Source organism: Polypterus senegalus, chromosome 9 (genome assembly GCF_016835505.1).
Source record: "Polypterus senegalus isolate Bchr_013 chromosome 9, ASM1683550v1, whole genome shotgun sequence".
Lineage (NCBI taxonomy): Eukaryota > Metazoa > Chordata > Cladistia > Polypteriformes > Polypteridae > Polypterus > Polypterus senegalus.
In genome coordinates this window covers 121,036,129-121,108,217 of record NC_053162.1, presented here as the reverse complement: position 1 = coordinate 121,108,217, position 72,089 = coordinate 121,036,129, and the positions used below count along the sequence as shown (strand labels likewise).

The 72,089-nt window shown below is 37.7% G+C and overlaps 1 protein-coding gene across 2 annotated transcripts; it reads left to right on the top strand.

Moving 5' to 3' along the window:
- The first annotated feature begins 19,149 nt into the window (after positions 1 to 19,149).
- On the top strand, positions 19,150 to 59,717 carry LOC120534985 (zona pellucida-binding protein 2-like). 2 transcript variants are annotated; one of them, XM_039762483.1, is made up of 7 exons: positions 19,150 to 19,377; positions 20,587 to 20,817; positions 20,980 to 21,074; positions 21,975 to 22,146; positions 46,050 to 46,208; positions 59,019 to 59,103; positions 59,203 to 59,717. In XM_039762483.1, the coding sequence occupies exons 1-7, from the start codon at positions 19,326 to 19,328 to the stop codon at positions 59,294 to 59,296; spliced, it is 888 nt and encodes a 295-aa protein (XP_039618417.1). In that variant the 5' UTR covers positions 19,150 to 19,325; the 3' UTR covers positions 59,297 to 59,717. The 2 variants fall into 2 exon arrangements, with proteins under 2 accessions (XP_039618417.1, XP_039618419.1); XM_039762485.1 differs by lacking the exon at positions 20,587 to 20,817 and having other exon boundaries at positions 19,344 to 19,377.
- The last annotated feature ends 12,372 nt before the right edge of the window (positions 59,718 to 72,089 follow it).

The following is a 72,089-nucleotide window of genomic DNA, read 5'->3' as shown; positions in this document are numbered from 1 at the left end:
TAAAACGTGCTTAACTTTTGTAAGTAAGCGGTAAGGAATAAGCCTGCCAAATTTCAGCCTTCACGGGAAGTTGGAGAATTAGTGATGAGTGAGTGAGTGAGTGAGTGAGTGAGTGAGTGAGTGAGTGAGTGAGTCAGTCAGTCAGTCAGTCAGTCAGTGAGGGCTTTGCCTTTTATTAGTATAGATACATGATTTAGATAGGAATATAAGTAACAAGCTGGTTAAGTTTGCAGATGATACCAAGATAGGTGGATTAGCAGATAATTTGAAATCCCTTATATCATTACAGAAGGACTTGGATAGCATATAGGCTTGGGTAGATTTGTGGCAGATGAAATTTAATGTCAGTAAATGTAAAGTATTACACATAGGAAGTAAAAATATTAGGTTTGAATACACAATGGGTGGTCGGAAAATCGAGAGTACACCTTATGAGAAGGATTTAGGAGTCATAGTGGACTCTAAGCTATCAACTTCCCAACAGTGTTCAGAAACCATTAAGAAGGCTAACAGAATATTAGGTTATATAGCACAATCTGTGGAGTACAAGTCCAAGGAGGTTATGCTCAACCTTTATAATGCACTGGTGAGGCCTCATCTTGAGTACTGTGTACAGTTTGGGTCTCCAGGCTACAAAAAGGACATAGAAGCGCTAGAAAAGGTCCAGAGAAGAGCGACTAGGCTGATTCCAGGGCTACAGGGGTTGAATTATGAGGAAAGATTAAAAGAGCTGAGCCTTTACAGTTTAAGCAAAAGAAGATTAAGAGGTGACATGATTGAAGTGTTTAAAATTATGAAGGGAATTAGTACAGTGGATCGAGACTTGTATTTTAAAATGAGTTCATCAAGAACACGTGGACACAGTTGGAAACTTGTTAAGGGTAAATTTTGCACAAACATTAGGAAGTTTTTCTTTACACAAAGAACGATAGACACTTGGAATAAGCTACCACGTAGTGTGGTAGACAGCAAGACGTTAGCGACTTTCAAAACTCGACTTGATGTTTTCTTGGAGGAAACAAGTGGATAGGACTGGCGAGCTTTGTTGTGCTGAATGGCCTGCTCTCGTCTAGAGTGTTCTAAAGAACACAATAACCAAATCTATAATACAGCAGTCTCTACTCTCTCCAGTTCTCTCATTCTGTCTCTGCGTCTCTTGCCACCCAAACCTTCATTCTCTCTCTCTCTACCTCACAACTCCAACCCCTTTGACCTTATGATCAAAAAGGGGCTTCTCCTAGTGGCTCAGGTGTCTCTGAATTTTCCCAATACTGTAGAAATATGGTGGTTAAAGCCAGACAGGCTGCGTTCACCAGTATTCTTGAGGATCTATATATAGAACTTTGCACAGAGGTTAAATTTTGTTTATTTACTGTAGCTCAATAAATAAGTTAATAAATAAATATTTTAACAAACAGACACAACAAGAATTACTAAATAAAGAAGGACATCATCTACATATAAAAATATAAGACTGGAACTTAAAAAATGCAGTGGGATCAGAAGCTGGAATTTACATGTATCAATTTCAAATTGTTCAAGAGATGCGTTTAAGAGTAGAGGAGAAACAGGACAGTAATACCTGTTTCCTCCATTAATGAAAAAGGAGTGTGAGATATTAGAATATAATAGAAAGTCTGCAGAAGGGGAAGTGTATAGCATCTTAGTTAAATTTTCAAAATCCAGACCAAAGCCCATTGTAGCCATGCTCTGACATAAGAAAACCCAGTTTTTGCAATCAAAAACCTCATTATCAAAGGAAAGAGGAGCAGTGGTACTTGAAAGGGGAGAAATTGAATTAGTGGTATGCAGAAGTCCATGTATGTTATTAGAAGCTAACCCTGAATGTAAGAAGTCAGACTGATCAGGATGGATTAATATACTGTTGGACTTCTTTAAGTCGTGGGTGAGAATTTTACCAAATAGTTTTCTAGAGGAGATGGGCCTGCAACTCTGTAACATTGTAGAGCCCTTAATTTGCTTTAAAAGTAAAGTAATACTTTCATTGTTCATTCTAGGTTTAAATAGCCAGAAGGGGTGTGTTCAATGGTGATATTAAAGAGTGGGGATGAAGAACTGTTTCAAAAATTAGTGTGTAAGCTTGGCCAGAAACCCTTACATTCCTAGGGTCTTTTCAGAAATCATGGAGTCTATTTGTTGTTTACGTTCATCCAGAAAAACAGTAGCAGTACTCTTAATCAGTGAGACAAGGAAGTGGATGGTTATTGAGGAGCAATTGATATTGAATGGAGGGATGTCAAGAGGTGTCAGTAAAATGTCTAAAAATCTATTATTGATTATCTGGGGCCTCGTGTATAAATGGTGTGTATGCACAAAAATGTTGCATATGCCCGTTTCCACGCTCACATCGTGGTGTATAAAAACTAAACTTGGTGTAAAGCCATGCACATTCTCACTCCAGGTCAAACCACTGTGTATGCATGTTTTCGGCTCAGTTTTGCAAACTGGTGGCACCCAACATCAAAGCAGTGCCACTGTTCATGTGTGGCTTCCCTTTGTTTTTTAGATTCACATCCCTGACGTGGCTTTATCAAATACACTGAAATTAACCGCATATTGTTTTTTAGTTTAAGGTATCTGGTTGTAAAAAACCTGTAACAATATAATGATGCACGGAATGGCCAAACTATTCCAAATACCATAGCTGCTTTAGCGTTGTTACTCTCAGTGCACCACTCTGAGTGGCTGTACAGCAGCTGATCGGAAAGCTCTACAGCAGATGGTTTCAAGAGCGGAGAGAATTATCGGGATACAGCTTCTAGCACACATGGCCTTAGCCATGCGCACTGTCCATTTCAACTTATCCCATACGGCAAACGCTTCAGAGCCTTTCCTGAAGGGACCTCATGGTTCAGAAACGGTTTCATCCCAAGAGTTCTAAACACACTCAATCAATTTATTAAGCACTCCTGGTAGAACTGTTTAAACTTATAAGTAAGATAATAAGTAGCTCACTGTAAACTTGCACTACAGTTTTAATATTGCACAACCTGAGTCACATATGCTTTCATATTGTATATTTTCATTGTTTTTATTATATTATTATTATTATTATTATTATTATTATTTTATCATTTTATAGGAAGATAAATTTATGGAGGATTTCTATGTTGAATCTTATCGTACCAACCAATAACAATAAAGGAATTCAATTCAGTTCAATAGAAGAGAGCGCGTATTTGCCTTATGATGTCGATTTAGATTTCCAAGCACTATCTTCTTGATAATCATTTATAAGATGAAATGCAGTAAAGTATGCATTTTATACAGATATATTTTTAACTTCATTTAAATAATGTATACTGTTAATAATTAACGTGTGGATATGATGGGTGGTGCCCTGTTCAGGGATTGTTCCTGCTTCGCGCTGTATGCTTGCTCAAACTGGTGCAACCCTGCATGGATAGATGGATGGAATAATTAAACATGTACTATGAAGATATTTCTTGCTGCATAAAAGTTTTGACGAATCAGTGTTCTAAGCTTACAGATGGTTTGACATTTATTAAAGAACGTATTGTGTGGTGATTCGTTACTTGGAGAAAGAAAAGGAAGGACAGGAATTGGAGGTTAGTATGTTTGAACGAGACAGAACTGCTACAATAAATTATTTCATGCTTTAAATCCTATCATCTTGAAAATGATATCAAGTATACATCTTAGTATTTAATTTGTTCAGAAAAATGTTATGTCATGAATTAGAGCTGGGCGGTATGACCAAAATTCTACATCACTGTATTTTTCAAAATTATACCATTTTTGCAGTATTCAACGGTATGTTTTTCCCATGCATGAGTGGATGTTTACTACATTTCCACTGCAATTACTGCAGTAGACTGGCTAAGAATAACCTATTCCACAGTCATGAGAATTGTACATTGTACAAAAAATTTTTTAATGTGCACACAAGTATTAATACAGGTTTGCATGGCCCCATAAAGTGATAGTTTTCAAGGGGATGGCACTAATGAAGAGAAGGAATCACATTGCATTACAGTTGCAGTCAAAATATAGAACCATTTTATTGAACACATTTTGCAAACAACTTAAACTATAATTTTGACAACATATTTTCAACCATCCAAAGAGGCATTCAGACTTAGTAAAATATTCAGAGGTGCTTGTCAAAAGTTTTATTGCACTGAACATGTCTTAGAAAAGGAATAAATAGTCAATATTTTTTTGTAAACCAACTACACTCTCTGTTAATGTTAACAATCTCTGGCCACTGACACGTTAACTATATGGATTGTAATGGCGTTGATTATCTTGATCCACCGCTTGCTTCTTTTGTCGTAGGCAGTCCTCTAGCAAATGCATCTACAAGTAACGTCTGATTTGAGTGTCCTCTAGCTTTTTCAGTTTTACCTGAGAACTTGGAGGGTACCAATCTTAGTTCCATACATTCATGGTACTCCAAATCATGTTTGCGGGTAAGCTGGTGCAGCAAGCAGCATTGGCAAGAAATAGTTGTTTGGTCCACATCCGACCTTTTAAAACCGAAATCTCCAGACAACAGATGTAGCTCTTTTTTTCGGCAAAAGTTCTTTTGTGTCATCATATGCAACTTTATCGTTTGCTACAGCTTCAGTTTCAGAATGCACTCTGTCCATTTTCACCACTCAATACCTCCACTAATGCATGTACTCCATTGCATACGTGTTTAGCAGTGTAGCAGTGAAAAAAGTCCCCCCTTAAACAGTTTCCCGCAGCACCACGTTCTGAACGTTGTTTAGTCTATTTAAACCGATATTGTTGTTTTTTTTTTTTTTTATTTATTTATTAATTTTATTACAATCAATACATAGCAATCAAGTTTTTACAAAAAAAAATTATGCTAAGAACAGATCGATCCCCACCCTTGAGAGAGAGAGCAAGCCAAACGGTGTAAAATTTAAGGCTTTTAAAAATACCTAAATCAACAAATTCTCTGTGCTTTATAAAATCATTTCAAAATATTACTGATTAGATCCTGCCATGTTTTGAAATAAGTCTGCACAGATCCTCTAACTGAGTATTTGATTTTTTCCAATTTTAAATAGTATAACACATCAGTTTCCCACTGACTTAAAAGAGGGGAGTTTGGGTTCTTCCAGTTTATCAGAATAAGTCTGCGTGCCAACAGTGTAGTGAATGCAATCACAGTTTGTTTGTCTTTCTCCACTTTAAGGCCCTCTGGAAGAACCCCAAACACAGCTGTTAATGGGTTAGGAGGGATTGTGAGTCCAAGACTGTCTGAGAGGTAATTAAAAATTTTTGTCCAGAATAATGTTAATTTGGAGCAGGCCCAGAACATGTGACCTAGTGAGGCTGGGGCTTGGTTGCAACGTTCGCAGGTTGGATCATGCCCTGGAAACATTTTGGAGAGTTTTAGTCGAGACAGATGTGCTCGATATATAATTTTGAGTTGTATAATTGTATGCTTTGCGCATATGGAGCTTGAGTGAATTCTCTGCATTGCTACTTTCCACTCCTTTTCTGATATATTAATTGAGAGGTCATTTTCCCAGTGTCCTCTTGGATCTTTGAAAGGAAGGGATTGTAAAAGGATTTTATATATTGTAGAGATGGAGTCTAACTTGAAATTGAGCAATAATTTTTCCAGCGTGGATGAGGGTGCAAGATGAGGAAAATCTGGAAGGTTCTGTTTAACAAAGTTCCTGATTTGAAGATAGTGAAAGAAATTTGTAGCTGGAATGTTAAATTTGGAACGTAATTGTTCATAGGATGCAAAGACGTTGTCTATATAAAGGTCTCTAAGCAAGTTAATTCCAAATTTTTCCAGATATTAAAACTGCATATGTTTGTGAGGGTTGAAAGAGGTGGTTCTTTTGCAGGGGTGCCACAGAAAGAAGCTTCTCCGTCTTAAAATGCTTTCTACATTGGTTCCAGATTCTAAGTGAGTGGAGCACAATTGGGTTATTAGTGTATTGCCGATAACGTGTGTTTATTGGAGCACAAAGCAAGGAATACAAAGAAGTACTGCAGGATTTTACTTCTATTGCGGTCCATGCCTGTGTATGTTCTTCTATTTGTGTCCAGGTTCTTATCGACTGTATATTTGCCGCCCAGTAATAAAACTGGAAGTTAGGTAGAGCCATGCCGCCTTCTGCCTTTTGTCTTTGTAGGGTCGCTCTTTTGATGCGTGGATGTTTAGAATTCCAAATAAATGAGGTTATTGTTGAATCTAATTGCTTAAAGAACGATTTATTAATGTATATTGGTATGTTTTGAAATAAAAAAGGAGCTTAGGAAGAATATTCATCTTAACAGTGTTAATTCTTCCAGCTAGTGTGAGATGAAGGGTTGACCATCTATGCAAGTCTTGTTTAATTTTTTCCATACAGACGACGAAATTTTGTTGATAAAGAGCTTTATGTTTACTTGTGATGTTTACCCCGAGGTATTTAAACTGTTCTGCAATGATAAAAGGAAGGGTGTCTAATCTAATATTATATGCTTGCGAATTCACGGAAAGAGTACACTTTTATTCAGATTAATTCTGAGACCAGAGAGCTTTTGAAATTCTGTGAGTGCTGCTAAGACTGCAGGCACAGAATTTTCTGGGTCCGATATATACAGTACCATGTCATCTGCATATAATGAGATTTTCTGTTCCAGTCCTTCTCTGCTAATCCCCTTTATCTGATCAGTATTTCGACAATGTATTGCCAGTGGTTCAATGGCAATTGCAAACAGCAGTGGTGACAAAGGGCATCCTTGTCTTGTGCCACGTTCTAGTTTAAAGTAGTCTGAGCAAATGTTATTGATGCAAACTGAAGCTTCTGGGTTAGTATACAGTAATTTAATCCATGCACAAATGTTCGGGCCAAACCCAAACTTCTCCAAAATAGTAAAAAGGTATTTCCATTCAATCATGTCGAATGCTTTTTCTGCATCCAATGATAATAATATTTCTGGGGTGTTTGATTTAGTTGGTGAGTATATTACATTAAACAGGCGTCGAAGATTTGAAGATAAGTGTCGGCCCCTAATAAATCCAGTTTGGTCTTGTGATATTATTGAGGGGAGCACTTTCTCCATCCTTCTAGCTATGATTTTAGAGAGTATTTTAACGTCGTTATTCAGAAGTGAAATTGGTCTGTATGATGCACATTGTAATAAGTCCTTATTTTGTTTTGGAAAGACAGTGATTAGTGCTTGGCGAAAGGTTTGTGGAAGAGATTGGTTATCTCTGGCTTCTGTAAATGTTGCTAATAGGAGGGAGCTAGCTGAGCGGAGAATTTCTTGTAAAACTCTGCAGGGTAGCCATCAGGGCCTGCTGCTTTTCCACCTTGGAGTGACTTTATAGCATCCAGTAATTCTGATAATGACAGAGGTTTATCGAGCTCCTCCACACTAATAGCGTCAATTTGTGGTATCTGTAATTTATCCAGAAATGCATTAGATTGTATATTGTCTTCTTTAAACTCAGTAGTATATAGGGATTTATAGTAGTCTCTAAAAGTGCACATTATATTTTTGTGTTCGATGATTTTATCTCCATTCATGTTAGTAATTACCGAGATTGCGTTGCGCACTTCTTGCTTGTGAATTTGTTGCGCTAAAAGCTTATTAGCTTTCTCTCCATGTTCATAATAATGATGTCTGGATTTGTAAATTAGTTGTTCGGATTTAAACCGATATTGTGGTATAAGAAAAATCAATATCATAACAAAAGTAAAAAATGGTTTTCGGTATGAACCGGTATACCTCCCAGCACTATCATGAATGTAATGTATGCTGTGTCCATATAAGAAGCATGTAGTGATTCACACACATAGAGTACATGGAAGAACACATAGAATATGAATCATATGCTACTTTAGTTATGATGGGATTTGAGAAACTAGTAAATTAAATGATTTTAAGATGAAGTTTATGACATTCTACTTTAATGACAAATGACAAAATAAATTATGTGATTAAAGTGGAAATTTCAAGATTAAAGTTGACATTTTGAGCTTTTTTCCCCGCTGTGACCCTATTTTTTTTTCTTTTCTCTGTAACCTAATAAGCTCCCATATGACACTCACACAGAGGGCTACACTTGCCTTTTCATGGCGACTTTGATATCTGACCACTTCTTTTTTTTATTTCGGGCACTGTGTGATGTATTGAACTTGAACCTTCAATCAACTTCCTTTTGTTGTTTATACAACTGCTTAAACCATCAAATAGTACGTTTTTCATTGCCTCCACTTGGCATTCGGTGAAATTCTTCTTTTTTCCCCATGCTTTTGCCATTGTCTTTTCACAGAATGCTGTGCTAAAGGGAATATTTATGTTGATTTGCATATTCAAAGAGGTGTAATTCTGGAGGGAGCCGGGGTGGGGCAGCAGGTGCATGCACAAGCATTACATTTCACGGTGACCGGGATTTATGTAACAGAAGTGCTTGGAAGTTGGCTGACGCACGGTTTTCTGCATCTGAATTTTTTTTGTGTGTACACATATTTCAACCTTTGCCATACCCCATGTTTTAGTGTGAGTTCTACACATGGAGTTATTCACGAGGCCCCTGGTGATCATTTGAAATAGTGCCTGATTTAGTATGGATAGTTTATATGTAGGTTAAAGAGGTATTCTACTTAATTGTGAAAGGATGCAGCCAGCTAAGCTTGGCCCAAACATAATAACGAGTCTAAGTAGATCAAAGCACCAACAAGCATGCAAAACCATTTCTTCGGTGATCAAAAAAGCTTGACAAATTGGTCTCACCGCTTCCCTTACTTACCTTGCCAAGCTTCAACAGCTGTTTACAGACCCTTAACAAGAGCTTTAAGTCCTTGACTCCTTCGTGTCTACTGGTGCTTGGTTGCTGCGATTGTTTTATGTAGGGTTTTCCTGAACATTGATCCAAAATGGCTACTTGTAATGGCTATTTTTTTTTTTTTGTTCTTTCATGTACTGTATATATTTTTATGCGTGAATGCACACGGGTTGTCTGTATTCATAACTGTGGATGTATATATTCATTGGCTTTATTGAGCGTTTAGAATTTATTTGTTATAGAGGGTTGCTGGGGTTAGAAGGGATCAGGACACGATCCTTACATGCTCTGGAGACAGTGCACGAACGTGTTGTGTGCCACCCCCACAATTGTTTAATATCTGATTGTATATCATTTTTTTAGCAAATATATATATTTTTGAATTTTTGTGATATTGACCCTTGTGTTATAGATGATGGGGGTTAGGGTAGGATTGTTTGCTGAGCTCTCTTCGTGTAAGCCCACTTCTGGGCATAAACTGTTGGGTTACTTTTCGTTTTCTGTTTAAGAGACCCCGGTTTAGTTTTTTGCATATTTAGTGTTAGGTTTATACTAAAGGTTGTGGGGGTGGAATTACAGAGCTACTGTCTATATTATACGTGGTTGCTGGTGGGACCACGGGATAAACACATTCAGTCCTATTTAAAATGTTTCTTTTACAGTTCTGTTTTGCTGATCTCTTTTCCATTTCCTCTCTAATGGTTAATCTTAATGTCTTTTCCTGGAATGTGAGGTCACTCTCTTCCACTTGCAAGTGTTTGAGTGTTGATGATTTCTTATCTCACAACAAGACTGATATATCTATATAATATGTAGAATCTCATCTTTTGGATAAAGATGGTAATTGGGCTGCCTTCAAGTACTACTGTACAGCGGCATCCTCCCCTGCCATAAGGAAAAAATGCAGAGTTTTGGTTCAAGTTCACCATGCTTTGAATCCAAAGTTTCTTGGTTCTGGAGGTGATCTGGAAGGCAGGTTTTGTTATCTTTTGGAGATTGATGGAAGGAAACTCATCTGTGTTTCAATCTGTGCCCCAACTCCATATAATACATTTTTCGCTGGCATTACTAAAGACATCCTTTATCATTCTAAATTCAAACTAATTGTTATGGATGTGAATACTCTAAGCCCCTGCAGTGCTCATCTCACTTGATGTAGAAAAGGCTTTCAATAGGATGGATTGGACACTTTTCTGGAGAGTTATGAGTGAAATGTGGTATAATACTGTATTTATTAAAATAATCAAATCATTGTACGCTTGTACTTCTTCAGTTTTAACAAACTCTAATTTGCCATATCCCTTTTGTGTGTTCAGTGGCACTAGGCAGGGATATCTGTTATCTTCGATGCTTTTTATTATGTTTCTCAATCCTCTAGCAGTTGCTCTACATGCATTAGATAGCTTTACACCTATTTTGGCTCATAATACAACCCATAAGGTATCCTTATATACATATGTCATTCTTCTATGTTTAGGAAACGCACCTTCTGACATATTCTACATATGAACATTATTTCACACATATGAATCCTTATCAGGCTATAAAATTATTTTGAACAAATCTGTCCTGCTACCTATAAACTGGGCTTGTCAGTCCCTTCTTTTCCTTCCTTTATTCATGTTAACTCTTTTAAATATTTAGGAAATCCATTACACCCTCCATTACTGATATTTTGCTATCAAATTTCCACATCTTGTTTAATGACATAAAACAGTCAATGTTGTCTCAGGATAACTTCACTCTCTCCTTACTGTCTTGTTAGGTATATTAATGTTTTCCCTCATTTAAGTTTTGTTAGTTTAATGCTCCCTCTTCTCCCACCTTCCTCCTTTTGTTATCAGGTCAGATCAGCCTTTAGCTCTTTTTTATGGAGTGGTTGAGGACCTGCCATCTGTTTCCGATGGGAGTGTTAGCTCCGTGAAAATATGTTCTTTTATATTGCGGCGTTTTAATAAACCTTTATTTAAATAAGTATAAATTATAATGGCGATATCCCTCTTTTTGGCGATAGGCGGCGACAAAGTCACAGAAAAGACAGAATATACTTAGCTTGTTTAATGCGGCTTACGTTGCTTTAAAATAACAGGGAAGACCAGTCACATTTCATTTTTAACCACGGGGATTCGGTCGTGTAGAAATGGCTTTTTTCTGTCACAACGGAGGTGGCCTTGGAGTCTATGGCATCCACTCCCACAGGTCTTCAAAGCTTGGCAAGGTTCCAGCGTTCTTTTATATTGTGTCCACATGACCAAATCCCCCAGTACAATGCCAAACAAGGTAGACAAACTTAGGCTAAGCAGCAGACAGTCAGATCATATAACACTTAGGCCTTTTAGGGCTGACAACAACTGTTCTTGTCTATCTTTATGCTTTGCCTATCCCAGCACTTCTGAAAGTTGACACCCTGTGCTAAAGCTGGCTCAGCTCTTCATGGCATGTTATACAGAAAAAGAATGAAAAATACATTTAAAGAGATCTAAAACAGATACAGTGACACAATTCTTAATATTATAACAACCTTAGTATAACACCATCTAACACTCTATTTTGATTCAAGCCAGATTAGGCAGAGGAATTTCTCTTCCCTGTTTTGAGTGCAGAATTTGACACCATAGACCACAGTAATCTTATAAATCGCCTTAGATAATGGGTGGGCCTCTCCGGCAATGTCTTAAATTGGTTTCAGTCTTACTTAACTGGTAGAAAATTCTTTATTTATGGTGATTGTACTTCAAAGATGCATGATATTGTATTTGGTGTACCACAAGGATCTATTCAGGATCCACTGCTTTTTTCAATCTACATGGTTCCATTAGGTCAGACTATCTCAAAGCACAAGGTGAGCTACTACAGCTATGCATATGACATAACAACTGTATGTACCAACAACGACAATACAATACAATTTATTTTTAGTATAGCCCAAAATAACAAGAGGAGTGCTGCAATATGCTTTAACAGGTCATGCCTTTTGACAGTCCCCCAGCCTTGACTGTCTAAAAAGACAAGTAAAAGCTCCCTTTCCAGGTACTTTGGGCAAGCAGTGGGTGTCAAGAAAAATGGGGTAAATACAATACAAAACACAGAACAGAACACAAGTAATCCTCAATACAATATAATAGTTCAATAGAAAAATACAAGTACAGGGCAGAATTCAACAGTAGATGATATTACATAATGCGATTTGGATTTGTTCAGAGTCTTGGAGACCTCAGCCTTTAAGCTGACTCCCCCTATTGGCCATTCCACAGCTGAGTCAGCACTAGGTCAGCCAATATGATGAAAGGACCTTTTTACCCTACGATTGCTGTGATCCTCCATCAGAGATGACTTTGCCTTAGGCAGGCAAAATAGCTTGGCAGTAGGGCAGTAGCACCAAGTGCCACATTTGAATACAGAGAAAAGAAAAAGAAAAGGTGAGGGTTACTAACAAATTATAACTATCATATTACTTATGTTTTAGTGCTAATGACTGACAACAGAGATGCCGTATGTTCAGTTAACCAGCAGCTTTAGTTAGGATATGCTAAACTGAAGTGTGAGTCTGCAGCCGGGATTTGAAAGCCAAGACCGAAGAGGCATCACTTATTACTATAGGCAGACGGACCATTCCACAGTCAAGGGGCCCTGTAACTAAAAGCACAACCTTCCACTGTTATTTTATTAATCCTTGGATTCATAAGCAGACCAGTATCTTGAGATCTTAATGTATGTTCTGGTTTGTAAGTCATGATAAGTTCAGATAAGTAAGCTGGACCTTGGCCATTTAAGGTTTTATATGTTTAAAGTAGGATTTTGAAATTCGCCCTAAACTTAACTGGAGCCAGTGTAAGGATTTAAGAACTGGAGTTATGTGTTCATATTTTCTTGCTCTTATAATAATTCCTACAGTAGAATTTTGGACTAACTGGAAGCTGTATAAAGAACAGTGTGAGCATCCAGTGAACACTAAATTACAGTAGTCAATCATATTAAAAATAAATGCATGAATACATTTTTTTAGAGTCCCGCTTATTTAGAAGACACTTCAATTTCCTAACATGTTTAAGATGGAACATGATTTGGACAACTTTGTAATGTGTGCTTTAAATGACATGCTAGAATCAAAGGTACCTCCTAGATTGTGAGCTGATTCGGTAAAATTAATGGTGATTCCAACTGAGTTAAATGATGACAAAATATTGTTGCAATCAGATCATTCCCTCCAGTAATTAACATCTCTGTTTTATCTGTGTTTAAAGACAAGTAGTTCTCATCCATCCACTCCTATAATTCACTAAATCAACTAATTGAAGACAACATTGGAGAAACTTCATTTGGTCTAAAAGAAAGGTATAACTGGGTGTCAACTGCGTATGAGTGAAAATTAACATTATATGTTTTCTTATGATAGATCCAAGTGGAAGCATGTAAAGTGAAAACAGTACAGTACCATATCTTTCTGTACATACTGGAATCGATTTAATAAATAAGAACTAAACCAGGCAAGTATAGTGCCTGTAAGCTCAACATCATTTTCAAGCCTGTTCAGTAAAATAGAATAGTCAATGGTGTCAAACACTGCGCTTAACTCTTAACAACATAATTACAGTGGCGTTTCCTTCACCAGAGGATATCCGAATGTCGTTTACAACACGTGTTAGTGCCGTTTCTGTACTATGACCAGTGCGGAAGCCAGACTGAAATTTCTCAAATAAATTGTGATGCGTAAGGTGTGACTGAAGCTGATTGGCGACTACTGTTTCCAGTATTTTAGAGAGAAAGGGTTACTTTGAAATGGGTCTATAGTTTAAGCATGTTTATGTCTTGGTCTGACTTTTTAAGTAACGGTTTGATGACTGACACTTTTAGTGTATCAGGTACTGTGCCATGTAATAAAGAACTATTATTAAAGTTAAGAATTGGTGGTGCAAGAACATCAGTTGCGCTTTTTGCTAGTTTTGTTGGCACTGAATCTAGGGAGTAGGTTTCATTTTAGAAATTAAAGTCAAGACTCTGCGGTGGGTTGGCACCCTGCCCTGAATTGGTTCCTGCCTTGTGCCCTGTGTTGGCTGGGATTGGCTCCGGCAGACCCCCGTGACCCTGTATTCGGATTCAGCGGGTTAGAAAATGGATGGATGGATGGAAAGTCAAGACTTCCTGCCCTGTTACAGGATTAAAATTTCTAAAGTGTTGAATGCAATGTGAGACAGGGTCTGCCAAGCTAGTAAGAGGTTTGCACTGTGATGCTGAGATGTGGGATCTTATGTTTTTAATTTTCTCATTAAAGAAGTTCATAAAGTCTGTGCTGTTAATGTTTGTTAGTATTTTGCATTGTAGATCTGAGATCCATTTGTTAAATTAGCCACTGTTCTAAAACAGTACCCAAGGATTACTATTGTTATCTATTATTTTAGAATAGTAATCTGAGCAAGCTTTAAAGAGTTTTTTTGGTGTTTGTTTAACACTCTCTGTCCATGCAATTTGAAAGACCTGCAGCTTTGTTGTTCTCCATCTGTGCTACAGTTTTTGACACTCTAATTTAAGAGCTCAAGTGTTCTCATTAAACCAGGGAGAGTTTCTATGTGCTTTGATCACTTTTGTTTTAAGGGGAGCCACTGAGTCCAGAGCATCTCTCAAGGTCATATTGTAATGTGATGTTAGTTGTAGTAGTATACATTTTTAAATAGAATTACAATCTAGATATCTCACTGTCTTTGTTTTTATCTGTGATTGTATTGGTAAGTACAGAACCAAATCAAATGTAATTAAGCAGTGATTGGAAAAAACTTAATTTAATGGAGTAATATTTAAATTCTGAATTTCAACTTTGTAAGTTATAATTAAGTCTAATGTGTGGTTATAATTATAAGTTGGACCTTTGACAATCTGACAAAATCCTACTGAATTTAACAAAGTAAAATATTTGCTAAAACTGTCAGTTTCCACATCATTGTGTACATTAAAATCCCACATCAACACTATGTGATCATAATTTATAGCCAAATCAGATAAAATATTGTCAAATTCAGTTATAAACAATTTATTATGGCCCTGGTGGTCTGTAGACTAGCACTACAAATGTGTTGGAATCTGTTTTAATATTTATAATGAATGCCAGAAAGGATGTGAAGTCACCTAAATTTTAGAAGCAATTTGCATTTTGTCACAATGTAATGCAATCTCTAGATTTATGAAGGAATATGTATCCTTCTGGTGATGCCTCAGCTAGGGGAACGATGTCAGATTTACTAAGCCAGGTTTCAGTGAGAAGACACAGATCAGATTTTGTACTTAATATAATATTTACCAAAGCAGCTTTACTTCCAAGAAAGCAAATATTCAATAAGCAGCATTTAAATCTGCATACTTCCTTTTGAACTTACTTTAATCTGAACTAAGTTTCCATTACGGGTGCCCCTGGTGGAGGGATTGGTTTTACCTCTTGGTCTAATTATAGACATTATTTTTTTGGTTTGAAGTCATTTTTAAGGTCTGCATCATGACTACATTTACTGGATGCCCCCCAACAATGATTACGAGTAACAGCTTCAAGAAAGTTACAGGTAGGATAAACAACAGCCTGTGATTTAAAATCACATGATTGTGGCCTGGATGGTGGTCTAATCAGTCAGCCAGGCAAATTTGCTACCATATTTTAGAATAATACAAAAGATCTCCAGTTAAGACCACCTGTTTTGAAAAATCCAGGCCTTTCCCAAAAATCATCCCAATTGTTCACAAAGACTAGGCTTTTATTTGCACACTAGGTTTCTAGCCAGCAATGAAGAGAACACAATCTGCCATAAATCACATCCCCACTATATAATCTTGGTAAGGGGCCAGATACAATTTAATTCTGGCATTTTCTTTTAGCTTTGGTGCATACAGAGATGAAGTTCCCCTTTAACACCACAGGTTGCTGTAAATAAATATCTTTAGTGCCAACATGCAGCAATAAGGTAGATACTTCATCATTGGTGATATGATCTAATTGGCCCTCCTTGTCAGAAATCTTTGCCCCTGGGAGGCATTTAACATTAACTGCTAGTTTAACATAGTTTAGAATTCTAACACTTCACACTATGGAATTGCCAATTAGCACCAATCGTTTGTTTTTAGTCATCTAGATTACTATAATGCACTCCTAACAGGACTACCTAAGAAAGGCATCAACTGGCTGCGATTAGTGCAGAATACAGCAGCCAGATTCTTAACTAGGAAAAGAAAATTTGAGCACATCTCACCAGTTTTAGTGTCATTACATTGGTTACCTGTGTCATTCAAAATTGACTTTAAAATACTACTGATGGTTTACAAAGCCTTAAATCTGCCTGTCCCTATAAACCCCAAGTTTTAACATTAGATCTTTGAATAGAGGTCTGCTTATAATTGCAAAAGCCAAAATTTAAAGAAGTTGTGAGGCAGCCTTTTACTATTATGCACCCAAAATCTGGATTACTTTACTGATTGAAATTTGCCAGGTTAGTACTATGGATCATTTAAAAAAACTGCTAAAAGCCCATTATTTTAATATTGCTTTTTCATTGCTACATTTTTGCTGTGTTTTCTGATAGACTATATGGACATATAATTATCCTTTTCTTCAAGGTTCCACAATCTGTACTAATTTCTACTATTCTCTGCTGTCTTTTCTGGTTCTTTTGTGGTGGTGATCTATGCCACCACCACCTGATCAAGGCACAATGCAGCCAACAAGACCAACATCACATACTATTATGTAAAGCCTGGAAACAAAGAGGACTGTTTTATGATCATTTATGTTATATAGAATGACCAGTTGGGGCTGAGCAGTCTTTTGGCCTTGGAACCCCTACAGATTTTATTTTTGTTTTTCTCCAGGCTAACTGGAGTGGGGGTGTTTTTCTGCCCTCCTGGCCATCCGGCCTTACTTTTTTCCTTTTTTTTTTTGAACAACAACATTTATTTATTTATATAGCACATTTTCATACAAATGATGTAGCTTAAAGTGCTTAACAATATGAAGAAAGAAAAAATTAAAAATATAAAAATAAGATTAGGCAATACTAAGTTACAAAGTTGTTACTTATTCTTTAAATTTATTGCTTAATCTTATTTTTTCATATAACTAACTTTTTGTCATCTTGTAAAAACACTTTGAGCTGCATTGCTTGTATGAAAATGTGCTATATAAATAAATGTTGTTGTTGAACTGTACCATTGAACATATGTCCTACATCCAGTCTCCCTTTGGTTAAACCCTCCACTTTCCCCTCTACCCTGGATACATAGAAATAAACCTTTGAGTAGATGAGTATAATTCTGTTATAAATTATTCTGTTTGTTTGCCAGAGGACGGAAAAGCGCCTTGGCTCCATTCCATGTTGGTACTCCCTTACACCAGTGTTTCAAAATAGCTCTGTAAATGCTGGTGGGCAACCCATCTCATATTCACTTTGGGCTTCAAGAGGTATCAGCACACTCCGCAATTTATTTGATGGAAACAGACTTGCCTCTTTCCAGTTTCTTAGAAAAAAATTTACTGTACTTTCCTCCTTTCTTTTTCTATTTGTAGATTAAATCTGTTCTCAGAACATGTGAAATATTTTTTCTGCCTCTGTTCCCAAACATCCATTATTTGTCTCTTTTTCTTATCCTCATTTTCCACTAAATGTATTTCCTTTTTGTATGCCTGCCTTCATGATTCCACAATTAAACCTATCTCAGTCACTCAGAAATGTATCATTGATCTATCCCTATCAATTGCAGTGTGTTGGAACACAGTTTTAAAAAACAAAAAATTACTCTAGAAATTCTAATCATTAACACATTCAATATGAAATTATCTATAGTGTTGAACATTACTATAGAAAGCGTTTCCTGATGGATTTAGCTCCTAATCCACTCTGTCACCAGTGCTGACTTACTGTACCAGGCACATTTCTCCACATATTCTGCAAATATACAACTGTTTCAGTTCTTTGGGTCTCAATTGCTTTTTTGCTGTCCTTCATTTTATCTGTCTCTGTTCCTTGCTCTCCTATTATTCTACTCTTTTTAGATTTTTCTACTGATTTTTCTCTCTGTTCATCACCAGCTAAATATTTAATACCCAAAGTTCTTATAGCTTCCCAGTGGAAAAACCATGATATTGTTACTGTCTCTGTCTAGAGGTCCTCTTTATACAACATTATTCTGTTATAACTATTGGCCACAGAGATCAATAGGGTACTGGCTCATACTATTACCAAGTGGAAAGACATTATTTTTATGATTAACTCATGGATGACAATTAGCTCCTGAGTCAACTTAATTAAAATTTAAAAATTTCTCTTGCTTAGCCAGACCTGCATGTTGCATTAATTTAAATTCTACTCTGTTCTTTTTTGTATAGCTCCAGGGTGGGATGGGGGGAATTCAAATTTATATATGAAAATGTTTTTACTTTTTTATCCTCTTCCTATTATTTGAAATCAAATTTTAAAAATTGGTCAAAAGTCAGAAATATTAAAACCCAAAACACCCTTAGCTCAGGCAACTTACCAAACTACCTGTGTATCTGCCTATATTACACCAAAAACTTACGCTCCCCACCCCAAAATGACTGCAATTAGAAAAAGCTGTCATAAAATGAAATCCTCATCCCATAATCAAACACAAAAATATATAAAACATAACAATTAAGCAAAGAACAAAAAACTGGAGTGAGAGGATTATACGCAGCCCTTGAGGTCCACAGTGGTGCTATAAATTGTTATAAGATTAAACAAGTAAACCTTGCCCATACACCAGCTGAACACAAGTGTGCATAACAGCAGTTTAACACAGAAATATATGGCATCCTGTAAGCGATTTTTTTTAACCTTAAAAATATAGCCTAGATAGCAAATAAAATTCTTTAGAAAGTCTGTAACCTGAAGGAAACTAATTGATAGTTCAACCACAACTTGAACTAGAAGGAGCACTATTGAGCAATATGCTGTATTGAACAAAGCTTTAAAATAAGGGTACTGAACTGAAATTTATTTTCAGTTTAGCTGGGTAGAGTAAATATGATTGTAATCTAGCATTACAGGCTTTAAAAATAACCATGAATTTCCTGTGCTGTGCCATAACTGAACTGAAGTCTGGAAAAAACGGACCTGTGAGCTTTTGAAAGTGATATTTTGTTTCTGATGAGCTTGCTTCAAAACTACCTGCTGGGCTTAACCCTGAAAAAAGTAACAGTGAGAGCCGAAGAACTCATAAAAACTGTACAGCCAGCATACATATGATGAGTCGACATAATCTCAGGAGTAAAGTTAAGAAGAATCAGGAACCACTTAGGCCACAAATCTTTGTTGACTAGTTTCATTTCTAAATAGATAACTTCTTTATGGAGCAAATTTGTTTCCAGTTGTGATGTGGTACAGTTAACAGCAAAGCTCTGTTTTTAAATTTGCTGGCTTTTTTTTAATAGCAGCCAGTTAGGCACATTAGTTCATGAAGTTAGTCATCAAGTACCTGGACACGTCTATGTTGTTTCAGGATTCTTATGGTGGAAGCTGCAGCTTCTTTGGTGAGTTAAATGCTGATGAGTGGGTTGTCCTGCCTGATGAAGACATCTCTTCTTGGGGGCAGTAAGTTGTGCTTTTTTGATGAATTATTTTAATCTAAGCTGGGTCAAAGAGTTGAAATATGGATACTGTTTAACACAGGAAAACAGAGCTCGATCTTTAGTCAGCAATCACTGTGAAGTACCACAAGACAACCCCCAGGTTAGTTCAGAATACAAAAATATATAATTGGGTATATTATTCTTCCATTTAAATATAGTTACATGCCATAGCTATATTATTTTTGTTTAACTGTTATCCTGCTTTGATGTTAATAATAATCTCCATTTGTTAACTAATATTGTAGTTTTGTTTCTTCCACAATTTTGTTGTATTATTGATGCCTATTTTCCTATATTCTACTTCAGTATTTGAATGTCTTGTTATACAAAATTTAAAAGATGTTGTATACTATTGTATGTGAATTTTTTTTTTTTGCAAAATTTAAGTTGCTTTCAAAATATCTGCTAAATGAAACTTAAAATGAGAACTGATCATGCATAGATCTTTACAGTGAAACATTTAGTAGTCTGAGTTACATTGAGGAGACACAAGCACTGACATCATCTTATTCAATTAAGTAAGCTGGGGAAAAATCAAATAACAATGTTATTTAACTTGTATAAGCAATCTTTGGTTACTTTTAATGCACATATGTGCATATTTCTCGTTGAATACCATTTTTTAATAGACTTTTGTATGTTGAGTTGACTTAATCTTTGAATTTTAGAAAAGCAAGGAATTTCATCACATAAAATAACCAGTTCCCACAGTGAGAAATGGAATAGCCTTTAATCCATTGTTTCAATTTAATTTCCCTGGTATGCCACACTTGTTCAGTTTATTATATCCAACCAAAATGAATTTTTTTTAGATTGCGAGAGGAAAAATAAATCTACAGGGGTGAACCAAAATTAATGTGTTGTGATGCTGCACTGATATTTCCAATAAGAACATGCATAACAAATATTTAACATGAAGTTAAAATATTCTGTCACTCTGAATTGGATTAGGCAAATTTGAGTTTATGTAAACATTTAACTATTTAATTGCACTTATTATGTAAAGAAGATATAACTAAAGTGTTAAAGTGCTATAAATTCGATTGATGCTTTGAGTAATTATGCAATGTTATTCTCTAATCCTTTTAATTTATATATATTAATATATATATATATTAAATATAAAAATTATTATACATATATATGTATTTTTTTTATATTTATTCCATAGGATTCCATAGACCCGACGAGAGTCTTACTGTGAGAGCTGACTTTTTCTCAAAAGGCTGTAACGAAAATGCCAACAGTAATGTTGCAAAATTTTTGTTGGCTAAGCTTCAGTCATACCTCAGAAATATTAGCTGTGAAATTAAAGAAAGAGTTGTAAACTGTGATTGGTTCTCAAGAAATCAAGATATAAAGCCAGACCCTAACAGAGTAAAAGTACACATGGAATTCTTCGGTAATACTTTGCTATTCTCGCTATTTACAATATATAAAACTGTTTTTGCAATTTGTTAGATATTCTGCCTATTTATGTAGTATTTAGTTCATTGTGTTCTTGGTGTAATTATAGCTGAATTCAGTTAAATTCACCTCTTGGTTCTTCACTTGCCTTATATAGTCCTCCCGTATGGAATTCTCTGGGAGCAACATTGTCCTCCAGGAGACTCCAAGGAGAAGGACTGTGACAAGGAAACTCATAATCAAATGATAAAGGTAAAGTTCTGTTCTTTATCTTGCAAAAGGTACAGAATATTGATCATACATACAAAATCTCCACTAAATCTGATATGTATTTTATTTTAAATGAAATAAAACATTCCATAATTATTTACCATATATGGGCTTACGCTATGGACTGTCACCCCATGAAGTGCAGGTTCCAATTTTGCACTGCCAAAATATATACTTCCCACTACTAAAAACTGGATTAGTAATGTTTGATTGTTGTGCCATGTTAGCCATTATGAATGTAGTGAGAAGTCAAGCAAAATGACACCTTTTATTGGCTAACTAAAAAATTACAATATGAAAGCTTATGAGACATCTCAGGCCCCTTCTTCAGGCAAGATGTAATACAGAAACTGGAGTTCCCTGTGTTTATATAGACACCAGGACAGATACATCATTGGAAAACCTTTAAGTGAGAAATCTTAAAAGTAAAAAAGGAATAGACTTCTTCAGGCTGAGATTCATTAAGCAAGAGAGGAGAACAATGTATAGGCAAGGTCTTTGGATAAGATAATTGTCCAACAAAGTCTTTTGAAGTTTCTGATGAGTTTTTCAATACAATGTGGGTCTGAAGACAGGTTTTCTGGGTCAGTCCGAGAGATGCAAACAGTGATCATAGCTGACCATGAAACTCTTGTCTCTATTCAAACCATGTTGTAATGTGTTACATTTTAGCATGAGTTTAATTTACCATTCTTTTCTGTCTTGCTGTGTTCTGAAATAATATTTTATTGAAATCAAGTTAGAAAATTGATGTCTTTTCCTTCAGTACACAATTTCTCTGCCCATGAATGTGCCCTGCAGGGCACTATTATCTTGTAAAAGGGGCTGCCAGCTAACCCATGATATACAGTATTTTATAATGTATATATTCCTTTTCTGTAGGCATCTTCTGTTCTTCAAGACTTTTTTCGAGAACACAAGGAATTTGACAGTGGAATTTCTGGTGTTGACAAAATGAGGTTGCTGGATGAGTCTCTCAGAACTCTAACAATCAGTCACTGTAAGCCTGGCTTTGGGAAGGACAGTACACAGCATGACTGTCCAAATTGTTGTGGTAAGAGAGATCAGATACCACTATCAAAAGTTAATTTTAATTAGGATTTAAAGCTAAGTTGGTTAGTGTCTGCTTCATTTATATTACTTCCTTAAGAATTTTTCTTTTTTTAATTCATCTCAATGTAAAATACTGTAAATTTGGAAACAAATATGTCCAAGTGATAAAATTCTCTTAACTAAAAAAAATTAACTTTGAAAGGCATAGTTTTTTCAAGTATTTTATATACAGTGGTGTGAAAAACTATTTGCCCTCTTCCTGATTTCTTATTCTTTTGCATGTTTGTCACACAAAATGTTTGTGATCATCAAACACATTTAACCATTAGTCAAATATAACACAAGTAAACACAAAATGCAGTTTTTAAATGATGGTTTTATTATTTAGGGAGAAAAAAAATCCAAACCTACATGGCCCTGTGTGAAAAAGTAATTGCCCCCTTGTTAAAAAATAACCTAACTGGTGTATCACACCTGAGTTCAATTTCCGTAGCCACTCCCAGGCCTGATTACTGCCACACCTGTTTCAATCAAGAAATCACTTAAATAGGAGCTGCCTGACACAGAGAAGTAGACCAAAAGCACTTCAAAAGCTAGACATCATGCCAAGATCCAAAGAAATTCAGGAACAAATGAGAACAGAAGTAATTGAGATCTATCAGTCTGGTAAAGGTTATAAAGCCATTTCTAAAGCTTTGGGACTCCAGCGAACCACAGTGAGAGCCATTATCCACAAATGGCAAAAACATGGAACAGTGGTGAACCTTCCCAGGAGTGGCCGGCCGACCAAAATTACCTCAAGAGCGCAGAGACGACTCATCTAAGAGGTCACAAAAGACCCCAGGACAACATCTAAAGAACTGCAGGCCTCACTTGCCTCAATTAAGGTCAGTGTTCACAACTCCACCATAAGAAAGAGACTGGGCAAAAACGGCCTGCATGGCAGATTTCCAAGACGCAAACCACTGTTAAGCAAAAGAACATTAGGGCTCATCTCAATTTTGCTAAGAAACATCTCAATGATTTCCAAGACTTTTGGGAAAAATACCTTGCGGACTGATGAGACAAAAGTTGAACTTTTTGGAAGGCAAATGTCCCGTTACATCTGGCGTAAAAGGAACACAGCATTTCAGAAAAAGAACATCATACCAACAGTAAAATATGGTGGTGGTAATGTGATGGTCTGGGGTTGTTTTGCTGCTTCAGGACCTGGAAGGCTTGCTGTGATAGATGGAACCATGAATTCTACTGTCTACCAAAAAATCCTGAAGGAGAATGTCCGGCCATCTGTTCATCAACTCAAGCTGAAGCAATCTTGGGTGCTGCAACAGGACAATGACCCAAAACACACCAGCAAATCCACCTCTGAATGGCTGAAGAAAAACAAAATGAAGACTTTGGAGTGGCCTAGTCAAAGTCCTGACCTGAATCCAATTGAGATGCTATGGCATGACCTTAAAAAGGCGGTTCATGCTAGAAAACCCTCAAATAAAGCTGAATTACAACAATTCTGCAAAGATGAGTGGGCCAAAATTCCTCCAGAGCGCTGTAAAAGACTCATTGCAAGTTATCGCAAACACTTGATTGCAGTTATTGCTTCTAAGGGTGGCCCAACCAGTTATTAGGTTCAGGGGGCAATTACTTTTTCACACAGGGCCATGTAGGTTTGGATTTTTTCTCCTAAATAATAAAAACCATCATTTAAAAACTGCATTTTGTGTTTACTTGTGTTATATTTGACTAATGGTTAAATGTGTTTGATGATCACAAACATTTTGTGTGACAAACATGCAAAAGAATAAGAAATCAGGAAGGGGGCAAATAGTTTTTCACACCACTGTAGCACAATTTTGGGAAGTTGTCATTTTGCCTTTACATATATATATATTCATGAAAACATCATAGTACCATATGTGACCTATTTATGACATATTTAATTCATTTCCTCTGGATTGAGCCATGCATTATTTACACAAAGGCAACTGACAGTGAGACAGATGTCATGCATTCACAGGACATCCTACAGTAATGTCTTGCACTCTTAGTCTATAACTTCTTGGTCTGAGCACATTTCTTTTCCAAAAAAATCTCTAGAAGCAATTAGCACCACTTCCTAAGTTATGCCCCTTGGCCTGTGCAGCACTGAAATATAACAGACTTAAAGTCACTGTGCATTTCCAAGTGGAGGTATGATCTGTGACATCTGTTTTGATGTCAGCCAAAGATGATGAACATCTTTATTTACTTCTCTTGATATCACTAGCTTTGTAGGCTGTTGTGATTAGCAAAATATTACATGATAACAAGCAGAAAGAGAAAGAATGATTATTAACTTAGCAAACTTAGTAACTTACCTAAATGTCTCATGACAATCTTCCAAACTTACCCTGAAGCCTCTGATGTGGCAAACTGCTTTTCCAAAGACAACACATGTGGCGTAGCTTTTTTAAGGAATACATTTTTCACCAATGTCCATTATAGGTTCACTATGCAGAGCAGAAAGCTGTCCTATTTTTAAATAGATCATTAGCAGAAATTCCAAGGACAAAATAGTGCAGCATTTCCATAGGAACTATCTCTTACTAAACACACATTTGTCCCTGGAATTCTAGTTGTTTTTTAAATACAGATGCAAATATATGTTAGGTAATCAAAAGCTGACTATGGCAATTGGACATCCCATTCACTTGTTTCTCTAATTATGTGTTTGATGTAATATTATTAACCCTATAGTGTAGCTTCATTTTGGACCAATAAATGGTTCCTTTGCTCTAATTTTTATAGAGTTTCTTAACATTTGTTTGCAATATGTAATTCATCTTGCATTGCATCTCTCTTATGCGTATGTGAGTACATGCATGGACACATCTTCCATTTTGCTCAAGAAATTAAAAACGAAAACTGAATAATTAAAGCTGCATATTTCCACTACTGTTTTATAACATGATATAATAGCCAAAACTATGTATATAGTTTTAGTCAGAGTTGTTTAGATACTTTTAATTGGACTACATTGGCTTTATTGTTTCATTTGGCCTTAAGACTTCTGGCCTCTACTTGAATTAGTGAGTCTAAGCAAACAAACAAAAACACCACTTGGGCTAAAGGGTGATTGGTTTAGTGTCAGCAGTTAAGTAATATTTATTTATTTATTTATTTACTTTTTAAGTAAGATAAACTGCTCAAAAAAATTAAAGGAACACTTTGAAAACACATCAGATCTCAATGGGAAAAAGAAATCCTCCTGGATATCTATACTGATATAGACTGGGTAATGTGTTAGGAATGAAAGGATGCCACATCGTTTGATGGAAATAAAAATGATCAACCTACAGAGCCCTGAATTCAAAGACGCCCCAAAAATCAGAGTGATAAAATGATGTGGCAGGCTAGTCCATTTTGCCAAAATTTAATTGCAGCAACTCAAAATTGTACGCAGCACTTTGTATGGCCCCTGTGTTCTTGTATACATGCCTGACAACATCGGTGCATGCTTCTAATGAGATGACAGATGGTGTTGTGGGGGATCTCCTCCCAGATCTGGACCAGGGCATCACTGAGCTCCTGGACAGTCTGAGGTGCAACCTGGTGGCATTGGATGGACCAAAACATAATGTCCCAGAGGTGTTCTATTGGATTTAGGTCAGGAAAGTGTGGTGGCCAGTCAATGGTATCAATTCCTTTATCCTCCAGGAACTGCCTGCATACTCTCACCACATGAGGCCAGGAATTGTCGTGCACCAGGAGCCACTGTACCAGCATAGGGTCTGACAATGTGTCCAAGGATTTCATCCTGATACCTAATGGCAGCCAAGGTGCCTTTGTCAAGCCTGTAGTGGTCTGTGTGACCCTCCATGGATATGCCTCCCCAGACAATCATTAACCCACCACCAAACTGCTCATGCTGAATGATGTTACAGGCAGCATAATGTTCTCCATGGCTTCTCCAGACCCTTTCACTTCTGTCACATGCTCAGGGTGAACCTGCTCTCATCTGTAAAAAGCACAGGGCACCAGTGGTGCATCTGCCAATTCTGGTATTCTATGGCGAATGCCAATCGAGCTGCATGCTCCTGGGCAGTGAGCTCAGGGCCCATTAGAGGACATGGGGCCCTTGGGTCACCCTCATGAAGTCTTTCTGGTTGTTTGGTCAGAGGCATTCACACCAGTGGCCTGCTGGAGGTCATTTTGTAGGGCTCTGGCAGTGCTCATCCTGTTCCTCCTTGCCCAAAGGAGCAGATACTGGTCCTGCTGATGGGTTATGGACCTTCTATGGCCCTCTCCAGCTCTCCTAGAGTAACTGCTTGTCTCCTAGAATCTCCTCCATGCCCTTGAGACTGTGCATGGAGACACAGTAAACCTTCTGGCAATGACACGTGTTGATGTGCCATCTTGGAGAAGTTGGACTACCTGTGCAACCTCTGTAGGGTCCAGGTATCGCCTCATGCTACCAGTAGTGACACTGACTGTAGCCAAATGCAAAACTAGTGAAGAAACAGTCAGAAAAGATGAGGAGGGAAAAATGTCAGTGGCCTCCACCTGTTAAACCATTCCTGTTTTGGGGGTCATCTCATTGTTGCCCCTCTAGTGCATCTGTTGTTAATTTCATTAACACCACAGCAGCTGAAACTGATTAACAACCCCCTCTGCTATTTAACTGACCAGATTAATATCCCATAAGTTTCATTGACTTTAAGCTATACTCTGATTAAAAAGTGTTCCTTTAATTCTTTTGAGCAGTATGTTTGTTTTTCTGTCTCTTTGGTAATTATTTGTTTTTTTTTTTATTTTGTGGGTGACATCATTATTACACTATTTTGTGATGTTTGCAGGTATGATTTATCAGTGGCAAAGTGTGTACCTTTTCTGCCAATTTAGAGAAAAGGCAGGAACAAAGAGAAAAGGGAGAAGAGAGGAAAAAACCTAATAAAAAACTAAGCCAGTATGTTATCAGAAAGATCACCCTTCCATCTATCCATTTCAGCGTTCTCCCCAGAAATATTTTCTAGCCAGGTGGCATGAAAAAGTAGCCGGGTGGGGCAGGACGGGAAAATTTGGTGGTGGGGAAAATTAAATGTGCACTATTTTTATTAGTTAATTATTATTAATTATTTTCCTGTGCTCAATATGACTTCCTTTTTTAACGTTTGACACTTGTACCAGAATATTTTTATTAAATTTAAGAAGTATCCAGTTTAGGATCCTGCAACCCTAACAAAAATTTTAAATAACAATTGTTATGACATAAACCAAGAGGCACAAGTACTGTCGCTGTCTGGAAGAAAATTGAAAACAATGAAAAAAGTATGGGAAACCTAATGAAGAAGCCAATTTGCATATGCAGAAGGTGTCTTCAGTTAAATATTTATTTTTCTTTTTTCTTCCTAGAGGCCCAGTTGTCTGCAGCTTTTCCATAGTTAAAAGTTGCCGGGATCTGGGCCCTCCAAGGAGATCAGTATGAGATTATTTAGTATTCTGAAACATGTCTTGATTCTTTTAAGGGCAGAAAAACCCCTTTCACATTCAGCTGTGCTCACTGGGATCACTAGCCCAATATGAGCTAGTTTAGCTAAATTTGGAAACGACTCTTTGAGCTCTGATGTCGTTGCCATTTTTAGTAAAATCTGTTTTGGACTGAAGTCTTTGTATGATTGACTTCTAACACAACTGTCCATTCTTGCCTGCTACTTTTATATTTTAAAATTTGAGGGCTACCATTTTTGGAGTAATGATCGAAAAGAATTCCAGCAGACTCACTTGAAAAGTGAGTTTCTGCATTGAAAACTTTTGAAAAGCTGGAAATAATTGGCATGTCAGGGAATCTTGCATCTAGGTGCTTGACAACTATGTGTAGGTATTTATCATATATTGCAGTTTTGAATGACATTACATTACTCTGTGCATAAACAATACAGAGATCTGACCATTCTCCTGCCAATCAATGATGAAGGCTTTAAAAATATCTCCCAGGAGTGTCTTTCAACTCCATGATGGACAATTTTGTGGCGAGCAAAATTGACTCAATTTCATTAACATTAAAATCTTGTCTTTGCCAAGCCTTAGATAAGTTGGACAACAAAGGTAATATGTCTGAAAGCATCATCAGAGAGGAAACAAAATTGTATGTTTTAATACATCTGCTTAATCCTTCAGCTGTGATGTCATTCTGTTCAGTGGCCTCTCTTTCCAGCGCAGCTATGACACTCATCATCCACTGTCGTAGTGACCGTACTGCAAAGTCATGAGACAGCCATCTAGTGTCAATGGCCGTTTTCAGCTTAATCTGGGGAATGTTCAGAATATTTTGAATTTCCATTAAACCAGCCATCCTAACTGAAGAAATTTGGAAGAAATAAAACAGCTGCCTTAAGATGTCGTTCATTTTGTTAAATAACATACAGCAGCTGCTGCTTGAGCACTTGCAAGGGCCAATCGGTGGTTTACACAGTGGCAGTTGAACCAGATTAGCAGTTTTCAAGCCTAGAGTTTCCATAATCTCACTCAGTGTGTTGGTTATAGTCTCCACTTTGCCATCAATCATATTGCAGGTTCATACAAAACTAATTCTGACCTCTTCGGTGACCTGGCAAACATATTTAATGTAAATAATTAATTATTTTACAACTGAGATGTCTGTGGTTTCATCACACAGAATACTGAAAAAAATTTCTGCATGTATATTTTTCAGTATGATAGATTTTATTTCTGATGCTAAGACATCCAGCAGCAAGAGGTGTAATGTTCATTTTTACCAACATTGAAATGTTGTAAAAAGGAACAACCCGTTTTTTTAGTGTTCCAGCAGCTTTTCAAACAAGTTGTATGTGGCAACTCATTTTTTGCCAACCAATGCATGGATCTTAAAGCTCCCACAAAGGCATCTCTCTGTAAGTTATTGAAAACAGATACAGATCTTTCAATTTGACCGATTCCAGTTTGCTCTAGTACACACTTTCCTAAAAGGTCAGTGGAAGACTCAATGCATGTTTTATTTTTCTCATGGTCCAGCAAGCTTTTGTTTTCAAATTCTTCTGCATGGCACATTTACCCAAGGTAACTCCCTCCTTGAGGGTTGTTTGTTTGAATATTTCATGCAAAATGAGCAACACATACCATTTTCTTTTACAATTAGCCAGTTAAAATCTTTAAACCATTGTTTGTTTATGCTGGATATTTTCTGAAATAGCTGAGTAGTGTTGTTTTCTGAACGCTTTTTTTTGCTCATATTGATAAAACATTTGTAAAAAAATTAAAAGTACCAATGAATAAGACTTTTGAATGGGACAATGAGAGCCTGTTGGATATTCAATGCACACTTGCACTACGGCAGGTACGCATTCTTGACATTTCCACTTAAATCTCGATGCGTATGTCAAAAATAAAGTTGATATTTCCACTTTATTCTCAACATTTCTACTTTATTCTCGCAGTTTATCTCAAGGTTAAAGTCACCATGTTGACTTTATTCTCGTAGTTTGTCATTAAAGTAGAACATTGTAAATTAATCTTCATCTTAAAATGAATATTTAATTTATTAGATTTTCTCAAACCCCGTCATAAATTATGTAGCGCATGAAATGCTTTGTGTTAAGTGTTCCCCGACCCATGTTAATCACTACATGCTTCTTGAACTGACTTTTTCTTGCACTAAGAGGAGGCGCAGGCAGCGATCACCACACAGAATTAATTCCATAATATTCCTGCTCCCTGAACATTTACAATGCTAAGATAAATACTTGATATCATTTTCATGATGAAATGCATTAAAGCATGTATTAATCATATGGGGGCACAGTGGCGTGGAGGTTAGACTGCTGCCTCTCAGCAAAAGGGGTCCCAGGTGTTCCCAGCCTTGAGTTTGCATGTTTTTCTGGTGGGTTTACTCGGTGTGCTTCAGTTTCCTTTCAGTCATGTAGGATGTGGGGTTTTGTGATGCTAAGTTGACCCTACTAGTGTGTATGTGTGTGCTCGTATTCACCCTGCAATGAGCTGGCGCCCCGTTCAGGATTTGTTCCTGCCTCGAACATTATGCTTGTTGGGATGGGCTCAACCCTGAATGAATGGCATAATTAAAAATGTATATCGAAGATTTTTTAAAAATTCTGAACACTCCGTGGTCCAAGTTTATAACTAGTTTTAATTTCACAAAGGCATTTATCATGTGGTGATTGGTTATGTGGAGAAAGAAAAAGGAAGGATAGGAACTGTTTTGGTCAGATAGAGACAGCATGCATGCAATAAAGAAAGCCCACTCAGATGAACATCTATTGAATTCTGTGTTCGTGTCTCCGACCACCAGATCACGAACTCAACATTTATACAATATTTAAGTTAAACCCAGTCATACATTCAGTTCTTTGGAGCCTTGTCACACCTGCCATAAAGTTCTGTACACTGAAGGTACGCCTGGGGACCCCTTACTGCGAGGGAGCAGCAATACCGCCACACCACCATGCATGTTTAATACATGCTTTAATGCATTTCATCATGAAAATGATATGAAGTATTTATCTTAGCATTGTAAATGTTTAGAGAGCAGGAACAACATGAAGTGAATGTATTCTGTGTGGCGATTGCTGCCTGTGCCTCCTCAATGCAACGCGTAGTGATTAAGAACTCCATCGGGGATCACTTAACACAAGCATTTAATGTACTATTTTAACTTATAACGGTGTTTGAGAAAATCTAGTATATTAAACATTGATTTTAAGATGAAGTTTAGTTTACAGCATTCTACTTTAATCACAAAATAAACTATTAGAATAAAGTGGAAATGTCGACTTTAATCTTGACATAAACGGTGAGAATAAAGTGGAAATGTCAAGAATAAACTCAACATGCCGACTTTATTCTCGACAAATAGTTTTTTTTTTCTTAACTTTGTCCGTACTTTTTTTTTCTTCACCATGGCCCTAATATGCTTCCGTACACAACCCTCAGGAATTCAGTGACAAACCCTTTGCTCAGGACTGAGTCTGTGCACACTTATTGCAATATGGATGCAGTTCCAAATATAAACAAATATAAGAACGGCAGATGGGGTCACTTTAACAAAACCCTCAGTATGAGCAAATAAAAAACGGCTCTCTATATATATATATATATATATATATATATATATATATATATATATATTGTGGCAGATGGGGGAGCTAGTGCTCCCTTGAACCCTCAGGTACAACTCCAGACACCAGGTAAAAGTCCAAGACTCTTTATTTTCCTTTATCACAAATGTGCACCAAGCACCCTCCACACTACTCATACAATAAACTCTTTTTAACTAATCCACTACTAATAAACTCAATAACCTCTCCTCCTCGCCCAGACACTTTGCTCCTCTCCCACCCAGCACAGCTCAGTGTCTGGACTGAGGCACCGTCCTTTTATAGCCCCTGACCCGGAGGTGTTCCTGTCCCAGCAGTCCACAGTTCCTTATTCCTTCCGGGTCAGGGCAATCAGTCTTTTACTTCACCCCGGGAGTACGCCATTCCTTCCCGTCACGTGACCGTGACGTACTCCCGGGTCATAAGGCACAACAGAACCCATAAGTCCCCCCACAGCGACTCCTGGTGGTCCCCAAGGTATCCAGCAGGGCTGTGTATAAACACTACAGAGTCCATAAGGCCCTGCTGGACCTCGGGGCACGATCCTGCTGTCGGGAGAGCTCCTCCTGGCGGCCTGGGGGTGAGGACCGGCATGGGAAGCCGGCAGTCCTCCACAATATATATATCGGTTTACTATGTACTGAACAAGAAGAAAGCAGCTGGACGCTTAGCAGCACTATACAGACTGCACTGAGAACAGAGAAGTCACTACCTGACACCCTTTTTCTGATATCTGACAGGCTGGTTCCACTAGACTTTTTTTATTTTATCTGTCCTCCTCTCGCCCACCCACCTACACATCCTCTTTGCTTGTGAACTGCCGCTCCGCTCCTGCTATTAGCATGTACAGCCCCCTCTTGCCCGCCCACCTCTCCATACTCCTTGCTACTGTATTAACCTGCTCCGCCCCTGCTATTACCATGTACACCCCTCTCTTGAAAGTCCACCTCGTCCCGCTAGTAGCTTTAGCATCGAGTGATCGGCAACATCCCGTCCCGCGCATCTCTCCTCGCAACTTGCGATCCTGCTTCTAAAATACTTGCCCACCCGCCCGCTCGTCCCTTGCTATCTCTGCAGTTCATTAGATCTGCCTGTGCCTGTAGATCTGTGGCTGTCATCTCACAATGTCATTAGAAATGACAGCTGTGCGCTCAACTAAATTAGTCAGGCGGAGAACACTGCATTTATTGACCCATCTATCCATCTATTTCCTTATCCACTTATCATCTGGAGCCAGTTCCAAGAAGAATCAAGCAAAGGGCAGGAACAATGCCCGGACAGGGTGGTAGTGCATCACTGGGTAAACACACACACCACTAAGCGCAAAGAGTTATTCAGAATACATGACTTTTTTTACAGGAGTTTTCTGAATCAATGTGCAATTGGTTTTGACACCTAGCCAAAGCTCTTGAACTGCATATATTACTTTTAAGTAATCTGGCAAGCCTCTGGAACAACAGCATTCTTGTTTGAATTGTTTTACATCTGTATGAATGTTTTACTGTTTTTGAAGGGAAAACACGTTCAACCCAAAGACTTAAATCTGAAACAAGCAAACCAGTCATTTGAGTAGTATATAGTAGTAACTATATAAAGTCACTTTAAAGACACTGAAATAGTAAGGCGTTGGCTTCTGTCCTCTTGATAGAGTAATATATTTTGCTCCACTTTCCCCTTTTGTATTATTAATTTGTAGCCTATGTCAGAATGCCTCAAATCTCACAGACTTACCACTGTTTATAAGGTATTATAGTATATAACTTCTCCCCACCTTCCCTCCTACATCTATAACCTCAGGCAATGAAATGTAGTAAAAGACATGCAGGAGTTAAGTCACAATTTAAATAATGTATTATTGATAATAGTCGTAAATTATAACAATATGCAAAGTCATTTGAATATTGGCAACCATACATCCTGATTAAATGGTGATGTGTAGTTTCAGGTGACACACAGACTTGTTAGTTACTTAAAAATGCCTGTAGTTAAGGCATCATTTGTGGTCAGCTTTCTTCAGTACAAGCCGCATGCCTGTGTTGTCCTTTCAGTTCATGGATCAGTTTGGTAAGAGAGAGAGATGCTCCTTCATCAGATGTTAGTAAGAGAGAGAGTGAGTAAGGGAGTGAACAAATGTATCTATTCTCTGTCCAACCCCTAGAGCCAATAGGGCATCATGGTACTTAAAGGCATCTGATACAAGCCAGTTCCAAACAGCCATACTTCAGACCAGTGGGGGAACAGAAAACATCTTAACACCTGCCATCCCCCTAAATTTATTAATCGAAAATCAATAAATCTTTTCAATCAGTATATCAAAAACAACAAAGAACAATACAACTCAACACAAAAACAAAATAATAAAAATGAATCTGCAGTTGCATTAGAAAGGAATGTTTATTTTTGTGAAGTTTACAAAGTGCCTGTTAATGCACTCCCTTTTTACAGATTTCTCTGTCTTGAAAGTTATTTTATAGAATTTATATCCCAGATAAATTCTGGCATTCGCCTGACTGACAAACATCTTGCGCATATCCCACTTCCTATCTAATCTGACCCTCCCCTATCGAGATTTTTAAATGACTGCCTTTGAGAATTTTCTCTTTTGGCAGTCAATTTTACATTCTGATTGATTTTGCTTATTCCTGGAAACACCATAAATAAATATGTAATTGTTAAAAGAAAGTTAAGAACAGTAGAAATCATGTTAAGAATATGTATACAGAATATTGAATTGTAAAACAGAACATAAAGCACTGAAAGATTACCTTTATTTCCCTACAATAAATGACATCTGTTTGTAAGGCAGAGGCATTAATGGTCGTGATGCCATTCAGTCCATGCCGTTGAAAATCTACATTTCTTTTGTTCAATGGTGATCTTTACAAATGCTGAAAAGTTGTCGCAGATGTCTTTAGCCTCAAATCTACTCTTCAAGGATGCCTCTTGTGTCTTCATCAGTTGTCCTCAATAATGTGCCCATAAATGGTATACATCCAACTTAAACAGTAAATGTCTCTGTTAAATAGCAAATATTGAACTTAAATGGTAAAAGCATATGCTAAATGGTAAATAACAATCTTAAATGGTAAATGGCTCTGCTAAATGGTAAATATTAAACTTAAATGGTAAATGTATTTAAAGGATAAATAACCAAGCTAAATTATAAATGCTAACTCAAATGGCAAATAACCAACTTAAATGCTAAGACTATTTTTGCCTGCTAGGTTTTCTATATAAGTGGCCAATTTCTTGTGTTGAATGTGATACTTAAAAGAGAGTGTTATTTCTAATCTTCATACTCAAATCTGAAACTGAGAAGTGCAGTCTACATAACAAGGTTATTATGTTATTATGTCATATGTGAATGGAAAATGCTTAACTTAAACATTGGTTGTCAAAATGTTAAAATATTTGCACATTGGTTACACCCACTCTGCTTTGACAAGTCATGCCATGAAAAGTGCATGCAATTATATGCAGAGCACGCTACATTCATAGACACCTTGCCAGATGTAGGGGAAATATCAGATGTCATTGAGTGTGCAGTAGCCTTTGTATAAGTTTAAGCTGATGCTTGACCACATCTAAATTTACTGTCAGCGCCTGTTTTGTCATTGTGATACTGCCATGCTGCAGCTGGTGATCTTTTTTATTCCTTCTTTTTTTGCTTTTATTAAATTGGCTTGACAATTGTGTTTCAGCTGGCACTTTACTGCCTAAAGTTGTAGCCTATAGATTGTGTAGAGAGCTCTGATTACATGAGTATTGAAAAGTTTTCACATAATAAGATCCCTTTATAACATGTCTCATTTATGCAGCTTCCTTACATTAACATGATCATACTTATTAATGTCATTTAGCCATTTGTAACAATAGTACATTTATTTACGTAATGTGCACCGTGCTAAAATCATTTTAAGTGTTTTGCCTCATACAGAATGATGCAGTTTTTCAAAACTCTTGCTATATTTTCTGAGATTGTTTTTTCAGCAGACAATTCTAAATTTGCAAAAAGATGGTGTATTTGCATAAATGAATGACCCTGTTGTGCAGTGCTGCAAATTGTTCCCTTTGATCACTACACCTTTCCACAATGGAAATGAAAGTGAGAATTTGAAAGCTTATTTTTTCATCACCTTACAGAAGCTGATTTACAATGGATTGTTTTCAACAAATTGCTAAATCTGTGGCACACCCTACAAAAAAGCAACCTTTCTTTCTCCATCAGACAACATGCCATATATACATTGACTTTTACATTTATTCTAATGTTTGGAAATACTTTGTGAGCAGCTGGTGAGGGGCCTTGAAAAAGACCTTCTTTAGCAGTTGCTTTTGTCATATTTGTCATGTTTTCTGTGATCCATGTACTCACAGCTGGCTTAGTACCTTGCCCGGCTCTGCCAGTTAAATGTGCTTGGTTAAGACATGAAACAGGGCTGGATGGCTCATTAGTCTGTGGCCAAAGTGTCCAGGGATATGTGAAAAGTAGGAAATTATTTTGCACTGCAATTCTGTTGTGTATTATGGCTAGATAATGGACAAATGGATAATTCAATAAATGCTGTATTTGTTATCAACAAGTGTAAAACACCCTGCCTATAACAGCAAGTCAACACATACTGTATTAAAACTCAATCACTTGTTAACAGCACTTACCTTTCATTCAAAGGGAGAGTGAAATAGATGCCAGCTTTAGACAGCTGAGCCACAGACTAATGTACTATCCTGAGCAGATAGATGCCAATCAGCTCCAGCTTCATGTGATGATTTTTAGACCAAACTTTTGGATGGAGCCTTCCCTTAGTTTCTGCATCTTGCTACTGACATCCTGCCTGACTGGGTGTACAAGTAGAATGGCCTCTGAATCAAAACAGTTACTTAATACAGACTGACAGTACAGCTTGGAAGTGAGATCTTCTAAGGAGACATGTTTTAAAAGGGGGCTTAATGCCTGAAATGTGTTCAGTGGTCTTTTAATCGGAACTTTCCACTGCCTAATGTTGTAACCTTTAGATTGTGTGAACTGCCATTGTTTCTTATACCAACGCAACCACTTGCTCAGTGATTGTATCTAATAGCTTAGAATGTGGTGATCTTCTAGAGAGATACGTTTTAAAGTGAAGTCTAATATATGAAATATATTCAGTGCTTATTTAATCGGTTCTGTTAGGACTGAACACAAGAAATTAAAATTGAAAATTCAATTGGTGTAAAAGCAGAAACACTTTAAAATGGAGAGACAGAGAGGCAGGTAAAAAATAAACACACAGAAGTCATTGGATGTGGTGGTGGCATTGATGAAACTGGTGAAATGGTAAAAGTGGACGTGATCCCATATCAGCTTCAGCTCACAAAGCTGCTCTTACTCTGGCCTCTACTGTGCACTCAAAGACTTCTGTTAATTCCCTTGCATTTGTTATCTATACTAATAAAAGGCAAAGCCCTCACTCACTCACTCACTCATTCACTCACTCACTCATCACTAATTCTCCAACTTCCCGTGTAGGTAGAAGGCTGAAATTTGGCAGGCTCATTCCTTACAGCTTACTTACAAAAGTTGGGCAGGTTTCATTTCGAAATTCTACGCCTAATGGTCATAACTGGAAGGTATTTTTCTCCATTAACTGTAATGGAGTTGAGCTGGAATGACGTGGGGGGGCGAAGTTTCGTGAGACATCATCACGCCTCCCACGTAATCACGTGAACTGACTGTCAACGCAGTGCGTAGAAAACCAGGAAGACCTCCAAAAAGCGCTTAAGAAAACATGCATTATATAATTGAGAAGGCAGCAAAACAATAAGAAGCAAGCGAGTGACATATACTACCATATTCATGAGTTCTGCTACCTCGGAAAGAAAGCAAGGTGTAAACCTAAACTTTAAATTAAGTTCATAGACAGGCTACCGCTGGCATTTCACATGCCCACAGGTAATGCGGGATACAAGTTTAATGAGAGGACGCAGGATATAAACGAGAGTTTTGATCACTTTGTAACTAAGTTAAAATTGTAGGTGAAGGGGTGTGCTTATGCAAATTCCGAGAGACTGTGTTTGTGGGGGATTGACAGTTAAGGCGGGTGTGGGAGTCACGTCATCATCTCCCCTCCCATTCATCTCATTTCGCTATGAGCTGAGCGCCGCGGCTAACGCCGTCTTCCGAAGCAACTTCGTCAGACTGCCACCAAATACTCACAGAAAAATCCACAACTTAATACACACGCCGTCTCTAGAGTTTCTCCACACTGAATCCTCCAGGCACTACTTACAAAAGGTCACATTGACAATCGTGTTACGTTATTTTTAAAATCTTTCCTTTTCTTAGCACAAGCACAGCTGAGAAGCTTCGATGCATGTGCTCCATAATGCGTTAAAAAATAATGCATTTAATCACACTTTGCATTACAAGCAAAGGGGAGCTTTTGTCAATGCATGATTTCCTGGTACAACGATTACATTGATCAGCGCATCCCGATTCATTTTACCCTCGCACCACCTTAGTTTGAGAAGAAGTATGAAAAAATATGAGGTTAACACAGAAAAACAGATCACCAATTCAAGCTTTATGAATAATCGATTCGCCATCAATAATTGTTTTGGTAAAGCCATCCTCCTTCCATTTTATAATTTTTCCGCCATTAGCAATAATTAAATGAACGGTAAATAAAGTAAGAGCAAAACGAGGGAGACTTATTTAGGCAGGCATATATATGACAGCAACACTCATGACTATGTCAATCATGTTACGTTATTATTAAAATGTTTCCTTTTCTTTTTCATTACTTCTTTAACACACTACTTCTCCGCTGCGAGGCACGGGTATTTTGCTATATATATATATCACAGCGACACTCATAACAGTGACAAAACAATTACATTGACAATCATGTTACGTTATTTTCAAAATGTTTCCTTTTCTTTCTCTTTCCTTCTTTAACACACTACTTCTCAGCTGCCAAGTGGTATATATATATATATATATATATATATATATATATACATAGATAGAGATATATATACATAGATATATATGAGAACAACATATATATATATATATATAGATATGAGAACAACACTCATATCAATGACAAAACAATTACATTAACAATCATGTTACGTTATTTTACGTATTGTACCTACTTTAACACACTACTTCTCCGCTGTGAAGCGCGGGTATTCTGCTAGTTATATCAATAAATGTTGTTTTTTTCTTAGATTTGCATGCAATTTTTTATGGCACACCTTGTCTAAGTGGATATGCCAACATAGGAGACAGTGGGTGTAATCAATTTGCATTTAGTTTAACATTCAGATTAAAATGTTGACATTGAATGTTTACGTTAAGCATTTTATATATACATACAACAGTTCAAGTTTGCACTTAAATTTATTATTTAGACGAATGTTTAAGTTAAGTATTTAACATTCACATATGACATAATAACCTACTAACCTTGTTATTTAGACTCTACAGTTTCAGGTTTGAGTATGATCATTAGAGATTACACTGTCTTTAAGTACTTCATGCAACATTAACAGAAGAAATTTGCCATTTACAGTATATAGATATTTAACATTTAGGTGTGGTATATAAACATTTAAATTGGATATTTACCAGTTATCAGATTTAGTTACCATTTAACTTGAATGTTTACCATTTCAGTTGTCCATTTACCATTTAAGTTAGATATTTATCATTTAGCAGGGACAATTACCAGTTAAGTTAGGTATGTGCCATTTAAACAAGTATTATTACAATTACCTTAAAATCACACAATTGAGAAAAAGAGAGCATTTTTACATTTGGCACCTTATAAAAGTACAATAAATGATGGTACAAAAAACAAGTACACCCTTTTATAAATAGGACCCCATAAATATTGCCCTAAAACTGCACTGACATTTAGGGACTGTGGCTCTGCAAACAGATGTTTCTCTACTTATTTAGTATCTAACACATTTATTCCTGCTTCATTACCTTTCCACACAGATTTTAAACTGACATCACTGTGCACTTCCAGAACAAAAGTCACTGCAAAGCGTATGTGTCTGAAGAACTTGCACAACACAGCCTCCTTTGCCTCATCCCGGAACCCATCCATCCATTCATTATCCAACCCGCTATATCATAATTTCAGGGTCACGGGAGTCTGCTGGAGCCAATCCCAGCCAACACAGGGTGCAAGGCAGGAAACAAACCCCAGGCAGGGCGCTAGCCCACCGCAGGGCACGCACACACACCAAGTACAATGTAGAATCGCCAGTGCACCTAACCTGCATGTCTTTGGACTGTGGGAGGAAACCAGAGTACCCAGAGGAAACCCACGCAGACACAGGGAGAACATGCAAACTCCACGCAGGGAGGACCCAGGGACGTGAACCCGGGTCTCCTAACTGTGAGGCAGCAGTGCTACCCACTGCGCCATCGTGCCGCTCCATCCCTGAACCCGTTAATGTTAAAACTCAATCTGTTTTATAAGGAAAGAGAAACAGAAGAGACAATAAAAATAAAGTGAGGATAAATTCAAGTAACTTTCTCATCCTTTATAAATCTTTTTTTTATTATTATTGTTGATGACCACAGTCTGCTTAGTATGTTTAAGGCACTGGTACTTTCAGTAAACCCTTCTGCCACCATATACCCATGTAATCAATTTCACATCAGGAAAAAATCTCCCACAACACCCTCTGTGTTATTCATTTCAGTCAGAAACGATTTTATCCAAGAGAAGCTACACCCCTTATCCCATTGCCTCACTCTGAAAGAAGAGATGAATCACTAAAGTGAAGGAGTCTTCCAGCTCCAGTACTGTATCCTCTCACACTGCTTTTCTTTGTGACAGTTTAAGTTCTTCATGTCTGACTCTTTTTAGTGTTTTTAACAATTACTGACAAGTGTTTAACTATATTTAAGGCACTTTTTCTAAACTCTTAATACACCTACATCACACGATTAGCCAAATAGTTAATTTTCTGCATAAAACCAAACTTTACTTTCAAAATGTAAAAAAAAAAAACTTTTATACATTCACTAAAACATGGCAAACCTGACATAATTTCAAATCATTCTTTCATACTAGAGTGTTGTACTGTGTTAGCCATTATGGATTTTGTGAATAGTCAAGCAAAATTACACATTTTATTTGTTAACTAAAAAGATTTCAAAATGCTAGGATGTTAATTATCCAAGAGGAACATATAGTCAATCAAAGCACAATTTTCAAAATACCAACAGTTGATGGCATTACGGAAACTACATTACCTTTCATGTTTCATTTCTAACTGCATACAATAGATAGTGTGAAATCCATTGTTTTTTTTATAATTCAATTTCCTTTTACTATAAACTACTCTACATTTTTTGTGTACATTTTGGCAACATGCTGTCTAAAAGTGAATAGGTCATATAGAATGACCAATTGAAATATAATAGTACATGGCAGAATTGCTGCACTAAAAGTGTTTATTAGCAACATGACATTTCTGCTAGTGATCAACCAAAAATCAAACATGTATGGCCATGGTCCCAAATATAAAAACAAAATACACAAATATAGCAAAATAAAACACACATGGGAAAAACACAAAAATGCACAGACCTGCTTCAATCTACAGTATATGATGTTCAACATTTGGCCACATGTTCATGTCCACATGACATCGTACATCGTTTCTTGCAATGCTCAGTGAACAGAAACACTTGACATACATTTTCCAACTCTGGCAGCCTTCCTCCTCTACAGCCGGCATCCATTGCTTTCACAAGGGACATTAGGCTATGTGGCTGAGGATCATACATTTACTCAATGGGATTGAAGAAAGGAAGGTAGAGGGAGAGGAAAAGGGAAACCATTCTTGGATAAGCAGCAACCAATTTGTGATTTCATGTGAATGGTAAAATGCTACATTGTCCCATGCAATTACAAATGTCCTCATTTGTCCTCCCGCGTGTTCCCTTTCTGCTTCTGGAACCAGTTGTTGGTGGAGGTCATAATAAAACAAAAGAAGGTGTCATAGGGACCAATCTGGGATTTCTGCAGGACCAAACCAGCACGTTACGATATTTGTGCCACTCTATCCTGGTACATCAAGAGCGGCCCTTTTCCTAATAACATTTCTTCCCAATATTTTTGCAAACTTAAACCCTGCCTTCTCTACATAACTTATTTCTTGTGGGGTCTTATTAGCCTCCAACTCCATTAATAGCTAGAAAGAAAACAAACACAGTATGTGTAAATGCTTTTCAGTATATCCTATACTGTAACCCAATTTTACATAGAGTAGCATAGTATAAACTCACTATAGAACAAGATGTAACAGATGTATTGAATAGACACCATTCTTGGTACTATCAGTGCCAGAGTTTCTTGACCCTCTCACTGTTCCTTTCAAAAGGAACTGCATATAACTGTTTAATTTGGGTGTGTTTGGTCAGAATCTGAGCAATGGTAGTTAGACCAATGCTTTCCACATTGTGAAATACCAGGTTCTCCTCCACAGTTGTGGTCTACATCTCCCTCTGTTTTTTTTTTTTTTTCTTTTCATTATCAGCAATGACCATGCCTACAATGACATGCTGTTGGTCTTCACTAACAGGCTTTTCTCATCCCCCACAGGAAAGAAGATATTGCCTTTTAGGGGAACAAACTGCAACATATGTATTAGCGGTGTGCCTGGTGGCCTACAGTTACTGTAGGGCATAGCAAAAGTAATGATACAAGAAGCCCTTGTGAAACGTATTACCTGTTTTTTTCACAATTAACTATCTGATATAAGGCTAGACTCTTTATCCAATCTCTCTCAGTGATAAGCCATGGCTTATCGCATGATCTATAATGGTGGCTCTTATTTCATCAGTGACAATAGCTCTTGCTCACTTTTGGACACCACCACACATTCTTACTCCTCTCCTCCTACCTCTCCTTCTCCCTTGTCCTTGTCTAACTACTCCTCTGCTTGGTCATCTTCCTCATCTAACTATTCCTCTTTCTTATTCAGACATTACTTTTTTCTCTTTCTACTCCTGTCTTATTCTGTATCCACCTCAAACAAAATCAGTCCAAAACTTCTCTTTTTATATATCCATTTAATTGAAAGAAATTCAAAACATGACTATGTCTCCAACTGAGATTGAAATTTTGCACACTTAAGTCAGCTATTTCTCAATGTTTTACTGATCTGTTAATTTAAGAATGCTGTTTGCCTTTTTCTTTTTTTTTTTTTTGGAAATTTTATTAATTTTATTGCAATCATTCCATACAAATCAAATCAATCATTTTTACAAAAAGTAGAATTGAGAACAAGTCGACCCCAACCTCTGAGAGAGAGAGCATGGCCAACGGAGTAAAACTTGAGGCTTGTAAACATACCTAGTTTGATAAGCCAATAGAGGTGAATGTAGAAGAAAAAGAAATACAGAAATAATTGCTTCCTCTAGTATTTTTACAGGAGACCCACTTACTAAGCAAGGATCAGTTCCGGCTGCATAAGGACTGGACTGGCCAAATGTTCCATTCTAGCTTCACAAAGAAAACTAGAGGTGTGGGAATTCTCATACATAGAACAGTCTCATTTGTAGCATCAGATGTAGTATCTGATCCTGAAGGGAGATATGTGATGGTCATGGGCAACTTATTTAACTGTAAAATGATTTTGATAAATGTTTATGCACCTAATGTCGATGATAAGGAATTCATACAAAATTTATTTACATCCATTCCCAATGTGAACACTCATAAAATTATAATGGCTGGGGACTTTTAAATCCACTCTTAGATAGGACTCCTATCACAGGGGTTATGACATCTAACACTACAAAGACAATTACAAAGTTTATAACTGACCACAACTTATCAGACCCCTGGAGGCTTCTAAACCCAAACTCAAGAACATATTCTTTCTACTCACCAGTACATCATTGCTACTCAAGAATAGATTATTTCTTTATAGATAATATTTTCTTGCCTACAATTAAATCTTGCAACTACGATGCTATTGTTATTTCTGACCATGTACCTCTGATCTTGGAGCTAAAGTCACTATGCCCCACAAACTCACCTCGCAGATGGCGTCTTAACCCGCTTCTATTAGCAGATGAGAATTGTACGGAATTTATATCCAAACAAATCAGTTTCTTCCTAGAGACAAATACATCCTCAGAGGTTTCTGCAGGAATACTCTGGGAAACTCTAAAGGCCTTCTTAAGAGGACAGATTATTTCATATCTTTCCCACAGAAATAAATTAGAAACCAAGAAAGTATCAGAGCTAAAAAGCGAAATTACTAGAATAGATGAAGAACATGCCAGGCTTCCAAGCAAGGCTCTACATAGGAAAAGGCAGGCTCTGCATTCAGAACTCAACCTCTTGACAACTAAAGAAACTGAACAACTAATTTATAAATCCAGACATCATTACTATGAACACGGAGAGAAAGCTAATAAGCTTTTAGCTCAACAAATCCACAAGCAAGAAGTTTGCAATTCAATCCCAGTAATTACCAACACGAATGGAGACAAAATCATCGACAATAAAAATATAATGCACACATTTAGAGACTGCTATAAATCCTTATATTCTACTGAGTTTAAAGAAGACAACACACAATCTAATACATTTCTGGATACATTACAGATACCACAAATACATACTTTTAGTGCGGAGGAACTGAATAAACCTCTGGCTCTATCAGAATTACTAGATGCTATAAAGTCACTTCAATATGGGAAAGCAGCAGGCCCTGATGGCTACCCTGCAGAATTTTATAAGAAATTCTCCTCTCAGCTAGCTCCCCTTCTATTAGCAACATTTACAGAAGCTAGAGACAATCAAATTCTACTTCAAACTTTTCGCCAAACATTAATCTCCGTCTTTCCTAAACAAAATAAGGACTTATTACAATGTGCATCATACAGACCAATTTCACTTCTGAATAATGATGTTAAGATACTCTCAAAAATCATAGTTAGAAGGATGGAGAAAGTGTATATTTATGTCCTTTTCCTTCTTCTGTGGCTTAGTTGTGTTTTAAAGTTCTAGATTATGATTTTGCAAATGTGTTAGGAATAGTAAGTGACGTAGGCTAGGGTGAGTTTCGACTTACACCAAAATTCGGGTTATATCACTGTTGTAGGAACGGAACTGTGTCGTAACCCGAGGACCCCCTGTATTATTATTGTTATTGTTTGTCAGTTCCTTTTTTTTCTCTTATCTAGGCAATGCAAATTGGCCACCTTTCCTTTTCGTATTTTCTTTGTTTATATTCTGTCCTTTTAATTAAACTGTCATTGTTTTTCATTCTTTAGTGAAAGGTACTCAATTCCTGATTTTATTTCTGTTTAAAAATCTCAGCATTCATTTTTCTTTTTCTTCTTTTGTTAGTTCTGCTTTTAGATTTGTAGTAAGTTATTAAATGACACTAAATTATTTATTTTTATCTTCTCATTTTCAGTTTCTCTGACTTGCTTTTACCCTTTACTCACTGACAAATTAACACTTAGTTTGTATAACTGCACTAGTAGCACTGCTATGCACATCAATTACTTTTAATGACCTCAAATATATAAATGCTTCTTTAAAGCTGTCCTGAATCCCTTTTTCTTTTCCACTTATATATTCTAATCCCAGTTCCGACATGACCATCTTCATAGATATGATAGATAGATAGATAGATAGATAGATAGATAGATAGATAGATAGATAGATAGATAGATAGATAGATAGATAGATAGATAGATACTTTATTAATCCCAAGGGGAAATTCACATAATCCAGCAGCAGTATACTGATACAAAGAAACAATATTAAATTAAATAGTAATAAAATGAAAAAATTAAAATAAAATGAATGTTCGCATTTACTCCCCCGGTTGGAATTGAAGAGTCGCATAGTGTGGGGGAGGAACGATCTCCTCAGTCTGTCAGTGGAGCAGGACAGTGACAAAAATCTGTCACTGAAGCTGCTCCTCTGCCTGGAGATGACACTGTTAAGTGGATGCAATGGATTCTTCATGGTTGACAGGAGTTTGCTTAGTGCCCGTCGCTCAATGGAGCCTGCCTTCTTAACAAGTTTGTCCAGGCGTGAGGCGTCTTTCATCTTTATGCTGCCACCCCAGCACACCACCGCGTAGAAGAGGGCACTCGCCACAACCGTCTGGTAGAACATCTGCAGCATCTTACTTACATTTTAGGAGCTATAATACTTCTGCTCATATCCATTCTCGCTGCCAGTACAGCACATTTACAAAACATTTTTTAGAATGACCACCACATATTATTATTTCTTTGTCCTTGCATTTTGTCTTTTCTAATACTGTATTGGCATTTGGTACACTTTACTTTTTACATGTAAAAGCCAATCTGTTGACTGTGCTACTTCTTACCAGCAGGGGGCTTAAGTGATTAAGTGAACTGGCTTTTTAAAATTCACCTTCCATCCTCCCTCTCATAATGAACTGGCCCTTCTGTTAAAGCTAATTGTATCTAAATGCACCTGAATGAAGCCCATGAACAAAATATATTTTCAGTTTAAAAGCATCATGATCAGTTCTTGATCATTTTCATGTGCTCATGGAATTTACTTGAGAATTTTTTTATTTCATAAGTCATTCAGCTTTCGAGTAATGTGCTGTATTTTATAACAAGCTAATTACAGTTGATTTAGAAAAATGAGTACATTAATAATAAGTTATCTGATTTTTTTTGGAAATGGTAGTTCTTTGTTAGTTGCATTTTGTGTCACAGATGGTCTATACCTAACCTTGATTCTTTTTCTTTGATTAAATTTGAGCTTTTTTTTCACAGTGGTATGTGAGCCTGGCAGTTTCAGTTCATCAACATCCTCCCTTTGTCAGAAGTGTCCCCGTGGTACCTTTGGCAGTGGCTATGGTCAAGAGTCCTGCACGCCATGCAAAAATGGTGATTTTACAATGAATGTTGGAGCAACATCCAAGAAACAATGTGGTGAATCTTTATATTAAACTTTTCTTTATATCCTGAAATGTATTTCTGTGTTCATATGCAAATTACACTATGCCTACTCGTTCGCCTTTATTGTATCTTCAGCTTTCAGCATGCTCTTTTGAACTTGAATATTGATCAAGTAGCCTTTTGCTATATTCAGTATACACAATGCTTTATTCACAGTCATGGTATATTTGTCACATGGAAATGTGTTATAAAATGAAGCATGTTTTATTAATTTTAAAAAATAACTAGCCCGTTTCTGCATTTTGCAGTATAATATGGATACTAGGGTCCTATTGTAAAGAAAAGCCTGGCAAATACATCAAACTTTCAAGCCAAACATGTAGTTGAATATTGAGATTGCACTCATGTTACAAAACAATGTATCCACAATGTTTTAACAGGAAAAAAGCAAAACACAATCCACTGTTGAGATTTAGCCATTTTGTGTACCTCATTTAGTTAAGCTTGTCTTCCTCAGTAGTACCATTTATTCCCAGGAGTATGGCTTCACCTCGGAAAGTCATTGCAAACAGTTGTTTCTGACAGTGAATGTTGATGCCCAGATGTGAATTGCTGCCTATATTCTCTAGCTACCTGTTGCTGCTGGACTGACAATGCATCCTTGTGCTTTACTGAGAGAGAATATTGAGCTTGAGCATATCATGTAGTCCAGTGCCAAGAACTGAAAAGACATTATAGGCATTCATCCATCTTCCTATCCCACTTATCTAGGGCATGATCACAGTGGAGCTAGATCCTTTGCCAACAAGCATATAGTGCTAGGCAGGAAAAATCCCTAAACAGGGTATTGGCACATCACAGGGCAAACACACATACTAGAATGACTTTGGCAATAGCAATACACATCTCCTGGATGTTTTGTACTGTAGATAGTAGATAAACCAGAGCACATTGGAAAAACATGCAAACTCAGGGAACACATGGGACACGGACCCTATTCACTTTCACTGCAAGACAGCAGCCCTATGACTATGCCACTGTCAGCCCCCTCCCGCCCAAAATAGATAATAATAGTAATTATCCATCCATCTTCTTAAGCCAGATATCCATGGCAGGGTCACAGGGAAGCTGGAGCTCTGAATCCTAGCAATCATAAGGTGCAAGGCAGCAACACCTGGATAATAATGTTTTAATGCATAATGGTAATGTTCTAATACTAACATCATAATTACTGCCCTCAGTATCTTCCATCCATTAATCTATTCATAATTCAGGCACAAATATGATAAAAAATACAAATGAACAATCCACCTTTTTAACCCTCATATCCAGGTCCGGGAAATGGGGAAGATAGAGCTTATGCTTATGCCAGCAAGCATTTGAAACAAGGCAGGAATGATCCTTGTACAGGGTGCCAAGCTATTGCATGGTGAACACGCGCACACCAGAAGCCAGTTTAGCAATGCCCTGATTCAATCATGTTGAAGTTTAGTACAGATGCTTTAGCATAGGCAGAGTGCTAGCACAGATCTGTCATTCCTGCCTCACAGTACCAGGTTCTACATGGAGTCGGCAAATTTTCCCTGTGTATTAATGGATTGATTGGTATTAGTGAGTTTCAGTACATTTTCACTAAAACACATTGTCCTCATTCTTTTATTACCAAATGCTCAGCAAGAGTGACTCCTCATACATTAAGAAATTAATTTATTGATTTGTGGTGATTCAGTCTGCTTCATTGCACACTCTGCTTTTACTGTTTTCTGAGTGCATGTGCACGGCCTGCTACGAGTTGTCATAATTCCACCCATGATGGTGCTGTGCTGCAAGCAGAGAAGCAAGCAAGTAATGTATGCTTATCTTGAGAAATTTGTACCAAGGATCTGTGATAAAATGCATTATTTCCAATTTATTGTTGCTGTCACAAGCATGCCTCAGTAACACTGAAGGCACTTTTTCTTAAATCGAAACCTAAATGTTATTGTTGGAACTCGCTGGGAAAGCTCACATCAAAATTGCTGTCAGTTCTTCTCTTAAAGCAAACAATGTGTTTCCCCTTTACCAAAATGTAGATCAATTAGGGATGTAAATCCTTGGAGATATTCAGTCATGTGAAAAAGTAAGTACATCCCATGGAAGGTGTTGACTTTTTCAACATACAGTATTTAAACAGGCAAACAGTAGATTATCGTGTAAACAGTGCCTACACTTAAAGGTGAGATACCTTAATATAAATACAAAGGAAATTTTTCATTTTCAATCATTTAATCAAGAAAAATATAAATGGATGTAATGGCAAAAAAGTAAGTACACCATTGGCCTCAGAAGCTGGTATTGCCCCTTTTAGCAAAAATAAATTCTAGTTGGCGATTTGCATAATGGTCCACCAGTCTCTGACACTCTGAAGGTTTTAACATGCAAAATTTCACAACGTTTTGGGGTTTTATTGTATGTACTGCCCATTTCAAATCCTCCTACATCATCTCAGTGGAATTTAAATTAGGGCTTTGACTAGGCCAGTCCACAACACTTCATTTCTGCTTTTTGGGTCATTCATTGGTGGATTTGCTAGTGTGCTTTAGGTCATTATCATGTTGAAAGGTACATTTCTGCTTCAACTTCACCTTTCAGAAAGAAGGCCTCACATTCTCTTCAGACATAGCTGCCCATCCCTTGAAGCAGCAAAGCTACCACAAACCATAACATTTATATCACGGTTTGATAATTTATATAAAGTTCTCCACCTGAAATGCTGTCTTTAGTTTGCACCAGACATGTCTACTGTTGTTGTCACCAAATAGCTCTCTTTTGTTCCAGTATGCCTGATCTTTGTCTATAGGTTCAGTGGTAGAATGTAGCCTTGTTCTAATGTTCTTTTAGGACATTAAAGGCTTTTCTCTGGAATGCCTCTCATGCAGGTAAAATCTGTTTCTAATTGACAATTGACATTGGCATACACTTTAACACCATCTTTTATAAGAGTTACCTGCAGATATCACAATAAAGTTTAAGGTTCTTGGAGTTTTCCTTTAGTAACAAAGGATCAATTCCTTGGCTAAATTTGACAGGCCGGCCTGTCATAGAGAAATTGGAAGTTATTTGAAATCTACACCACTTGTACATTTTCCTTACAATGGAAAAAATAATTTGATCTTTTTAAATCCCTTGCCAGTCTCATAGTTATCCACAGCCTTCATTCTGATGGCCTTAAGAGAGCTCTTTTGATCTTCACATCACACACGTTAATAGCTAAAAGAACACCGTACCCTTGATATCTGCAGCTAAAATTGTAAAGTTTCCACTGCAAACTGCCTATAGAGGTTCATATCACAAGCATCTAATTTGGAACACCTGATTCTCATTATATAAATTTGAAGGGGAGATAAATGTAGGGGTGTATTTACTGTTCTACGTGACACATCAGCTTTTTGTTAAATTATATTATGAGAATGAATATCTTGTCAATTTTATTGGTCATTTGTTCAAGCATATTCTGTTTATCTGTAGGCACTGTTTATCTGAATACTCGTGTCTAATGTTTGCCTGTTCAACTATGTTCAATTATAATGTGATGCACTTACTTTTTCACATGATTATATGCTGAATATATTGTTATGTCATTAAAAACAGCTCTGTAAGACCTTTGTTTACCTAATATACTAGAGGATGTGTTTAATGTACTGCATATTGTGTGAAAAAGATGTTTTTCACATTTGATAAATCAATGTTGGATTCCGTAACACACCCTATCTGCTGTTTTTTTTTTTGGGTCAAGCAAGAGAGAGACTGTTTTCATCATATAATGCAAACATTCCTTGTTACAATTAAAAAAAATGTTAAAGATGGATATACCCAGAGCAATAAATAACTAACACAAAACATAATACTAGGCCAAATGGTTTTCTTTCTTTGTCCTATAAAAAAAGAACTCTGTCTAGTATACTATTATACCTTCTAATGCTTGACTAAAGAATTAATCTTGAAAGCAGCGTTTACAATGTAACTGGTCTGTCTTTTTTGTCTTTTTATGTTTCTCAGTGTTGTTTTTTTATTTATAATACATCTGGCGTAATTCTTGCAGCACCTTTCTGTTAGTGTGTGTGTGTGTGTGTGTGTGTTAATGTGTTTGTGACAAAGCAACTGTGTGCACCAGCCATGGGTTTAACAAAAGGAGCTTTTGTTCTTGAAAATTTAGCTTTCATGTTAATTTTTAAGGTAGAAAAGTAAACATTTACCTGTAATACATGGGATATTACTTTCAGCTTAAGTAAGACCATTAGCCAGAAATGTTTCTGCTAATACTTTCAATGACCTTTACCGTATCAAAGAAGTAAAAAGGAGTATTAACTTTAGCACCTTTAGGACAGAAGCAAAATGATATTTATTCTTTTGCCTAGTACCTGTTGTCTCAAAGGCTAGAGTTAATGCTTTCTCTTAAGAAACGATTTCACTAGGACACATTGAAGGAGTTTGTGCTTTCTGTTCTGGTGTTCAGATCTATCTATTTACTTGTACTTTAGTGTGTCCATCTTCAAATAATTGTTTGAAGTTTTAAATGGTGATCCACTCCTTCTACCAGAAAAAGTCTGCTTTGGATTACTGATGAGTTAAACCTTGCTTTAGTGAGATGAACATATTGCATTTATGAAAGTCAGTCGTGATTGTGTACCTCTCTTTCCTTTACTAAGCCAAACTTGGTTACCGTTTGTCTTCTGCTGTTGTGGTCCAACACTAGGAATCATCTTTGAGCAGAGGGGTGCTCATGTCTTCATTTCTGGCCACACTCTAGGTGACACAGTATCTGCTAAAGAAGCTAAACCCAGGTTTAGCTAATGCAGAAAGCAGAATATATTGAGGACTGAATATATTACCGATGATTTCTTGGTGCAAATAACCAATGAAACATTTCATTGATAGTTAGTCCTGACATTTTTCCATCAAGGTTGTCAAAAGTGAGTTATAGTCACGCTTTGGTATAGTCTGTGTTGTGCTAGCAAGAGTGCTATTCTATTGTGATTGATATGGTATTATCAAATGGAGACACCCATGTGTTGCATACCAAGAGACAGATTTTCAAAATGTAAATTTACTCACTGGGATTAACTCAGCTATTTTCTATAAAATGCAGTAGTTTTTTTCAATTTAACTTGTATTTTTCAATGAAAATAGAAGTAATGCTAAATTTTTACAACTAGAATCCTAGATTAAAATGTCAGCCTGGCCATAGTCTGTGAAGTTTGTATATTCTGTCATGTATTTGTGGGATTTCCTCCAACAGATGTGTGATCCTATGTTAGCTCACTAAGTGTGGAAGCAGGTGTATTCACAAATATGCCCTGTGGTGAGCTGAAGCCCAGATATACTCTAGCTTAATAATGGAGGGTGGAGTATATCTTCTGATTTCTTTCCTAGTTTTTCATGTAATAGCGGAAATATATAGTAGAATAATTGATAACTAGCCAATCCGTGGCGTAGCATACACCGCATAATTATTTATTGATGTGAGAACACTTCCTGAAAGACACAGTTGTTCAGTGGAGTGTGATTTTAAATGTGCGTTGAGATATCTCTGCAGTCGGAACATTTTCAAACAAATAGTGCATTGAAAGACCTGTGTGGAATGCATTTGTTCAGTGGAGTGTGTGTTTAAATGTGCTTTGAGATATTTCTGGAGCAAGTGTTGCATTGAAATTCCCGTGTGAAATGCGTTTGTAAATGTTTTTCAGTAAGAGATGAGAGGGAAGGTGACGTCACATCAGCGTGGCTGCAGACAAATGTTTGTGTTGAATGGATTTGCACATGGTTGAGGCGATCCATCTCAAGACGTGAGGGCCTCGTTACAAAATGTGCAACTGAAGGTGTGAGTGAAATGAGTTTGTAAGTGCTTCTTGAGAGTGCAAGTTGTTTTGAAGCACTGCTGGCAATGTTCACATTGCATCATTCATTCAGTAGAGTGTGTTTTTAAATGTGCGTTGAGATATCTCTGCAGTCGGAAGGTTTTGGAACAAATGGTGCATTGAAAGTCCTGTGTGGAATGCGTTTGTTCAGTGGAGTGTGTGTTTAAATGTGCTTTGAGATATTTCTGGAATATGAAGGCTTTGGAGCAAATGTTGCATTGAAATTCCAGTGTGAAATGTGTTTGTAAATGACGGGAGGAGGGAGAGAGTTGGTGGACAGGGCTCTGACGTGCGTTTCCCATGACGCGGGAGGAGGGTTAGAGTCTATTTTTTGGTTTTATTTCAGGTGACTACCTGTTGAAGCTCATCGAGAATGCCAAGAGTGTGCAAAGCAGTAATCAGAGCAAAGGGTGGCTATTTTGAAGAAACTAGAATATAAAACATGTTTTCAGATATTTCACCTTTTTTTGTTAAGTACATAACTCCACATGTGTTCATTCATAGTTTAGATGCCTTCAGTGAGAATCTACCAATGTAAATGGTCATGAAAATAAAGAAAACACATTGAATGAGGAGGTGTGTCCAAACTTTTGGCCTGTACTGTATATGCATATATGTATATATATGTGTGTGTGTCTGTGTGTATATATATATATGTGTATATATATATATATATATATATATATATATATATATATATATATATGTATCTATATACAGTATATGTGTATGTGTGTACAGTCGGACCTCGCTAAATCGAACTCAAAGGGACCAGAAAAAAAATTCGACTTACGGAGTTTACGAGTAAGGGAAAATGGCGTAATATGCGCAGGTTAATCAAGGACATTATTTTTCCGGCTTAATTATTATACAGTATAGCCGTTTATTATATTGTCGTTTATATGTATACATGTAGGCTACATACTGGTACATCAGCGCTTCCTGATTGGGGTGCTAGCAGAATCCATCAAGGAAGAAAAATGAAAAACATTATTTGTACAAAATCTTAATTTATCTATCCATTCTTAAATAATTAATTGGGCAGGCTATTTCGTATCAGTGCAATACGCTGCTTGTTAAAACGGATGACTTCCGCTCTTACGCGCACTTAGTGCTGCGTGGGTATTATGAACTATCATATGAACTCATATTTTTTCATACTTCTTCTCAAACCAAGGGGGTGCGAAATCGGCCTCGTCCGTCACAGGGGGTGCAAGTGTAAAATGAATCGGTAAGCACTGCAGTACATGCATCTACAGTATGTACTATCGAACAGTGCAATGAAACAGGTTACCTTAGGAGAAAAAAGTCTGTTAACTTCGCTTGGCGTCGATGTTCCAATGCATCTCGCTCATCAATCTCGTCACTGGACCAAAACACATACAATTTTTGAAAAAGCTTCCCGTCAATAGGAACGTTCCTATCCCTTGCTTGCACAAACCACTTCAAAATGTATTGTTCAATGACGGGATACTCACATTCCCTCATCCTCTTCTGATGGCCACATGACTTCTCACTGTACAGTTTAAAAATCTTTTGTTTTTCTTTCAGAAAAGTGGAGAGCGTACTTGTGGGAATGCCGAATTGCTCTGCAATTTCCACTGTCTTCTTGTCGCCCTTTTCGACGGCTCTGATGACGGTAACTTGTTCTGCGATTGACAACATTTTAAGCTTACGCTTACCAGTTGTCATTTTCGGGGCACGTACCGTACGGGAGACTATGGAGAAGCACACAGACACGAACACTATTCAAGGCTCCTCCCGACAAGAGACTGACAAAGGTCAAGGGAAAATGGGTTAAAAACGTCTTTCTTGAGACAATTTGGAAATTCTAGACGCCACCCGGTTGGTTATGACTCATGGAGCACGCAGATTATTCCAGCCACTCACTTTAGTTTTCGGACATTTTTGGTCTCAAAATAAACGTCCTACCCTCAGAGAGTTGCTTAATCCCTTGTGGAATGCATTAAGATAAGACTTTTTTTGGTTTTCTGCACCACATGTTCTGAAATGTAGCCTCAGAATAATAACCCAAAGGCCATAGAAAATTCGAACTAACGGAGGTTGGGAGCCGAAAAGTTTTCGAGTTGAGGAGATCTAAATACATTGGTCTTATGGGAATTCGGCCGGAGACTAACGAGCAATTCGAAATAGCGAGGTTTTTGACTTAGGGAAGGTCGACTTAGCGAGGTCCGACTGTGTATATATGTTTATATGTGTGTGTGTATATATATATATATATATATATATACTGCTCAAAAGAATTAAAGGAACACTTTTTAATCAGAGTATAGCATAAAGTCAATGAAACTTATGGGATATTAATCTGGTCAGTTAAGTAGCAGAGGGGGTTGTTAATCAGTTTCAGCTGCTGTGGTGTTAATGAAATTAACAACAGATGCACTAGAGGGGCAACAATGAGATGACCCCCAAAACAGGAATGGTTTAACAGGTGGAGGCCACTGACATTTTTCCCTCCTCATCTTTTCTGACTGTTTCTTCAATAGTTTTGCATTTGGCTACAGTCAGTGTCACTACTGGTAGAATGAGGCGATACCTGGACCCTACAGAGAGGTTGCACAGGTAGTCCAACTTCTCCAGGATGGCACATCAATACGTGTCATTGCCAGAAAGTTTGCTGTGTCTCCCTGCACAGACTCAAGGGCATGGAGGAGATTCTAGGAGACAAGCAGTTACTCTAGGAGAGCTGGAGAGGGCCATAGAAGGTCCATAACCCATCAGCAGGACCAGTATCTGCTCCTTTGGGCAAGGAGGAACAGGATGAGCACTGCCAGAGCCCTACAAAATGACCTCCAGCAGGCCACTGGTGTGAATGTCTCTGACCAAACAACCAGAAAGACTTCATGAGGGTGACCCAAGGGCCCCATGTCCTCTAATGGGCCCTAAGCTCACTGCCCAGCAGCATGCAGCTCGATTGGCATTCGCCATAGAATACCAGAATTGGCAGATGCACCACTGGTGCCCTGTGCTTTTTACAGATGAGAGCAGGTTCACCCTGAGCACGTGACAGAAGTCTGGAGAAGCCATGGAGAACATTATGCTGCCTGTAACATCATTCAGCATGAGCAGTTTGGTGGTGGGTTAATGATTGTCTGGGGAGGCATATCCATGGAGGGTCACACAGATCGCTACAGGCTTGACAAAGGCACCTTGGCTGCCATTAGGTATCAGGATGAAATCCTTGGACCCATTATCAGACCCTATGCTGGTACAGTGGCTCCTGGTGCACGACAATTCCTGGCCTCATGTGGTGAGAGTATGCAGGCAGTTCCTGGAACATGAAGGAATTGATACCGTTGACTGGCCACCACACTTTCCTAACCTAAATCCAATAGAACACCTCTGGGACATTATGTTTTGGTCCATCCAATGCCACCAGGTTGCACCTCAGACTGTCCAGGAGCTCAGTGATGCCCTGGTCCAGATCTGGGAGGAGATCCCCCACAGCACCATCTGTCATCTCATTAGAAGCATGCACCGATGTTGTCAGGCATGTATACAAGAACACAGGGGCCATACAAAGTGCTGCGTACAATTTTGAGTTGCTGCAATTAAATTTTGGCAAAATGGACTAGCCTGCCACATAATTTTTTCAATCTGATTTTTGGGGCGTCTTTGAATTCACGGCTCTGTAGGTTGATCATTTTCATTTCCATCAAACGATGTGGCATCCTTTCGTTCCTAACACATTACCCAGTCTATATCAGTATAGATATCCAGGAGGATTTCTTTTTCCCATTGAGATCTGATGTGTTTTCAAAGTGTTCCTTTAATTTTTTGAGCAGTTTATATATATATATATATATATATATATATATATATATATATATATATATATATATATATAAATATATAAACTGCTCAAAAAAATTAAAGGAACACTTTGAAAGCACATATATATATATATGCCAGCAACACTCATGACAATGAAAACACAATTACATTGTCAATCATGTTACGTTATTATTAAAATGTTTCCTTTTCTTTTTCATTACTTCTTTAACACAATACTTCTCCGCTGCGAAGCGCGGGTATTTTGCTAGTATACATATATAATTTAATACCAAGGTTATGTAATTTCCAAGGTTTTAATATACTATTTGCCTCTTTGATGTTAGTTCCATATTTTAATTTATCATATTTATGGTGATGGGAAAATACTGGTTGCTTTTATTTATCATAAAGTTTAGGTTAAGTGAAAATACTGGTTTGGAGAAAGCAGAGTTCTGCTGCTCACCACATTTTGTTTGTGATAAAAAGATGTACCACTTCAAAGCGGGAAAACAGCAGGCCCTGATGGCTACCCTGTAGAATATTTGAAGAAATGCTCCACTCAGCTGGCTCCCCTCTTATTAGCAACATTTACAGAAGCTAGAGACAATCAAATTCTACCTCAAACTTTTCGCCAAGCATTAATGACCGTCTTTCCTAAACAAAATAAGGACTTATTACAATGTGCATCATACAGACCAATTTCACTTCTGAATAATGATGTTAAGATATTCTCCAAAGTCTTAGGTAGAAGGATGGAGACAGTGCTGCCTTCGGTAATATCAAAAAATCAAACTGGATTTATTAAAGGCCGGCACTTAGCTTCCAGTCTTCGACGCCTGTTTAATGTAATATATTCACCAACAAAGTCAAATACCCCAGAGATATTATCATAATTCGATGCAGAAAAAGCATTTGACATGATTGAATGGAAATAACTTTTCACTACATTAGTGAAATTTGGGTTTGGCCCGAACATTTGTTCCTGGATCAAACTACTGTATCCTAATCCAGAAGTTTCAGTTTGTATTAACAACATTTATTCAGACTCTTTAAACTAGAACGTGGTACCAGACAGGGATGCCCCTTGTCACCACTGCTATTTGCAATCGCCATTGAACCACTGGTGGTTAACTGTCGAAATGTTGATCAGATAAAGGGGATTATCAGAGAAGAAATGGAACAGAAAATTTCTCTATATGCAGATGATATGGTACTGTATGTGCTTGCAGTCTTAACAGCACTTACAGAATTTCAAAAGATCTCTGGTCTCAGAATAAATTTGAATAAAAGTGTTCTTTTTCCAGTGAATTCTCAAGCATACAATATCAAATTGGACACCTTCCCTTTTATCATTGCAGATCAGTTTAAATACCTAGGGGTAAATACCACAAGTAAATATAAAGCTCTTTATCTGTATGGAAAAAATTAAGCAAGACTTGCATAGATGCTCAACCCTTCATCTCACTCTAGCTGGAAGAATTAACGTTGTTAAGATTAATATCCTTCCTAAGCTTCTCTTTTTATTTCAAAACATTCCAATATACATCAATAAATCATTTTTAAGCAATTAGATTCAACCATAACCTCAGTTATTTGGAACTCAAAACATCCATGCATCCAAAGAGCGACCCTACAAAGACCTAAGGCAGAAGGTGGCATGCCTGTACCCAACTTTCAGTTTTATTACTGGGCAGCAAACATACAAGCTATAAAAACGTGGACACAAATAGATGAACATACACAGGCTTGATCAGCAATCGAAATAAAATCCTGCAGTACTTCTTTATATTCCCTGCTTTGTGCCTCAATAAATGCAAGTTATCGCCAATATACTAATAACCCAATTGTGCTTCACTCACTCAGAAATTGGAACCAATGTAGAAAGACTTTTAAGATGGAGAATCTTTTATCTGTGCATGAGAACCACCTTTTTCAACCCTTGCAAATATATGCAGTTTTTAATATCTGGAAAACATTTAGGATTAAATTGCTTAGAGATTTTTATATAGACAACATCTTTGCATTCTATGAACAATTACATTCCAAATTTAACTTTACAGCAACACATTTCTTTCACTATCTTCAAATTAGAAACTTTGTCAAACAGAACCTGCCCAATTTCCCTCATATCGCACCTTCCTTCATGCTGGAAAAAATATTGCTCAGTTTGGAGGACTCAGACAGTATTTCTGCAATATATAATATTATTTTACAGTTCCTCCCTTTCAAAGATCCAAGAGGACAACATGAAAAAGATCTATCTCTCAACATATCATAAAAGGAGTGAAAGGTAGCAATGCAGAGAATTCACTGAAGCTCCATATGCGCAAAGCATACAATTATTCAACTTAAAATTATATATCAAGCACATCTGTCTCGCTTAAAACTGTCCAAAATGTTTCCAGGGCAAGATCCAACCTGCAAACGCTGCAGTCAAGTCCCAGCCTCACTGGGTCACATGTTTTGAGCCTGCACCAAATTAACACCATTCTCTACAAAGCATTTTAAGTGCCTTTCAGACAGCCTTGGTGTCACAATCCCTCCTAACCCATTAAGAGCTGTGTTTGGGGTTTTTCCAGATGGGCTTAAAGTGGAGAGGGACAAACGAACTGTGATTACCCTAACTACACCATTGGCACGCAGACTTATTTTGCTAAACTGGAAGAATCCTCACTCTCCTCTTTTAAGTCAGTGGGTAACTGATGTTTTATACTATGTGAAATTAGAAAAAATTACATTTTCAGAGGATCTGTGCAGAACCTTTTCAAAACCTGGCAGGATCTAATCAATAATATTTCAGAATAAGCTCTTAAAGCACTGAGGAATAATTTTCTCTTTGAATTTCTTTTTTCCTTTTTTTTTATCCGCCTATTAAACTCATTAATTTATGTATTTTGACCAGCTTTAAGTTTTACTCCGTTGGCCATGATCTCTTTGTCAGTGGTGGGGGTTGGGTTGTTTTGTTTTCAATACTATTTTTTTGTAAAAAATTGATCTATCTGTATGAAATGATTATAATAAAATCAATAAAAAATTAAAAAAAGGTGTATTATTTTGTTCTGGTCTAACTACAATAAATATATACTTCTTTCAGAAGATTAGCTGACTTTTTGAGTAAGTATCCAACTATATATTCTGTTTTTTTCCGTAGAATCAATGAATTTCAAACCATTTGTCATCACCATCGGAATACTTTCAGCTGCAGTTGTAGTCCTTATTTTTACCATCATTGGACTGTGAGTATTTAAAATTACATAAAAATCTTTATCTCAGGTTATTCTTCTTGTCCTGTTTTTATGCGTTTTCATTTATTGTCTTATTTTGTTTTTTCAAAGTTGTTTCAGGTTTGTATGCTTGCCTCAACTCTCTTATCAGCCAGTTAACAAAGAGGAGACTTTCTTGCCTGAGGTGCATGAACCAGAACACTAAATCCATTTGAATAAAAAACATGAGGCTGTCAGAGTGGTATCCTCAGATTCTTCACTGCAGAATCCTTGAATAGAAATCATCTATTAAATATGCAAGGAAGAGTTCATGTCAGAAAAGAGATGTGATGTGGGTCATGAAAAAAGCCAACTGCTCCAAATGAACAGTCAAAAGAACTGGGCTGACCTGTTGCTTTGTAACACTGTTGCCTTGAATTGTTGTCTTAAGATTGTCACTAACTATGATTGTTGTGGACTTCATCTGGCTTTGTATCGGAAGGATCATAATCAATTATCAACATGTGTTTTATGAAAATATCATGTGATACAGAATTATACCAATGCACATCCAGTGATTTTTTCTAAACGTGAACAACAATTCAATGAGGTTAAAAGTTAATAGAAAGAGCAAAATTTTGTCTTGACCCAAGGTTTGGTTTACAAAGGCATATGCTTGAGAAATACTTGGTATTAGAAAACAATGTTAAAGGAAATCACCATATAGCAAATTTTTTAACGACATGCTATGGGAATAATAGTCGTTGCTGTTGCTTTGTCACCAAGAAATAATAAGATTCTTTATTTATTATATACAAGGTATAGTTAAATCAGTGTGTTAATGTTCTTTACGAAAAAGATTTTGGAATGTGCTGGAAACGTTATTAGAGCAGGAGGCAGTAGTGCCTGACAGTTGCCTCATTCATTTCACTCTGTTCCCAATTAAGAAGCTTAAATGTTTTCCACAGTATACCTTCAGAATTTAGTTGAATGTTTTCATATGGCATATGACAGACACTTGATTGCTGATTATAGGATAAAAAGATCTGATGCATAAGAAAAATACAGTATTTGCCTTGAGTTAGAAGGACTGCTGTTAAAATAGGATCTTGAGGAATGCTATGTCTATACAGACAAGAACTATATAAACAGTTACAAATCCATTTTTTGTATACTGTTAACATCATTTTTAAGTAAGTGCATGAGTCGCATGTTTTTTCAAAATAAAAATCTTTTACCTTTTGTTTACATTTATTGGTAAACTGCAGCCATAGCTGTAGTAACAATCAAGTTTAATTATAGCTATGCTGATTAACATGTGTAGCTTTATTGCTTCCCATAAAGCTACATTAATGTCAAGTCAAGTTGGGGAGCATGAATAGGTACAGTGCGTTGCCGCACCCTCTACACAATGAAACAACTCAGGGTCCCGGGTTGCAACCCCCCAGACAGACACACGGTGCTGTCCCACCCTCCAGAAATTAATCTTCTGCAGCCAGATATTACATGGACGACCCCTTGGCCTGGTCCAGCCACTCGGGTTCCCAACAATGAGGATCTTACGAGATGGATCACCCGCGGGGATTGAGCTAGGAAAGATCTGCAACAGGTTAGGGTGGCAAAGGATAAAGATGGAAACATACAAGAGAGGAGAGTGTGTTGATTAGATGGAAAGAATACTTTGAAAGGCTGATGAATGAAGAGAACGAGAGAGAGAAGAGGTTCGATGAAGTGAAGATAGTGAATCAGGAAGAGCAACGAATTAGCAAGGAGGAAGTAAGGACAGCTATGAAGAGGATGAAAAATGGAAAGGCCGTTGGTCCAGATTTCAATACAGGTAATGTGCCTCATTCGGGACTCCATGAGCAACTGCTCATTCGATGCAAAGTTAATCCAACATTACCCAAGAATTTTCCGGAGAGAGACATTACCAAAGGAGTTCAGTCTTCATCTCAGGTCACTGGATAGCGTCCATGTCTCGCAACCATATAGCAAGACAGGAAGCACCAGGACTCTAAAGACTTGGACCTTTATCCTTTTGCATAGATATCAGGAGCGCCGCACACCCCTTTCCAGCAACCTCATGCTCTCCCAGTGCATCTACTGACTTCATTTGAAGAGTCACCAGAAACATGAATGTTACTGCCAAGGTAAATAAACCCCTCAACAAGGTCAGCACTCTCTCCGCAAACAGACACACTGCTGATGGCTGTGCCCAAGAGGTCATTAAAGGCCTGGATCTTGGTTTTTATCCAGGACACTCGCAAGCCCTTACACTCAGACTCCTCACTCAGTCTCTCGAGCGCCCTGATCAGAGCATCCATTGACTCCGCGAAGATCACAGCATCGTCAGCAAAGTCAAGATCTGTGAATCTTTTTTCACCAACAGCTGCCCCACAGCCTCTGGACCTCACAACCTTGCCCAGCACCCAATCCATACAAGCATTGAACAGAGTAGGAGTAATAACACACCCCTGGTGAACCTCAGAATCAACTGGGAGAAATGCAGAGTTCCTTGCCATCTCTGCACAGCACTCACAGTAGCAGTGTACAGGCTGGCCATGATATCTAGCAGCCTCGAGGGGATCCTGCGAACTCTCAGGGTGTCCCCACAGGCAGCTCAATCAACTGAGTGGAATGCTTTGCGAAAATTGACAGGCTGCAAAGAAACTCTGCCGATATTCACGTTTGCGCTCAATGAGAACCCTCAGTACCAGGATGCGGTCGATGGTAGACTTCACAGGCGTAAAACCAGACTGTTCCAGAAGCTGGTAGGTGAGCAAGTGATCACGGATCCTATTGCGGACAACCCTAGCAAGGACCTTACCTGGCACCGAGAGCAGTATTATCAGCCTGTAGTTGCTGGCGATCCAGGCGATCACCCTTCCCTTTACAGATAGGTACAATAAGTCACGTTTTCCAGTCAGTTGGGATGATGCCAGTCTCCCAAATAGAAGTAAAGATTGCTTGTAATGCCAGGAGTACAGCCTTACCACTAGCCTGGAGAAGTTCACCCCGGATACCACAGATCCTTGCAGCCTTTCTCCCCCTCAGCTAATTCACCACCTGTGCAATCTCAGTGAGACTGGGTGGTTCACAGCTAATTGGAGGATCAGCCTCAAGAACCGTGGACCCAGAGATATCCAACGTCCTAGGCAGAGGATCAGCTTTGAACAACTGCTCAAAGTAGCCAACCCAGTGGGTCACAGCTGCAGTGTCTTCCGTAAGAACCATTCCATCAGCCGCCCTGACTGCGACTCTCCGAGTGTGAAGGTCAGAAATATTGACACAAGCAGAGGAAGCTGGTGACATACAATAAAAGGACTTCAGATCTGAACTAAAAACACAAGGGCATATGCTGGTGAATTTCATATCAGCCAAGTATACATACCATCTTATGAGCTTCAGCAGTAGTAAATTGCTAATGAACAGTGTATGGGCAACAAGAATACATTACTGTTAAATGTGAGAATGTTCTAAGAATTTACAGACATTTAAATGTGGACAAACCAGTTTGAATTACAATTGAAAAATGTGTTATCATAATTTTTGACCTATTGAATTTCTTCTCCTTCTTTCAGCTGTTCCTGATAAGGGTTGGCACAGCAGATCATCCTCTTCCATATGTTTATATCCTCTGCACTTTGTTCTGTTACACCCATCACCTTACACCCTTCTCCTGCATGTCGTTTCTCGCCACATCCATAAACTTTCTCTTAGGCCTTCCTCTTTTTCTCTTCCCTGGCAGCTCTATCCTTAGCACCCTTCTCCCAATATACTCAGCATCTCTCCTCTGCACATGTCCAAACCAATGCAATCTCGCCCCTTTGACTTTTGTCCCCCAACTTAAGCTGACCCTCTAATGTACTCATTTCTAATCCAATCCTAATAGATGTCCTTATTTCCTCCTTGCTAAGCTGTTACACTTCCTGATTCACTATCTCCACATCATCGAACCGCTCCTCTCTCTCGTTCTCTTCATTCATCAGTCTCTCAAAGTACTCTTTCCATCTGCTCAACACACACTCCTTGCTTGTATGTTTCCATCTTTATCCTTTACCACCCTAACCTGCTGCAGATCTTTCCTAGCTCAATCCCTCTGTCTAGACAGTAAGTACAGTTCCTTTTCTCCCATCTTTGTGTCCAACCTCTAGTATATCTCTCTGACTATCCAACTTCTTCTTTGCCATCCTCTTCCTCTGCATACTCTCCTGTACTTCTCCATTCCAACACCAGGTTTCCTTTTCCTCCTTCCTCTTTCCAGATGTCACACCAAGCACCCTTCTTGCCGTTACCCTTACTACATCTGTTGTAGTTTCCCAACTGGTAATTCTTTACTACCACCCAGTGCCTGTCTCATCTTCTCCCTAAATTCAAACTTGCAGTCTTCCTTTTTCAATTTCCAACATCTGATCCTTGGCTCTGCCCTCACTCTCTTCCTCTTCTTGATCTCCAATGTCATCCTACAGACCACCATCCTATGCTGCTTAACTACACTTTTCCCTGCCACCCCTTTGCAGTCTACAGTCTCCTTCAGATTGACTCTTCTGCATAGGATGTAATCTACCTGTGTGCATCTTCCTCCACTCTTGTACGTATCCCTATGTTCCTCCCTCTTCTTAAAATACATATTCACCACAGCCATGTCCATTCTTTTGCCAAAATCCACTATCCTCTGACCTTCTTCATTCCTCTCCTTGACACCATACCTACCCATCACCTCCTTGTCTCCTCCGTTCCCTTCACCAACATGTCCATTGAAATCCACTCCAATCACCACTTTCTGTCCCTTGGGTACACTGTTCATCACTTCATTCAACTCTCTCCAAAAATCTTCTTTCTCATTCATTGCATGCCCAGCTTGCGAGGCATATGCACTAACAGCTTTCATCATCACAACTCCAATTTCCAGCTTCATACTGTTGACAATACTGTTCCTTCAGAATAACCCCTACCCCATTTCTCCTCCTATCCACACCATAATAGAACAATTTGAATCCATCCTGATCCACCTGGCCTTACTCCTGTTCCATTTAGTCTCTTGCGCACACAATATATCAACCTTCCTTCTCTCCATCATATCTGCTGTCTCTCTCCTCTTACCAGTCATACTGCTAACATTCAAAGTTCTTAACCTCAGTTCTGCTCTCTTTACCTTCCTCCTCTCATTCTGCCTCCAGACACATCTCCCCCCCGTTCTTCGACCAATAGCCCAATTTCTGCCAGCACCCTGTTGGCTAACAGTACTGGTGGCGGTCGTTGTTAACCCAGGGCTCGACCGGTCTGGTATGGAAATTTTTATTGTCCGCTTATTGATTTAATTTTTACAGCGGATGTCCTTCCTGACGTAACCCTCCCTATTTATCTGAGCGTGGGACTGGCACGATGAAACACACTGGTTTGTGCATCTCATGTGGCTGTGTTTGACCTCTTTAATTTAATTCATCCCCATGCCTTCTATTTACTTGGTGCCCTCAGCTCCCTTGTCTTTGTTGTATTTTCTTGCTGAGCAGTGTAAACTTGGCTAAGGTTTGTGTGAATTGTGATGATTAATTCTGTTAATCAAGTTTAACAAGACCATACCTGAATAAGAGATATGAAGTCTTGTCTATCATTACTATATGTTAGGTATTATGAGAGGTGCACTCCGTGTAAACATGCAGCCACATCTTGGTGTTGTGAGGTGGGCAGGCAACTTTTATGAGAAACAGAGAATGGAAAACCACTTATGTTTAACCTAACATTTAAGATAACAAATTTTTAAGCCATGATAGAAACCAAAAGAACAAAGTATTTTTATACAACTCACTTTTTATGCCCAAATAAATTTTTAATTCATATTGAAATATTTACTCTTAAAAAGATTGTGTTGAACTGCTTTAAAAAAAAATCATGTTCTGTCATTTAATTTAGGGTCTGATTTTAAGTAAGATGTCTTTCTATTGCAAGTGAAATACTTTTGTTTGAACATACAATTGTAAACTAAATTTATATGTAAATGTGAAGTTATTACAAATAATACACCCTATATACAGTGCAGCTTGAAATTAGTGAACCCTTCATAATTTTCCGTATTCCTGCATATATATGACATCATCAGTTTTTCACACAAGTGTTAAAAGTGCATATGGAGGACCCAGCTATACAAATGAGACAAAATATCATACTTGTGGCCTGTATAATGTCATGTATAGAATTTACACTAAAACATAGCATACGGACGAAATTGGAAATTTGCGTATGTACAAAATAAATCCAGATGCATAGAATTGTGCGTATATTAAGTTCCATGCACACACCCTTTAAAAATCCCAGTGAACATGAAATTTAATGAATGTGCACATGCCTACAGCCCCACCCTGACTCCGACCAGAATTTAGCATATTTAAATATGCAAATCAGTATAAATAGCCCCTTTCATTTAGTGTTTTGTTAAAAGACATTCGCAAAAAGCATATGGATAAAAGGAGAATTTCAGCAAATAAGAAGTGGAGGCAAGGAAAAAACATACTATTTGTTGGCTTAAGCAGTGGTATAAACAACAAAAGGAAAGTGACACTCAGAAGTTCAGAAAGTTGCACATTGCCCAAAATAAAAAAAGAAACGTTCAGATATCAATCTTGACGTGAAAAGGTGGGTCACAGCCCACTGTCTGTTTATTCTGTTTCAGACAATATTACAAAAACTGACCTCCATGCTTAGAACGTGAATTCACGCTGTGATAGTGCTGCTGTGCCCAGCACATCTTCAGGCGCTGGTTGTACACACCAGCTGTGTGCAGATGGATGTTGTTTTGGAGTCACAAAATGCAATAGTGGATGCTGTAAGAGTATAGTGATCATAACCACTATGATTCATTACATTTTAGCAGTGTGTTAGAATTGTATTGCAGGTCAACCCCAAACTGCCTTCGGACCCCTTCCTGTGTTGCACAACAGGTTACATCAAGTAGTAAAATTAATTTATACAAATCAATGACCCAGAGAAATGGTGCGGAGAATCAAATGTAATAAATGAACTACAGTTTATACAAATCACACCAACTCAACATCAAATGTTCAGATTCCACAACTGCATACCCCCTTTCCCAACAGATACTATATATAAATAACACAAAAAATTTTGAACCCAAAATGTCCCGCAATGTTTAAACAGTTTTGTCTTGTCATTAAATGAAATATACCACAACCTTTCCAAGTCCAGACATGCTATCCCAGAATAAATTACTTGCTTACTCAGTTTCATTCCTCTTAATTATCCTGTCCACTTCATTCGGTATGCTGTGACTTCTTCAAGGTGGCCACCTTCAAACTGTGCAGGACCTTGAAACTCTCCTGAGACAGTCTCTTTCCTGGCTTTGAATAACTCATGTCTCTCACCTCCTCCATAAAGCTTGGGCTCTGTTTTCCCTTTTCTATTACTGCCTTTTCTCTTTCTATTTTAATATCAGCATCCATTTCCATGGCAAACTCTCGGAAATCGCTACAACAGACCCAAAACACACAATGGTCCTCCCTATTGACATATACACAATGCGCCCAACTTAGGCCTTACACTGTTGTCTATTTGTGCTCAACAGAGAGCACAAACAGGGGGTTTACATTGGTAATAACACAGCAGAGTGAGAAAAGAAAAACGAGAAAAATGTATGTGCTACAAGAGATGTGGCCAATGAACAAAGGGATATAAGGACTGTACTATGTGATAATGACCACAAATTAAATGAATTGGTTAAAAAAGAAATGCTGCATCTGATGACCTGTTTTTACATTCTGTTAATTACAATAAAACAAAGTTGTAATGCTGTCTCATTTGGCTGAGCATTTGGTGGGTCAGGTCAGGTTCATCATCAGGTTCATCAGGCAAGCCGCAATTGATTGCCACATTATGTGTCATACTACATTCTTGTACAATGCGACACACCTTCTTTGCACTATAGAGCAGCACATTATTAGAGTGGAAATGCTTTCTATTTACATAAGTAAAATCTCTCTCCTTCTCTTTGTACTGTAGCATCGGCACCAAGCACAACAATAGATATTCTGCTCTTTACATGTCTCTTTCAGATTACTCGTTATCCTTAAAAGGACTGCTTACCTTTTGCCACACTAATTGGAAAAAGGCACCTGCAGCTGTGCAGAGTTGCCATTTTTATTGGGTCTACTGCTATAAATGATGCAATCCCAGCTCATTCTTTTGGTGGTTCATCCTTGGCTGATGTGACTTGTCCAGCGTCGTTGCAATAGCAGTATGCATGAAGCTGACCACTCCAATTGCATTTGGAAAACTGGATGCTGCTGGGAAGTGCGCTTTGATGTTTACCAGTTCAACCACAGTGTAAGGAAAACGTATATATCTGGATGACAAGCAGATAATACCATCCTATACAGTTGACATGGTGCGACTCAAGTGATGTTTGTGAACTACCTAATTGACCAGCGAGTTCACGTTAAAATGCTCCTGTGGCTATAAACCCAAGAGTGCACAGAACATGCAAAGGAGCAGGTAGAGCACAATTCCTCAAAAGTCTGCCTTTGTAAAGCCAGTGCCGGTTCTGCACACAGCTCCAAGAGGATAGCTCTAGGAAATCAAAATCAAATTAGATGCCATTCGTCATCATCTATAAATATGCTCTGTCTTCTAATTCTTCCATTTGAAATGTTTTCTAACAAAGCTAAAGCAGCTATAGTAGTTGTAATAGTTTGGTCATTCTGTGTACCATTATATTGTTACAGAATGATTACAATTAAGTTAATTCAATTTTTAAATGATATGCAATTAGCTTTTGGTGTATTTGATAAATCCCTCCCCATGGATGCAAATATCAATCAATCAATCAACATTTATTTATATAGCACATATTCATACAAAAAAATGTAGCTCAAAGTGCTTTACAAAATGAATAGAAAAATAGAAGACACAATAAAAAATAAACATAAGTCAACATTAATTAAGATAGAATTAGTAAGGTCCGATAGCCAGGGTGGACAGAAAAAAAAAAGAAACTCCAAAAGCTGGAGAAAAAAAATTAATTCTGTAGGGGTTCCAGACCACGAGACCACCCAGTCCCCTCTGGGCAATCTACCTAACATAAGTCAAACAGTCCTCTTTGTATTTAGGGTTTTCATGGAAGGACCTGATGATGACGGTCACGTAGACTTCTGGCTTTCAGTCCATCAATGTTGGTGCATCATGATGCTTTGAGTAGGTGAAACCGGAAAAAGAAACAGAAGAGAGAGTTGGGGTCAGTACGGATTTTAGAGCCACTATGAATAGTTATTGTGATGAACTGAACATACAGAGTATCAGTATTAAGTTAAAGTGAAGTTATGAGAAGGCCATGTTAAACTAATGTGTTTTCAGCAGTTTTTTAAAGTGCTCTACTGTATTTGCCTGGCGAATTCCTATTGGCAGGCTATTCCAGATTTTAGGTGCATAACAGCAGAAGGCCGCCTCACCACTTCTTTTAAGTTTAGCTTTTGGAATTATAAGGAGACACTCATTTGAAGATCTAAGGTTACGATTTGGAATATAATGTGTCAGGCATTCCGATATCTAAGATGGAGCGCGATTATATAAGGCTTTATAAACCATAAGCAGTATTTTAAAGTCAATCCTGAATGACACAGGCAACCAGTGTAGTGACATCAAAACTGGAGAAATGTGTTCGGATTTTCTTTTCCCAGTTAGGATTCTAGCAGCTGCATTCTGCACTCGTTGCAAGTAATTTATGTCTTTTTTTTATATGAAAAAGAAGGGAAATTGCACAGAAACAGCACAGCTTTGACACTGGGCACCACCCTTCTGCAAAACTTAGCAGAAAAGTGTGTATGCAAGATGTGATACTGCAATGAAAATGTGTGAGGATTTACACCAAGTTTAGTTTTTATAGATCTCAAAGTGAGCGTGGAAACGGGTGTGCACAACATTTTTGTGCATATGCATCATTTATACATTAGGCCCTTCGTCATTTATTTGTTGAGAAAAATCCCCCAGTATTGACATATTTTTGGGTGGCAAAAGTATGTGAACCTGGCAGGTAATTTGAAGATGAGATTAGAGTCAGGTGTCAATAAATGTCATGGTTTTCAATCAATGTGATGACAATCATGTGTGAATGGGCACTCTACAAAATCATCTCTGAACCATTCCACAGTAAGATAGCTTACGTACAAATGGTGGGAAGTTTAATACTATTGTTACTTTCCCCATGAGTTGTCAACCAAAAAAGATCACTCCAAAGGCAAGGCATGTGATTGTCCTCAACACCACAAAAAAACCAAGGATAAATCCTAAAACACTAAAAACCTCCCTAACATTAGTTAATGTTAATGTTCATGAGTCCACAATCAAGAAAACACTGAACAACAGTAGTGTGCATGGCAGGGTTGCAAGGAGAAAGCCACTGCTTTCCAAAAGAAACATTGTTTCCCATCTACAGTTTGCTGAAGAGATTGTGGAAAAGCCTGAAATCTATTGGAGTAATGTTTTATGGACAAATGAGACCAAAATAGAACTTTTTGGTTCAAGTGAGGAGAGTTATGGTTGGAGAAAGAAAACCACTGCATTCCAGCATGAGATCCTCATTCCATCTGTGAAACATGGTGTTGGTAGTATCATGCTTTGGGCCTGTTTTGCTGTGTCTGGGCCAGGACAGCTTGCAATTGTCGACAGGAAAATGAATTTTGAATTATACCAACGAATTCTAAAGGAAAATCTCAGGTCATCTGTCTGTGAGCTACTTCTCAAGAGAAACTGGTCAGATTTGGTTGAAGAAGAATAAAATTAAGGTTTTGGAATGACCAAGTCAAAGTCCTGAGCTTAACCCATTAGAAATGTTGTGGAAGGACCTGAAGCCTGCAATTTATTTGGGAAAACCAGCAACATCCCTGGGTAGAGGCAATTCTGTATGAAGGAATGGGCTAAATTTCCTCCACATCAATGTGTAATACTGATCAAGACCTACCGGAAATATTTAGTTGCAGTTGGTCACACCACCTACTAAAAGCAAAGGTTTACATACTTTTGCCACTCACAGATTAATGACATTAGATCCTTTTCCTCAATAAATAAATGACTAAGTATGATATTTTTGTCACATTTGTTCAATTGTGTTCTCTTCACCTACTTTTAGGACAATTGTGTAAATCTGATGATGTTACATATTTCAGTTATGAAGGAATATGGAAAATTCTGAAGGGTTTGCTAACTTTCAAGCACCACTGTGTACCTGCAAAGTCATTTAAGCCGCAAGTTTAAGTGATAATATAGATTACAGTTGTGGACCACCATGGGACATACTCCTCCCCAAACCCCGACACAGACAGGTTGAGACACAAGTTCGACACAACACACCTTTATTTAAGTGGGGAAGCGTTTTTCTTTTGTTCCCCACTGACTACACAACACAGTACAAAGGACCAAATAACACACAGTCCCTTCTTCTTTCTCTCTCTTTCTCTGTCACCTCCAATCCTCACAAGCTTTGTCCTCCACCTCCTGACTCTGATATGTTGCTATGAGGCTGGCAAGTTCTTTTATAGTGCTCAACCTGGAAGTGGTTCTATTCTTCCACTCATGTGGTCTCCAAACACTTCCGGGTCAGGCGGAAATGTTATACCATATTTCTCTACCACAGCACCCCTTGGCAGCACCCGCAGTACCCAACTGGGCTGTGATATTGAACTCCAAGTCCCATGGTGCCAGGGGATCTGCCATCTATCATTTTGGGGGAGGCAGTGCCCTAAAGCAGCCACCTTCCCCCATTCTTCCATCTTTTGGGCATTATTTTCACTGCTTCTTGTGCTTTATACTGGGATGGAGTGGAAAGCACCCCAGTGCATAAACAGACGTAATTTGGCTGATGATCACGCAATTTAGCAAAGGAAGAAAGTAAAATATCAGTATTGCTTATATTGGGCTTCCAGAATTCTGCTCTGAAATATACTAGGGAGTGTAGGTAGGTTCCAGGAATGTGTTCAACGTAGTAGGATGGCAGATGAAGCAGGAACCAAAACATTTTTTGTGCTGGAAAACACAAGACTCACAGCAAGAGGAAGACAAGAAGAAGGTGAGGTAACATCAATGCTTAGCTTATACTTTCATAATTTAGAACTTTTTCCTCCTATTTTGGGGCATTCAGTGTAAAGATGCATCTGCTCAGTTAGTGGCAAAGAGCTATCATAAAAATCCCATGAGTCATGCTATTATCTGCTAACCAGCCCAAATGTTTGATGGTTGTAGTAGATGTTCATAAAACTACCTTAAATTCTTAGTGAGTTTCAAAGTGCTTTTGTTCTTTTGTATTATGAACTTTCTTTCTGCAGAAGTAAAGAGCTGGGGCCTCATGCATAACGCCGTGCATAGAATTCACACTATAACATGGTGTTAGCACAAAAGCGGAAATGTGCTTACGGACAAAAAAATCCAGATGCATAAATCTGTGTGAACGTCAACTTCCATGTTCTTCCACTACATAAATCCCAGTCAGTGTAAAAAGTAACGTATGTGTACGCACCTGCTGTCCTGCTAATTTCTCCTCCCAGAATTACGCCTCCTTGAATACACAAATCAATATAAATAGCCCTTAAGCTCAGCGTTCTGTGAAAAAGCAAGGAAAAAGGAAATAGAAGTTCAGTCAATACCAAGTGGAGGCAAGGAAAAACGTACTATTTGTTTGTTTAAATAGTGGTATAAACAACAAAAGGAACTTGATTGAGTGACATAGAGTGTCGGAGAAACTCGAAAGCTTAAGTTCACAAAGTCACACAGTGCCTGAAATAAAAAAGAAGTTGTCAGATATCAAAGTCACCGTGAAAAGGCAAGTCGTAGCCCACCATCTGAGTTTCATATGAAAGCTTTTTAGGGTACAGAGAAAAAAAAAAGGCACACAGTGGGGAAAAAAGCACGAAATATCAACTTTAATCTCGAAATTTCCACTTTAGTCACGTAGTTTATTTTGTCATTAAAGTAGAACATCATAAACTTCATCTTAAAATCATTTAATTTACTAGTTTCTC

Bases quoted from the DNA above. Each gene is read 5' to 3' on its own strand.
- LOC120534985 (XM_039762483.1), top strand. From the start codon at position 19,326: ATGCTGATGAGTGGGTTGTCCTGCCTGATGAAGACATCTCTTCTTGGG. The intron at 22,147-46,049 runs GTAAGAGAGATC...TTTTTTTCACAG, and splicing joins TGACTGTCCAAATTGTTGTG to TGGTATGTGAGCCTGGCAGT. The intron at 59,104-59,202 runs GTGAGTATTTAA...GTTTTTTCAAAG, and splicing joins ATTTTTACCATCATTGGACT to TTGTTTCAGGTTTGTATGCT.